This window comes from Musca vetustissima, unplaced genomic scaffold (assembly GCF_032173495.1).
Source record: "Musca vetustissima isolate MV318-11 ecotype Yass unplaced genomic scaffold, APGP_CSIRO_Mvet_v1 utg16415, whole genome shotgun sequence".
Lineage (NCBI taxonomy): Eukaryota > Metazoa > Arthropoda > Insecta > Diptera > Muscidae > Musca > Musca vetustissima.
The window spans coordinates 22,533-94,621 of NW_026881359.1; the positions used below are offsets into that span (position 1 = coordinate 22,533).

General features: G+C 32.1%; 1 protein-coding gene across 1 annotated transcript; it reads right to left on the reverse strand.

Annotated features, from left to right (window-relative positions):
* Positions 1 to 20,704: 20,704 nt before the first annotated feature.
* Positions 20,705 to 52,919, reverse strand: LOC133327328 (uncharacterized). Its single transcript, XM_061535891.1, has 6 exons — positions 52,848 to 52,919; positions 52,617 to 52,749; positions 29,884 to 30,003; positions 28,596 to 28,692; positions 28,377 to 28,474; positions 20,705 to 21,201 (listed from the first exon to the last, which is right to left on the reverse strand). Exons 2-6 carry the CDS (start codon positions 52,645 to 52,647, stop codon positions 20,705 to 20,707), a joined length of 843 nt encoding a protein of 280 aa, XP_061391875.1. The 5' UTR covers positions 52,648 to 52,749; positions 52,848 to 52,919.
* Positions 52,920 to 72,089: the final 19,170 nt, after the last annotated feature.

Sequence of the window (72,089 nt, forward strand, 5' to 3'; positions counted from 1 at the left end):
TCTAGTTTCCGCCTCCCTCTCTCTCTATGGGGTACATAGGTGGGCGGGACATGTTTGTACTCAATACTGTTCCTCGTTAGTTGAACAACATATGGAGTGGTGCTGTTGTTGCTGCCATTAAATGAAGTTGTCACAATGACGATGACATTAATACGAGGGGTATATTGATAAGATAGTAGAATTGCACAGTTGTTATAATGGTATTATCGTCGTGATTTATAATTATAAATTGGAAAAAAATAATTGAAAGATTTTACCAAACAAATGTTTTTTATTAAAATATTATTTTCCAAATTTTGGTTTATGACATCTTCATCCTCCTTCATTGGAGGATGGAAAAATATACAACTTTCTCTGTGACACATTTATTAAGTTGCCTATTCCATCACGTTTGGAAGCAGTGTGGTAGATGTTTAGATGATATACATGATCAAGCGGATGTAGAAATAATTGGGATTTTTATAAAAACATGTCGTACTTGAAGTCGAAGTCGGAAAATATTGTCTACTACAATTGGTGCAATTAACTGGGAATCTCTATCGGCGAGCTAAGGGAAAGTAAGGGAGTATCAATGGGCGAGTTGAAGGGAATTTCTAAAGACGAGCTGAGGTTGGTCTCTATAGACGAACTGAAGGCAGTTTCTATAGACAATATGAAAGCAGTTTTTATAGACGAGCTGAAAGGAGTCTTTATAGACGAACTGAAGGGGGTCTTATAGACGAAATGAAGGCAGTCTCTATAAAGAACCTGTAGGGACTTTCTATGGAGCTGAGGGGAGTATCTATAGACGATCTGAGCGGAGTCTTCATAGACGAGCTGAGAGGATTCTTTATAGACGAGGTAGAGGCAGTCTTTAACGGCGAGTAGAATGGAATCACCATAGATTGTATGAAGGGAGTCTCTATAGTCGAGCTAAGTAAAGAGTTTTCATAAAGGGAAGAAGGGGTTTTCACAAACGAACTATAAGCCTATGAGGAGTTTCAAAGACAAGTTTGAACTTCCCTAATCGGTATAAAAAAGCTTCAACTCTGAGAGTATTTATATGTTCAGATAGTCTTTGTAGTAGAGTTGGATTAGTAGGACAGATAAATGTCAGGAAGTATATATAGAAAATATGAGAAAAAGAGCCTTTAGATGGAAGCTCTCTGAGGACAATACTAGATCTGGTAAAAAACTGTTTTATCCCCGTCAAAGTTAAACCACCCAAATATATACAACAATTTTGCTACCATTTTTCCAATCCATGAAATAGTTCCGAAACACGCTTTTTGTACAGCCAACAGTTCCTGTTTGGATTTGTATTTTTTTATCCCCAATCAGAGAAAAATGTCATCCTTTAATATGGGCCTTTAGTTTTGGCAAGAGAAAAAAGCCAGCAGGGTGTCTGGGTGTCGATATGTCAGATATTCCTATTAAAAGCCTATTCTTTAAAAATCCACGCCTTCTGCTGGGCCTTAAAAAAATATTCTTTAAAAATCCACGCCTTCTGCTGGGCCTTAAAAAAATATTCTTTAAAAATCCACGCCTTCTATAGGCCTTGAAAAAAAATATTCTTTAAAAATCCACGCCTTCTATAGGCCTTGAAAAAAAATATTCTTTAAAAATCCACGCCTTCTGCTGGGCCTTAAAAAATATTCTTTAAAAATCCACGCCTTCTGCTGGGCCTTAAAAAATATTCTTTAAAAATCCACGCCTTCTGCTGGGCCTTAAAAAAATATTCTTTAAAAATCCACGCCTTCTGCTGGGCCTTAAAAAAATATTCTTTAAAAATCCACGCCTTCTGCTGGGCCTTAAAAAAATATTCTTTAAAAATCCACGCCTTCTGCTGGGCCTTAAAAAAATATTCTTTAAAAACCACGCCTGGAACCTGACCTGGATATTCGTTGAGCCAATAACTTGGCTTGAAACGAACCTCTGTGATGGCGAATCGACAATTATCCAAAATCAGTTTCCTCACTGCTTCAAGGTCGGGCAGGATGGTCGTCATTGACATCTTATTGTCCTTCTTGAAACCACTTATACGACATATTGAATTGAGTTCTGCTCATGTAAAACATGGCTCTTTACAGGTCATTTATTGTCTCAGAATCATTTTTGTGGAAAATAAGAAATTCTTTATCGACTAGTTACAAAGTGTATAGACACCTTTGACATTATCGAAAAACTCCAATATTTTTATCCCTCCATTAGAAATTTCCAACGACCCTGCCTTCCTTCTTGGAATGCACCGTAATGACATCAATCTGTTGTGAGTTTCTGATCATCGTTACACTAACAAGGAAAATCTTGTCAAAATTTTGACACAATTTCAATATTAGAGTCGAGTGAGTTGCTGCAAACACCCACCTAATGCGCAAAGCGCATATTGTTCGCGTCACCATCATTGATGCTGTTGTTGTTATTTCTGATGATGTTGCAATGTAGTTATTGCTTTGACAACTTCCACCAATGCTTCGAGAACAAACATTCTTGCTTTCGTTGTTGTCGATGTTGTTGTTGTTGCTTTGTGGCGCTCCCTCTCAAGCCAATCTGATTGATTTGTATTCAATTACGTGCACTGTGACAATGAAGTGTGTCATTGCAATTCGCAAATGTTATTTTGTTGCAACCAAAAAGCAAAAAAAGAACACAGAAGCATTCACGCTTGCAGTGGCGGTTTCCATGGCAGTCAGCAACAACAATGTTGCTGATACTGAGGAACATGACATGATTTACTATGGCTTGTTGTTTAGTTGACAACATCGATGCGAAGTGCGTTACGTTGTTAGTGGAATGTGGAATGCGATAGGATCTCTGAGGTGGTGTAGCATCTACTCAATACATAGATGCGAAAACATATTTATTATTTATAGACTCGTGATGTAATTGAAGAGATGAAGATGAAGCGCAAACAAATAGTTTAAGATGGCACTTAAAGTGTTGGAAAAGTTCGAAACACATATTATGAAAATATTTCATTTAATTTTAAACATGTATCTTTAATTGGAATTTAAATAGAACAACATGTGACTTTCTATATAAAAAGCATTCTATGAGGAAAGCTATTGGGGTTTCTATTATGAGTCACCAATTTATAGCAGAAGACTTTTATAAAAATACCTTTAATACCTTCGATATTATCATTTCTATTCCAATAAGTATGAATCCTTATGAGTTATGAGAATAAAGTGCATTAATACTTTTTGATAAATTATAGCAAGCTTAAAATAAAGCTGTTGTCTTCTTCATTGCTGTTGTTTGATCCATCATTTAAATGATTGATATTTGCAATGGCAAAGGAAAACACAAGATAAGTAAATGACTCTCGGCTAAAGAATTGATTTTTTTTTTCCAATTTAATAAAAACCAAAATGGTGACATTTAATTTTATTCCTTTTTTTGTGTTAAATATGTCTGCCTGATTTTTTAATATTTGATTTCAACAAAACAAATACATGTCAGTGGTTACAGTGAATTACTTACCAGACACTGACAACTTTTTTGTGGATTGTAAGACATTTTTGGGTTTTCGGCATAAACGACATAATTTTTTACACTTTTTGCCCAAAAACTTGGAATTAGTTGAAGAACACATTTCAGTGTCTGCTTTCAAAGTAACTGAGACAGAAATTTTCTTTTAATTTTATTAAAATTCCATATAAATGCCTTTTGGCGTGAAGTATATATTTCATGGAATGATTTGTTTTTCTCTCACAAATATATTCACTAAATCAACGACTTGTTTATGTTGTTGGTCTTTTGTTTATACTCTGTCAAATAATGGCAATGACATTTTAGGTTTTTTTTTCGGTTGCCACATTTGATTTAGGGAAAAATGGTGTCAAGTGTTATTTTTTATTTTTTTGTAAAATGACCCTACTATAGAATTACATCATTAGAAGATGTTGAAAAATTGAAAAGGTATGTATTTCTTTGGAAATCTGAAATGTGTTTCAAATATATTTTGCACCGACATTTCGGTTTACATTTTTCCATTAGAGATTAGTATAATCGGACGTAAGTGCAAAATCCACTGGACTTTAACTTTCTTTGTAGCTAATTTCTGAGTCCGACCAAAATGTCCACACATTTGCGTTCTTTTATAATCTCTATATTGCTAAACAATATCAGATAATGTAGACTCCTGCAAAAATGTCTATAGAAATACCATATCTGAATGGATACATCAGTATAATTGAAATCAGATTAAAGGCCGGTCCATGACTTTCCGGAGCAAGCATACACTCGGCAGAATGTATGTTTTGTAATTTTGGCTACATTCATTTGACTCGCTAAATGTGAACCGATCATTATCACGAGAATGAGCGGTGAAACGCCTTTAACTGTGTACGATTTCTTGACGTTTGCGTCATAATTTTTTGTGCCAAATTGATCCCCTAAATATTAGTTAATCATTATGAAAAAGGTGTCATCATTGTCCAGAGCCGGATATAATTAAAAATTACTGATGATTCCTGAAATTAAAGCTCCGAATGTATTTGAGAAAATTTTATAAAAAATCCACATTTTATTTTGTTGTGGTGCTTGATAATTTTTACCTACGCTTAGAGCCCCGAATGTCCTTAATTTTTTTTTATTTAAAACCACGCTTAAGACTTTCAATGTATTTGAGTTTTTTTTGTCTACTTTCTTATGTTCATTGTGAAAAATATTCTTTAAAAAATCCACGCTTAAGACTCTCAATGTATTTGAGTTTTTTTTCAGTGTGAAAAATATTCTTTAAAAAATCCACGCTTAGAGCTCTGAATACCCTTGAGAAAATATTCTTTAAAAAATCCACGCTTAGAGCTCTGAATACCCTTGAGAAAATATTCTTTAAAAAATCCACGCTTAGAGCTCTGAATACCCTTGAGAAAATATTCTTTAAAAAATCTACGCTTGGAGCTCTGAATATCCTTGAGAAAATATTCTTTAAAAAATTCACGCTTTGAGCTCTGAATATCCTTGAGAAAATATTCTTTAAAAAACCCACGCTTGGAGCTCTGAATATCCTCGAGAAAAAAATCCACGCTTGGAGCTCTGAATATCCTTGAGAAAATATTCTTTAAAAAATCCACGCTTGGAGCTCTGAATATCCTCGAGAAAAAAATCCACGCTTGGAGCTCTGAATATCCTTGAGAAAATATTCTTTAAAAAATCCACGCTTGGAGCTCTGAATATCCTCGAGAAAAAAATCCACGCTTGGAGCTCTGAATATCCTTGAGAAATATTCTTTAAAAAATCCACGCTTGAAGCTCTGAATATCCTTAAGAAAACATTCCTTAAAAATCCATGCTTAGAGCTCTGAATATCCTTTATAAAATATTCTTTAAAAAAAATTCACGCTTCGAGCTCTGAATATCTTTGATAAAATATTCTTTAAAAAAATCCACGTTTTGATCTCTGAATATCCTTGAGAAAATATTCTTTAAAAATCAACGTTTATTTGGCAGCAGATCCTTGATGAAATATTCCTTAAGAATCCACGTTTATTTGGCAGTAGATCCTTGAGAAAATATTATTTAAAAATCCACATTTAGAGCGCTGAATATCCTCGAGAAAAAATCCACGCTTAGAGCTCTGAATATCCTTGAGAAAATATTCTTTAAAAACCCACATTTAGAGCGCTGAATATCCTTGAGAAAATATTCTTTAAAAATCCACATTTAGAGCGCTGAATATCCATGAGAAAATATTCTTTAAAAATCCACGCTTATAGCTCTTAATATTCTTTAAAAAATCCATGCTTGGACCTCTGAATATCCTTAAGAAAACATTCTTTAAAAATCCATGCTTATATCTCTGAATAATTGATAAAATATTTAAAAAAATCACGCTTGGATTATGGAAAATGTTCTTTAACAAAAAAAAATATAAAAATCAACGTTTTCACATCTATAGGCACATAATGACAAATATTTAAAAATCCAAGCCTATACCTCTAAGAGTCTTTAAAAATATTATAATACTTGAATTTTTTAAATAGTATGTGGAGAAAATGTTGGCTTTAATATTTACATGTTTATGAATCCCCAGAAATAGATGATCCCGTACATTATTGTTGTTACTTCTTTTTGGCCAAATGTGTTATGAATTTTCCAAAAATCTCCAATTTGTTCTAAATGCATTTAAACATATGTTCAATGAAAATATATATTGTAAATGTATCTACGAATGTGGTGTTATGAAATATCATTTCAGCATGTGGTTGGTGCTGCTGCTGATGATGATGGTGGTGGTATTCAATCAAAATGCAAATATTGATGCAGATGACATCTGATGTCTGACAAATGTACATATGTTATGGTAAATAACCATAGTACTGCTCTGCATCACACTTCAAATACAAAGATTCAATTTGAAATTTGCATACAAGTTGGTAGAAAGATATGTCTTCGTCTTGCACAAAATATTAGTGTTTATGCCAGAAGATAGCTGGCTGGCAGGCAGCAGCAGGGGGAGGAGGGATGGGATGATGGATATACATACATTGGGAAGTTGCAATTATTGCTTACAAATGGAAGATCTATGCATAGAGTTTATGCTTAGATTAAATTCATGCATAGCTTTTTGTGTATAACAATTTATGTACATATGTTTTTAGTTATGACCCACAATTTGAAAGACAACAATACATTCAAACACACACACACACATATATACGAGTATGCATGTAATAAAACAATAACACTCATTTCTTGCTTCTATTGTTTCTTTTCCCCATAAATTGCTGTTGCATCTGTGTGAAATTTGTAAAACAATTGCCAACACCTCCCTCACATGTCTTCACAGCACTACGTCACACATGACATCACAAAATCCCAAGCTGATGTGACTTGCTGCAATCAAAAGCTTAGCCAGGACATCAGTTGCTTTGCAATTTTGATGTCTTATCTTTTCACTGCACACCATCAAGCAAACGAAACGAAAGCAACTCAAGGCAAGGTTTTTGAAGTTCAACTGTTCACACTCGTGAAAGTGTGTCAAACTAAATGAGTTGATTTGCCGCAAGTTATAAAAGTAATTATTCTTGTCATTTCATCTGTAGTCATCTGATTACACACATCCTTGTACAAGTAAATAAAAAGGAGGTTTTTCGAAAGTACCGAAAGTAAGACTGGTTGGAAATTTGTTAGGGGGAAATGTGTTTCGAAAATTCATTTATATTTTATTTAAAAAATTCCAAGTCTGATTCGCCACTTTCGAAACCTTGGTTTTGATGGTTTTTATCCTTTGAGAATCCAGGAAAAGATCTTTCCGAGAATTTTGGCAAAATTTTCTAAGGGCTTCTTTCCAAGAAATTATTTTTTTAGCAAAAACTCTAAACGTTCCAACTGGGCAATTTTGCCCTGTCAACAATGCTGTTCATTTTACACCTTGTTGCATTTCTCAACATTCCCTTGCCGCCGACTTCTACTTTAAGACAATGGAAGATTTGCTGTTGTATTTTGAAACACCAACATGCAGTAGCAACAGCAACAACAACACTTTCACTTATTGCCACAGGATATTTTGAGACAACAGTTGTATTGTCCAATATTTGTTTTTGGAACAAAACATTAAATAAAAACAACATCAACTTAGAAAACAAAACTTAACACTCGTGCCGACGTTATGTTATACAAACATACGAACATATATACACCTAAAGAGGACAATCGCTTTTTAAAAGGAGATTTAGGAAAAAGCAGGTGCTTAACAAAAGGCCCCTTGTAAGTCAAATACATTTGAAATTAATTTTTTTTGAACATTTTTTTTCGAATAATTCGTTGAAAAATTCATTTTAATAAATCTATGATCTAGCTAAAAATACAAAATTATATCTCTTAAAAGTAAACCTCTGATGGTCTTTGAGTAATTTTCTTTATAATCATCCACTGACGGGGCATTAGCAAATATAATTATTTTGGATTATCTTAAAACCAGTTTTTGTACAATTGACCCTCTGCAGATTCTTTGATTACAATAATGTACCAGAAACATTTATCAAAATAAAACACATATAACCTTTTGATAGGGGCCCTTGTCAACACACATCACTTACCTTCGCATCCAGCCTGCTGACCCACATATGTGTTTATACAACATGTAAATGGAAAGGACCTTGTAATACTTTTTTTGCCCATTTGAATGAAAGCACAGAAATGAAACAAAACGTTTTAAACGTATCTTGACTAACTCTCTTTTTTCTTCTTCTTGTTCATGTTTGTTTTTTATTCAAATTCTTTAAGTGGATGTGGGTTTTGTGAATGCGTTCGTGCGTCAGTCCATGGATGATTTCATTTGCTGATAGATGACTATTATCGCTTGCCATGTCGGTCGGTTAAAATCAAAAACTTTTGTGATATGGTCTGACTTGTTGTTTTTGCCTTTGAACATTACGGCGTCGTGATGACGGCTTCGCAGTTTTCGACATGGGACGTGGTGGTCTGCGTGATGAGCTGGAAATTGGTTTCAGGTGTAAATATTTTAGATGCTGTCCTTCTTGTTGTTGTTGTTGCTGCTGTGCCGCCTTTTCCCTTTCTTCCATTTCGCGTGCATATTCGATTTCCGTTGGTGGGGGTCTGGGAACCAAGACATATGTATAATGTGGTGATGATGTTGGCGGAGGAGGAGATGGTAGCGGATAATAGGCTGGATATTCGGGATAATTAGTTGGACTTCTCACAGGGTAATTAGGATATGGAGAATTGTAATATCCAGCGTATTCAGAGGGATAACTGGCATAACCTGGATAACTACCATCAAATGTTGTTATAACTCCATCATTAACTGTTTCTGGTGTTGGAGTTGTTGTCGTTGTTGTTGTTGTGGTCTTTGATGATTTCTTGTCGTCCACTACTAAAACACAATTGATAATTGGTGTACCTTTGTTTGACTCATTCTGTTCCGTTAAGGAATTCAAAAACTCTTCTATACTACGAAAGCGATTGACATTAATCTGGCGACCTTCTTCAGCGCTTGGGGCACTTATCGAACAGAGAGGATAGCCACTTATGGCCTTTGTTTGGCGAGTACTGCTCCATAGTTGTTCAATATATCTTCCGATATTTTCCCACAAGGCACCACTAAAAATGCCATTTTCCGAACGTTGCGATTGATTGCCATCTTTGTTCAGTTCCAATAAAGTTTGATATTCCTCGGGAGTAACGGGAGTGACACGCACCAAGACCTTATTATCTGCCAATAATAAAGAACACATATAAAAATGTGAAATAACTCTATAGATTTATTTCTACTTACCATCGGCTATTGAAGAACCTACAAGGCCCAATAGAACCACAAATAAAATAAAATTCATAACTTTCGAATATGACTTGCCTTGTTCCGTTCTTTAGAGATTGATGTGTTATTCTTTGCGATTTTGTAGAAACTAACCTTTTTGCATATTACAATCACACTTATTTAAAGATTTTCATTCAAAAGTGTACACTGAATGAATTTCTGGACAAAATTTACATAATCTCTCCGAAAAGCTTTATGTGTTTTGTGTGTTTTACCCAAATAATAGTAGTTTCACTTTTTCCACATTTGTTTAAAAATAATGGTACCACTTTTTATATGCAAATATTTTATTAAAGAAAAGAAAAAAGACGGACAGAAATTATGAATATATTTTCAAAATGTATTCTGTTTTCTAAATCTGTTGTCAATGCTACTTAATCTACATATTTACACAAGTTTACAACGGCAGTTTACAACAGTTAATCTATTATAATCAAAAGCCATGTGACAAACAGCACTGTATAAACGACTTTCAAAAGTTTCTTATGGACCTCAAAACTCGATGTAAAATTGTAGTGTTGGATAAAATAATACTGGAACAAGTCCCACCAATTTTTGTAAGTAATTTGTTTTAGTTTGCAAATTATGAGAAATAATCTAATAGAACTTCTCGAGTTATTACGAGACTAGCAAAAATACCAAACTAACTTAAACACGTCCATAATAAGAAATTATTTTCCAAATACTGGAAAGAAATTCGAAAGGGCTTTATAATATAAATTCGATATTCAAAACATTTATTTATTTAGATGCAAATTAGTTAATAAAATTGTATTTTCTAAGAGGCAATAAATTATTTTTGACAGCTAATTAAGTGTATATAATTATAAATTTGTATCTACTAAAAGCTTTGTCTGTGAATGATAAAATTTATTTTTTTGCAGGGACATTTTTTAATTCAGTTTGCCGTAATGTAAACCTTACGGAAATAAATTAATTAGGTATTGCCTCCAGATACAAGGTGGAGTGTATATTAAATTTGTCATTCGTTTTGCAACACCTCAAGCCCCCACTGGACGTGTTATTTTTGTATTAAAAACAAAATGTTGTATATTTTTAAAAATAAATAATCGTTAATGGCGAAAAACAATATCACCAAAAAGTTTAATACCATGATCTCGGTGATTAACTGTGATCACCTCTTCGAGATAACACGGAACTTCTCCCTGTTTTTCCCTTTACGTAGTCCTTCTTGTTGAATGTATGTATACTTTGTCTACATCAATACAATTCAATTTGACATCATGATTTTTTCATTGTTACTGATTGAATCAACCTTTCAATGTATACCAACTTTTGTGTGATTAAAATTTGTAAAATCATACAGGCCACAGTCATGGATCACGAAATTTTACATGTTCAGGCCAAAGAATATCCATAATGTTTTTGTAAAATACCCGTTGATATTTAGTGGATTTTTGTCGCTGGTCGCTCTAGGGGCAACAATTATAATCCAAAGACCACGAAATTGCACATGAATAAGGGAATTTGCCAACATGAATGTTTTGATGAAGACCAATCAATATTTAGCGGTTCAAATGGATCCCGACTTTTGTGTGAAAAATTACCTGAAGGTTGTTGCGTCGATGTTAAGGGAATTTTGAATTAAGTTCCGGTTAAAAACGTCCCTATGATTTTCAATGTGCACACGATAAGCTCTAGAAAGGGAGTAGCCGATCTCATCGAAATTAACATCAAACATCTTCCAGACAAGGTTCAAGTTTTGGTAACAGCTAATTCGACAAACCATGTCTTGATAATGAAGGTCAATATTTAGCGAGGGAAAATTAACCAAAATTTTCTGAATAAAGTTTTACTGATTTTCTCAGTGGCTATAGCGGCGTCCAAGTGCATATAAAGTGCCCGTCCCGTTTTTGATATGTTCATGGGATAGGTAAGAAAAATTTTCGTTCACAACGTTCAATATCCCTTTTAGATATTGAACTATTAAATAAGGTTTTCGGTTTTCAGAGGATTAAGAATCTCATATATTGCGCCAAATATTCGGTATCTTAAACTGTTTAATTTAAGAGAGGAATATCGGTACACTTCTCTGGTTTCACCAAATGTCAAAATTTCCTAAAAATTAATTTGTAACCTACACTAATTGAAGAATGTCCCTATTAAATTTCAAGTGAAAATCTCAATAACTCTTGAAGATATAGCGGATTTATTGTGTGAACTTGCAACTTAGTTTGGGGTCAAAAATAAAAAAATCAAATGTCCGCTATTTGATTAATTTTTGAGTGAAGTTAATAATCCTAGTTCATACGAGCTCAAGACATGTACTTTTTCTAACACCGTTGGAATTTGCGGATGCGCGCCATCTTTAATCGCCAAAAAAACAACAACATTTTGCAAATTATTTATCTTCTCTTTTAAATCTTCAAATATATGTGTAGAGTTACAAACTTTAACATGGTTTGGTATTCATTTACAAGTCCATTGAAAATCTTGAAAATATAAAATCGAGAACGGGGGTTTCCCTTAATTAATTTGTTGTTTCGACATCTGTGTTATTCTTAACAATTTATATTTATTTTGTTAAATGAAAGCGAATTAAATATATTGGTTTCGCATTGAAAACTTCTAACAAAACCGAAAAGAAATGTTGGTATTACATAAGGATCACTTTTACCTTTACTTTTCCGAAATGTCACATATTAATTCAAATAAATTTTTAACAAATTAAATAGTTGTCAGATGTGTTAAAATAAATATATTGGATGACCATTTTGAATTGGGATCTTATAAGTAGAGATTATATTATTTTGTACAATAACGTACCAATGGCATCACAATTGAATTCACAATTAAACCGGGAAACATGAAATGCTAGGTACATGTAAAAAAAGTATTTAAAAACCTGCATATATTTAACTGTAATTTTAAATTTATAAAATCACAGTTTATACCTTGCAATATAATATTGGTTATGTTGTCAAATAGATACAATTCTAGGAATATATATATATTGATATTTTGATTTAAAAAAACTAATTCTTCTTCTAAGACTCCACGACAAATAATCCATTTTTGCTTTCAACACTTTTTTCATTTATTTTTATAAAACACATCCATTTTATATTTTATTACAAATAGTACCATTCCAAAGAGTTCAGAAAACATATGCCATCACTAATAAAACTTCCAACTTAATTTACATTTTGCCTAATTTCTAATTGGCTACCTATAAAGCATATTTCATGTTTACCCTAATCACCAACCAGCCGGTCTGCATAGTGAGAAAGACAGTATCTATGTTACACACTTTGACCATTTGTAGACAAACAAACAAATAAAGTGTGACCACAAACAAAAGCGTTGATACTAATTTATGGCAAAAGTTGTCGATGAAAGGTGACTAGCATCGAGATAGGGCATTAAAATAGCATGCTTATCATCTTTCCAACAACGAATTCGAGCATTGTTGGTTGCTACTAACGGTAAAGGTGTTGATATTCATTTTAAACTGGGCTACTACAGTCCAGACAAAATTAGGAGACCAACGGGTGAGAAGTTATGCCATCCATATTTTTTAAAGAATATAAATTGACAGAGAATTAGAATAGAATTAATTTACAAAAAAAAAAAAATCTTTGGATATTATTCAGAGTCTATAAATAATAGAAAAGTCACGGAGATAAAGTTTAGTTGATCGAAGTCGATACAAAATGACACTGTTAACTTCTAAGCAGTTGTTATGGGCCACAGCCCTTTTTCTTTTGTTTGCACAACACACAAAGGCAGCTGGTAAATATCGCATAATGTATGTAAATACAACAACATCTGTTTATCCTGTTTTTTTTTTTTATTAATTTACAGCCCTTTCTAATGGTGAACTATTGAAATTCTATCCAATTTCATCACAACAATACCACAATCTTGTCAATATAATTCAACAACAACAGCCAGTTGTATCGGAAGATCATATTCTTCGAGAAGGTCATCGTTCAATTGCGGATTGGAGTATTACACTACCAAGTGGCTGGTTGGATATATTCAATACAAGTTTATTCAATGACAATGAGCATACTGAAAAAAATAAAATGTATCCACTTTGTGTTTTGAATACAACCAAAACTACCGGACGTTCTGGACGTCAATATGACTACACGTATGCTGGAGTGGCGCCCGATGTATCCTACAATTCAATTCCACAATACCACGGTTATGAACCGTATGTAATTATAAAAAATTCCTCAATGATTGATACGGATAAAGGCAACACAATTATAAACTGTGTTGTAGTTTTGAGGCGTAACAAAGAAAAAAATTCGGAAAAGGTCGAAACAACAACAACAGTGGCACCTGTCAATGTTGTGTATCAACAATCGTATCATCGCTATCCCCAAACATATTCAAATCCAAATTACTACTATGACTATTCGCAATACCAACAACCAGTTGCTGAACTTACACCGGCATCCCCCATAGCTTCAAGACACATTGACACCCATTTGGCTCGAGTATCAAATTTAAGGAATAATCGCATGTATCAAGACATGCTGGATGAATATTATCGACAATTGGCTAAGGTATATGCGTCCCACGCCACACGATCATTGGCTTTGAAGGTTGAAGAAAATCTAAACATCCAAGAAGATGAAAAACCTGAAATTGGAGATGGTGATGATGATGATACGGAATATGAGGATGATGGCGATGACAAAATAGACGAAGAGGAACAAGTCGATGACATTCCTCCTGAAGACGAATTGCCAATTAATGATGAAGGCAATGTTGATAGATTGGATAATGAAGTATACGATGATGACATAAATGATTATGCGGATGATAATAGCACAGACGAAGAAGATGATGAATATTATGATGAAATTGATGGACACGATAGTGTCAGCGGTTTTGGCAACATGAATGATAAGGATGCTATTGATATTTCAAGCGGTATTAATCAATATGTCTATTATAAATATTAGGTTTAAGGTTTAGAACAGATTGTGATGTAGGAAAATGTAAATATTTAAGATCTCTATTAAAAAATGTGAATAAAAATAATAACGTATTGTTCATTTGTTTTAATTTGACATTGACATCTTCACAAATCGTGTAATTTTTAAAACTATTTTTTTTTGTTTTCAAAAGCGTGAAGATTTTAAAGATTTTTTTATAAATCGTGGAGTTTTAATGAAGCATTGGGTTTTTAATATTTAATATCAATCAGCTCTATGAAGTGTGGATTTTTTAAGAATATTTGTTCATCGACTCTATGAAGCGTATATTTTTTAAATAATATTTCTTCGTCGACTCTCTGAAGCGTGGATTTTTTAAAGAATATTTCTTCATCGACTCTATGAAGCGTGGATTTTTTAAAGAATATTTCTTCATCGACTCTATGAAGCGTGGATTTTTTAAAGAATATTTCTTCATCGGCACTATGAAAGCGTTTTCGACTGAATAGCTGAAGTCTGGATTTTTTTTGGTATCTTGAAAGTCAGTATCAAAGGAAGGTGTAACAAGTTTGACCTGACATAACATAACGAATTCTTCCCTTGCTTAAAGAATAAAAGTTATATTAAGAGTTATTTTTTTTAATACATATTTTTTTTCAACAGTAATGTGATAGTATAATTCGGGGATATTTTACACATTTTTTTGAACGACAAACATGGATGACCGAAAAGTAAATTTGTTGCCATAATCTTTAGTTTTTCAAATGGGACTACCTTTATCATTGTATCTCGATACTTACCATTTTTGTATTTCCAACATTCGAATAGAAACACTTTAAAATATTTAAAATTTTTCTAAACCATAAATGTTTATTTTTGTCTTTTCTCTGTTGGGGTTTTTTTGTTACTTTCAATTACCGTTGTTTTCTTATTGTGAATACGTTTGCCAATTGTTCTTTCTTAAAGTTCATGATACACAGTATTTTTTTTAATTTTATTTTATTTATTATTAATGTTGTGGTTTATGTTTCTTTTTCTTCTCAGTTTGTTCATTAATAATGTTGAATGTTTTTTTTCTTGTTGTATTAAATTAACTTACATCGTAGTTATTAAATATAGTTATATTTGATGTAAAGTCATTATTATTATGTGTCATTAGAATATGTATTTTATTGAGTGTTTTTTTTTTGTATTTTTTTCTCTCTTTTTATTTGAATTTATGCCACTGCTTTGCACTATCATAAATTTTATGCATATTAATGTTATTATTTTTTATTGTTTTTTTTTTTTCATTGTAGCTTATATTATTATTTAATATGTATATTTTTTATTTATATATAAATTTTAATTATATTATTTTGCTACATTTTTCAAACTAAGTTTAGTTATTATGTGGGGTTGAGTGAGTGTGTAGGTTTTTTAAATTGTTTTCAATTTATTTTGAAATTATTAATGGTTTTTATTTTGTTCTTCGTTTTTTATTCAATATGTATGTGTGTGTAAGAGGATGTGGATCATGTGTGATTGTGATTATTATCTCTCTCTATAGATATAATAATTATCATTATACGATTATAAATATTTTAATACTATATTTATCTTACATTGAGTAGCTTATTTCCTACTATGTATATTGTATGCAAATGATTACGGTATAACGGAAAAGTGAAAACTCACAAAAATCATATTGATCTCATTATACAAAGTTATCAATTAAAATCGCTATATACAATAATAATCCCGTATTTCATTAACAAACAACAACCATCTACCGTTTAATGTGAATATGCAATTTTGTTGTTGTTGTGTTTTTGTTATTTTTTATTGGCTTATTTTTTACATTGATATTTATAAAGATCAAATATCATCATTTGTTGGAAAAAAGTACTTATTTCATTAATATGAAGTATTGTTGTTTTTGTTTGGGCATAAAATATGTTAATGGGTGCAATTGTAATTGAAATATATAAAATGTAGGAGATGTGTGGTGGTCTAAATTAATTGTTTTTAAATAAATCATTAAATGTTATAATTTTATATGGATTTTTTTTTTTCATTTTTATTACAAGATTTATTTGTATGTTCTTTATAGCTGTGATTTTATTGGTTGTATATATGAATTGCATATTTTATATGCATTTTCTATGACATTTTACTTTTTTTTTTGTTTCATTTTACATTTTATTATTTACACATCGGTTCTCCTTTTTTATTGTTTGATGATTATTAAATGGTATTTTCAAGCCAACCAGGAAAAATAATATAAAAGGACCTAAATTTATATTTTTTAAATGTAGCCTTAATGATGTCAAGGCTTTTCCGGGAGGATATCATGTGACAATGTACATCTTCTTCGGCTAAAAATGTGAATATAAAAACCTCAAATATTCAAAAAAAGAGAGGGACGCTTGCATGGGAACTCTATCAGAAAAGGTGTCTACAATAAAGAAGACTCTACGAGGAGGTATTTTTTCCTCTTCAAAATGACATAATGTAAATTCTATTCAAAACTACCGTAAAACTTGTAAGGACCTACATTGAAATTATTTGATTATTTAAATCTACATTTTCCAAACGACTTCTATGCTGATATCTGAAATGACAAATTGAATAATGTACATATGACTTTAACTACACCTAAAATGGAACGACCTCTTTATCAATTTTTTTTTATATCAAGACCAAACTATTACACTTTTGCGATTGAAGGACTTCAGGGACCAAATCAAATAGTCTGGGAAATTTTACTTAAAAAAGAAGCCGGTTCCCATATAAAGATACATGTGTCATAGCAAGGACTTCTATTGGAAAATTTCAGCGATGTAGTCTTCTAACCACTTCAGAAACCGAAGTGCCGAACAACAGTTTCATCAGAATTCTATTCTGATCCTTAATATACACAAATTTCCATTTCACGGTGGAGGGAACACAAATACGAATGACAACTATACATAAATATAATCTGTTGGTAGAAATCTATAGATTTGTTATGAATACAATGGACCCACCGAAATAATAAGGGGAAAAGCTAACTTCCAAATTACCTATTTTGACCAGATTTGTTTTTAATATTCTATTTTGAAAATATCTTCCATAGGTTCTCCACGGATGGAAATCATTCTAACACCCTTTTCGATATAACATTTGTCATTTGAAACCTATCAACTTCCCAACATACAAATTTCCCATTTTGTTTCATTACGCTCCATTTATGTTTACATATTACTATAAAATAATTTTCAAATACCATCCGACATAATCGGCATAATTATAAATTTCGCCCATTAAAAATAGTTTAATAGGTAATTTGAGCACTTCATTTATTTACTTTTTTTCGGTTTTTACTAAAACACGAATTACTAAACATAATTTGTAAATCGAAAAAAAAATAAATAAAGCAAATTCCCAGAATTTCTAAAAATTTAAATACTACCGATATTAAAAAACAGACACAACATATTTTTAATAGTTTTACGAGGCATTTTCAGTTGAGTGAGTTATTTACATATTTTTTGGTATAGAGAAACAACAATATGCATTTTATACGAAAAATGTATACGATATTGTTTTTATTCCATGCTCAAATAACGAGTTTATCAAAATGAATGTGTTAATTATAACACAATTGCAACAAATGTTTGGCGCGCAAAATTTCTTGTTTTTGCTGGCGGATATTTTTAAATTGCTATTGAAATGGTTTATGAAATGTTTACAGTTGTAAAATTTTATTATTACCTATTATTTTTGAATTTAGCTGAATTTTTATTAGAATTTAATATGGTAGCGAATACCAACAAAAATTAGAGTTTTATGATGTACTTTTGTGTATGTGTGGCCTACGAACTGAATATAATACCTTGTTTACAATAATATCTTTTTACGAAACCTTTCAAATTGCTCTTTTGAAATATAACTCTCTAATTAAAGAGTGAAACAGGAAATATCACAAATTTTACAATAGTGTTAATGCGGTCCATTAACATTATTTTCTAACAACTTAACTATAAACACACCAGATTTAAGACTGCCGCACTAAAGTACTAAACTTCACCTAACTTTTTCTTTATCCTTGTGTATTTACATTTTAATTATGATACGCCAGGGTAATTCATTTTCTACATAATTTACTGTGATACAGTTTTTAATGCTGCAATTACATCAGCCACAAAAAAAAAACGAAAGTATACAGTGGTTTTGGTACACATCTTAATAGGACTTAAAACGTGCGCCATGTACCACAAATATTAGATAGCTTTTTGTGAAGGAAGAAATCTCAAAACACATATTTTTAGTGTGTTACCTACTTTCCCCCTTCATAAAACCTTCACATTAGAATATTTAAAACATAACTTCTCAAAATCTATCAGAAGTTTGCTTTTCATGAAAATACTAACAAAGATTTATTGGAAAATTTATCAAATATAAAGGATTTTATGTATATACAAGACCTTCGAACATTTTTAGAATATATTCTATATCGTCAGCAAATATTTTAATATGTTTGGGTGTCATTTATCCATATAATAATAAATTATTCTGGTATCATTATTGCGCCAAAATTTCTCAATTTTGAACAGAAATAGAGATATTGGACATAGTTTACGGCTAACCACATCTGCTCATATGACGACGAATCATGGATTAGCAGGATAACTATACCGCAGGTACCCAAACCGAAAAACGGGGATTTAAGTAATGGGAATGTTTTGATAATTATGATTTTTCGTAGTAGGGTTGTTGGGTCAGTAACTATATCATCTGAAGTCTTTCTCCACTGCATTTCCCAGACCAGCTTTAAATGGGTCAGTGAAGTCTATATGTCGGATTCGATCAATTTTGGTCCTCATCATTCTACATAATTACTCTATTCGACAATTGCGGATCGCAAATTGCCGAATTTAATCCAAATTCACTTTATGAGAAACATTTTTAACCGTCTTTATTAATCTCATCATAATTAAGGCTTGGGATGTTAATTCTGCATTAAAGGTAGGATTGGAACACGACTTGTTTCTTGACAGCAGGTGTAGGGTATTCAATCTGTATAAGATTCGCTATATATGATCAAACTATGTTGAAGATATTATATTTATATATAAAAAAAAATACTTTTAATAAAAAAGATAGTTGTAGTCTGTGTCTGTATAAAAATCTCAATTAATAAAAAAGTGGACTTATTGCCTTTTCACGTTAAGCCAGCGATATGACGATTAGCCATGCTCGTGTATTGAAATCGCGCAGGAGCTCGCAATATTAAAGATAGACATTTTATACATTCAATTCTACAGCTCATAGGATTTTTGGAAATATATAGATATTTATGGTTATATTTGTGGTTATATAACCATAAATCAATGATAACCATAAATATATATTATGGTTATATATTTATGGTTATCATTGACCCTTAAAAGGTATATTAAATGCGCACAACATAGAGGAATTTTTCTACATAGGCCTTGTAGGAATATTGCAATACAACATAGGCACAAATTTTGTAGATCCTCATTATGTTATTTGACATTTAACTCCTCAAACTCAAACATACGAATATTTTCTGTTAACCTTAACAAAATTTCGTACAATTTCTCCATTTTGGAACCACAGTTACTGTCTAACCAAAAGAAAAAAGTTCTCCCGCCATTTAATCTGGCTGTGATACTTTACACAAATTAATTACCCTAACTTTTAGCTAAACTTAGTTTTGCTTTACTTGGCATACTTTATATGAATTATTTCAACTTTACAAAATCTCCGGATTCCCCCATTCAACTCTAAATGAGAACCGGGTAATTTGTTCTATGTTCATGATGGCGAAGGTTGGAAAGAAACCCCACCCTGCACACAAAATCACAAAGAAATTAACAGGAAAAAGTTCCCAGTTTGGGTTACACGTTTCCCATTATTTCGTTGTTGTAGCTGTTGTTCGAGGAGGAGTTGTTGCTTGTATTTTACATGCGAACGCATGGTGTTTTCGAAAATCCTTTTTGTTAGTTTATTACCTGCAATTTTGTCTTAACTGCCGCTGTTTTTTCTGTTTTTTGCCGTTGTTCATCTACAGCTTTATGTGCCGTTTTTTTATGTAGATGTCTTCCTTGTTTTTTGTGTTATACTATTGCATTTTTTCCTGGTTGGCTCAAAAAGCACGAAAAGAAGTAGAAGAACATGAAAACAGAGAATCCTTTGTTGTTTTGTTTCCTTTTTTGGTTGTATTTCTTTGCTATGTATTTTTTCGTTAAGTTGCTATGTTGTAAGATCACCCGCCCTCTTTTTGGTACCCAGTCCAAATACAAAATAAAAAGGAGAACGAAAAAAACATATTTATAAAAATGAACCCAACCAGCCAGCCAAACACTGACTGGCAGGCAATAAAGTTAGAAAAGTAGAGAACCGTTAAGATATACTGATGCCACGGCTCCTGCTGTTGCTGCCACTGCTGCTGTTACATATAACACCATCACCACGTACAACATTGGGGTTTATAGCTGCAACAGCAGTCTGTTGTAGTTGTCGTAATTTTTAGCCTTTCATCTAAGGATACTTGAACGACAGGACATCAGGCGGGAAATGTTTGTTGTTGCTGTAGCTTTATTACTGATAGCTGCTATGTTACAGGCCGTTGATGTGACTGTTGCAACCACAACATTAGAAACAGCTGTAGACTTATTCTGCTTCTTGCTATCGGTTAGTGTTGAGGTCCTTGAAATTGGTCCTGGTGGTGGCCGTGGTGATGATGCTGATGCCACTGCTGCGGATGATAAGACCTGTTTAGTTGATATTACTTTTGTAACAGCAGGTTGCCTCGTTTTATGTTGCTTGGCGGCCGACAATGCCGAGGCCGAGGTTGATGGTGGCAACACTAAAGTTCGGGTTATTGTTGTGGTTGCCGTGGCAGCGATTGTTGTAGACATCAAATGTTGTAAACAACATGTTAAAATGGTAAATAACATGCAACATATACTAAAATAGAAATTGCTGCTATGCATTTTACTTGAATTGTGTTGCATGGCGGCCGGATGTTCACCTGAAAATAGAACAAGAAGAAGAAGAGAAAAAGTGGCGATTTGAAAAAAGTTGTTGCTACAAGTTTGTTTTTGTTGTTTTTTATTAGGCCAGTCAGGTTGTAGCAATTTGTTTTGTTAACTGCTTGGTGTGTGTATGTTTATGTAAGTGTGTTTAACGACTAAAGTTCTAGTTGGAGAGATTATTGTTATTGCTCTTTTTGTGACCATTGGTGTTTTGTTGTTATCACTTCCAAACAAACCATGGTTAAAAACAGTTTGAAATAAGTGCTTATATATTCTGGAGGGTTTAAATGGGAGAGGAAGTAATCTGGCAGATATTAAAGGGTTGGGAACTGCCACATTTCAGCAGATAGCCACACATATTATGACGATTTTCAAAATATTTTGTTTTCAATATTTTGATTGATATGATGCGATTGTTCTTGAATAAAATATTCTTAACAAGTTCATGCTTACAGCTTAAAAAATATCTAATAAAAAGTCAGCCTTAAAATTCATATTAGATGTTTATTAGATTTAGGAAAATCATAAGTCCCTTGAGGTATACAAAAAAAAAACATTATGTATGGCCATCAAAGGCCTTGTGATGACATTTTTACGAAATTCGCCACTTATAGAACGACCACATATCTTGAGAAATATTATTTAAATATCCACACCTGTAATCATATTGGACCTCAAGAAATATTCTTTAAAAAAATCCTCTCCTGTGTCTATGATGTATTGGACGTCAAGAAATATTCTTTAAAAAATTAATAGTAATTTAGAAATGTTCTTAAAAAAATCCACCTCTGTGCCTATGATGGGCCTTGGGAAAATCAACGACTCTTGTTTTAATGGTCCTTTAGAAATGTTCTTAAAAAATCCACTTCTGTGGCTATGGTGGTCTTCGAGAAATATTCTTTAACAATCCACTTCTCTGCCTCTAGTTTTAATGGCCCTTGAGAAATATTTTTTTTAAATCCCCTCCTGTGGCTATTATTGATCTTGAGAAATATTTTTAAAAAATCGACGCCTTTTCTAATTGTCCTTGATAAATATTTTTGAAAAATGTACGTCTCGTTTTCTGATGGCCCTTGAGAAATATTTTTTTAAATATATGTTTCCTTTTCTGATGGCCCTTAAGAAATATATTTTAAAAATTTACGCCTCTTTTTCTGATGGCCCTTGATAAATATTTTTTTAAAAATCTATGTCCCCTTTTCTGATGGCCCTTGAGAAATATTTTTTTAAAATTCTACGCCTCCTTTTATGATGGCCTTTGAAAAATATTTTTTATAAATCTACTCCTATTGTTCTCATGGCTCTTGAGAAAAAATTTTCAAGAAACCCACGCCTGTAGCTATGATGACCCTTGAGACCCAACCCCCCATAAAAATCCATTTTAGTTCTTATGAGGGTTCTTGCGAATTATTCTTTAAAAAATCACACATGTGTACTTTGATGGGCCTTGTGAAATGTCCTGTCGTCAAACTTCCTAGTTTCTTCCACATTCCCACATAACAAATAGTTTATACTCAAAAATACATAAATCGCAAAAGTAAAATACTGAAAACAATACAAATACACATACACAATAAGCCGAATTAATAAGAAATTGATACTTAACTTTAACAATGACAACAGCAGCAGCAACAACAACAAACAAGAAAATAAACTTTTTCTATTATCTTTCTAGGGAAAAATAACCAAAGTTTGGCATTGGAAGTTTTCTTTCATTTTGAGTATTGACAGAAATTGTATGTAAATCAAAATAATCAAAGTTTTAAATTAATATCCAAAAACGAAAAGTTTTCAATGGAAATTGAAAAGCAATAACAAGAAATGATAAAAGGATTCTACTACATGCCCAGATGCAACTGTCACCCTTAGCAAAATAAACAAAAACTAATATCCTGACAAGAGAGTCAGCACTGCAGGTGGTTATGGTGGCTCAATACGTAATAGTGTTTTTTTATTATTTTTTGTTTTCAAATTATAATCAGCAATGTGGTTGAATCTTTTCAATGTTGTTGTCGTTGTTTGTTAACAAACTATCATCATCAGTGCCAGTGTCATGAAACATAAAAATGATATTTGTTGGCCCTAAGCAAATTATGTGTTAATTTTTTTTCTGGGTAACAACTAAAAAGGACACCCAACCAAACAAACAAACAATGACCTCTTTCAAAATCATCAACAGCATCATCATCGTCGTCATCATCTTCTTCAACAGCTATGACATTGGTTAAGAGAAAATGACAACAACTTCAGACAGCATCATTGCTTTCATCGGTGTTTTATTTAAGGCTTGAAGGCTTCAAAACAGGATTTAATATTTATGTTGCCGAAACATAGGGTAAGAGAGAGATAGAGTAGGCAAGGAAAATTAAGTAACATAGTACACGAATGCTTTACAAGCACAGATACTCACTCGCACAACCTTTTTTCTACTAAACGTTTGACCCTTCTGGAAAATGTTTCACTTACATAGAAACCAAAACTTAACAACAACAAGAAAAAATGCAAACGAACAAAAAACAAAAAAAAACTTAGCAAATTGTTTCAAAGATGAAAACATGAAATAATACCGGATTCCATAAATGACAGTGGAGGATTAGTGCCAGATGTTTTTTAATCAGTACTGAGAATTTTGTTGCTATTGTTTAAAAATCCGATGTTTAAAAATCCATTCTCTTCATATTAAATTTACCTTCTGTTACCTCCCAGAAGGAGTGCAACGATGGGTCCCATTTTATAGGTTTATAAATTAATTAATGGATTAAATCGGTTAATTCATTCGCCTAACAAATTTTGGCATTTGTGACCAAAGAAATTTACAGAATATGATCACGATGATTGAAACGAAACATGGAACCATTCGTTTCCATGGAACGAAACATGGAACCATTCGTATTGTACACGATCCAAATTTGATCATGTGGGGACTTTTCCTTTTGAGCAACGTAGCATGTCAATTATGAGCTTTTCGTAAAATCGAACAAATAAGAACACGAATCATATATATCAGAAATATGTATAATAGCCCCTAATTATTGAAACTTCAAAAAGTAAACTTCAAAATATAAACCCCTGTAAGTCCGACGCCCTAAAAAATTTTATTCAATAAACATTATTGTGATCGAACTGTTACTCTCCCACTGTGCCCAGCAACCGATTCGACCAAAGACCTTGTTAGCAAAATTGTTTGCTTGCTCTGCACATTGCTGTTACCACTTATGTTTGTAGTTGTCGTTGTTATTGTTGTTGTGCTGGTTGGCATAGCCTCAGTCATTGCTGATGATTTTGTTGGCCAAAGTGAAACACATGTTATTGCATGGCTTTAATGTTGATGCTACACTGAGAACACAACAAAAACAACAATAGCCTGAAGGCATTTTTCTTTAACAAATGTGTTCAACAAAAAGGTGCTGGAGTGTATGTGTGTATATATCTGTGTGCGTGTGTGTGTGTATACGTTTAGTTTTTAGTTGCATTTATGATAAAGTCAAAAAGAATGGTTATGTGCAAAAAATAAGGCTTAAAGGAAAAACTTACGCAAAGCCTGATAGTAAGAAAGCAAAATATGAAATTTTTTTCATTTAAAAGAATTAAACAAAGTCATATGGGGTGTTCAGGGAAGAAAATCACTGTGCGACCTGATATTGAGGGTATACGATTTCCTCCACTTATATATAGAATACAATTATATATTGTATTGGCATACATATTTAAATATAAGTTGTTTGTGTATTAGTGCCAATCTAATTATTTTTTTTTTTTGCTCATTAATATTTCACATTTACAAAGAGAATGAGGTACAAGTGTCACTTCTGTGTTCAAACCATCTATAATATATTTCTACTAAAATTTATGCATTTAAATCAGTTTCCATTGTTGGGAATATATGCATTGAATTTCTCATATATTTTGCCCCCAAACAAATTCATTGTCCTTCTCTTGTTATTCATTTATGTGAAAACACTTAGATATGTGTATGTATGAACATACACAGACACACTCTTCTCTAAACAAAAGAATAAAGTTATCATCTATGGCACAAGGTGATCGACCATTTAAGCACCCCATGTCATTATGATTGTCGTTGTTGTTGTTCTTGTAGTGTTTTTACTACTTCTATGAATATCAAAACTAAATACCCCCCTCAACCACACACTCGCACATACAAACAAACACTCATTTATGCATCCTTGAATTTATAATGAAAAATACAGTTGTTAGATGGAAGCCAACATCTATCTACCACCTTACAAATAAATGCATTGTTATCTCTCTTCTAAATGACAGATTTTCGTATTTTATGAATAATGCTGGAAGCAGAATGTGTTATTGTTGTTTTTTTTCTGTTTCTATCCTGATCTTCTTCATACAAATATTATGGAAATTATGTAGACATCCGGGCAACAGACATTGAAATTATTAAAAATTGTATATGCTTTTTTTTGAAGTGCAATATTTGTTTGCAATTGCATAAATACAGCGGTCGGCATATATATTCTGACTAATATTATTACGAGTAAATATTTTGTATTTTTTAACATAGCTCAGCCTTTGTAAAAATACACGTAATGAAGGGGATAAAGTGATTAAAAAAATAGTATAGGTCCTTACCCTTAGGATTTTTATTCTTTGAGTCTTTAATCTAACACGTTGAAAATACAAAGGCCTCTGAAGCATAAATTCAAAACAAAATTTCGAATTATTTCCGAATAATTTCCGAATAATTTGTATGCATTTAAAGAACCTAATCAGCAATGTCCCGACGTTAGCCGTTAGACTCAAGAGTTTTTCCTTTCTTCAAGAGAAGATCTTCAGTATGTTTGCTAACTACGATGTATATCAAAATTTTGAGGGGTGGAAAATTCTTGTGGGAAAGAAAGCGAGTATATATGGGAAGTATATGAGGAACTCTAAAGGATTAGTTCGCAATAGGACAAGTTTTTGATGTAGCTGGTAACTCTAAAGTTCATGAAGAAAAAAATTTATATATTTTGACATCGCATGTCTTCGGTCATGTCGAATGGGGAATATTTTTGTAAAACTAATTCCACTTCGAGTTAATGCGCGTCTTTTTCGCTCTTATTAAAGCGTAATCTGAATACCATACCATTTTAGATAGAGCCTCCAAAAATTTAAATACCGCCAGACTAGATTTTGCACAAATATTCTACCAAAATTTCGTTCATTTATTTTATAAAAACAATGGATCGATAGTCATCGACATCGATTTTTAGCATAATTTTCCACTTTTCCTCGACTTTTGCGTAAAGGTCCCAATCCATTTAAGGTATTTTTGATGTAGATCACATGGTGGAGTGTATACAAATTTCGACCCGGCAGAACCTAGTTTACATTTTACATTTTAAATACTGTATCATTGTTTTTGTTCCTCATTACTTTTTTGATCAATTCGAAATAAAATAAATTGCAATACAAAGTATATTTACCTTACAATTGCATTCTCTATATATGAAGTGATTCAGCCGAACAGTTTTGAAAATGTAAAAAAAAAAATTGACTCTGACGTTAACCAACTCTTTGATAAGTAAACAAGTAATAACATTTTTTATTTCTACCTGTTCTTCAGATGCAAACAAAATAACAGCATATATCATTTATCAATGCCCAGAAAATTTTCAGCGAATTCAAGGTATATTTATTATATAATAAAATATTGTTATATATCCATCAATCAAAACAACAACATGATGAATAGTATTTCCCTAGAAATTGTTTTGCATATTGCGACCTTGTGTTTGAAATCGATGATAGAGCACAAAGTTTTTTTTGGCAAGAAAAAAATTGTTTTAACTTTTTTTCTCTCACCAAAGAATGAACATTCTGCTGAAAATCCCATACCAAATTCCTAAATCCCCTCTTGACAACATAAAAACAAATATTAAAGCGAAAATAAACAAATTTACAAGTTTTATGATCCAGCAAGAAAATTCAATATATACCTATATTTTTTTTACGAAAATAAATTGAATAAGCTGGAAGAAAAAGAAAAAATATTATACCTTGATGATTTTAATTAAATAACTTTCGTCAGGACTGTTTTTTACTTTTATTTAAAAAATAAGACAATCATCTTATTTTTTTCATTCTCATCATTAAATTGGACTCAGACATTTCACAATTATTAATGAAGATAGTAACAAATGTAAATGATGCTTTACGCTTTTACTTTGGAAATTTCCATTAAAAGAAAATCAGATTTTCATGAAAAAGGTGGACAGTATTTTTTTGGGCATCCATGGAAGACTTTATTTCTGTTGGGGTCTCATAATATATACCGTATCTATTATGAGATCTCTCTACTCATGTGTTCAATTCTCTATGCAACTTGTATTAAGTAAAGTTTTTCAAAATCCTCCTTTTTTCCTCAAATGTTTTTTTTTCTGGCCATACCAATTTCTTTATTACAACCACTTAATAATATTAGTTCCGTTCCAGAACCTAAAAGAATCTACTCATTTTACAAGTTTTGCAGCTTGTTACCCAAAACCCGTTCCTGAACCCCCAAAACAAGTGAAACATTGAACTAAATTTAAGAGAACACAAAACAAAATGGCGTTCTCTTTGTGAAGTTTTTACTCGAAAAATTTGTCCGAGTAAAAATGGTAAACAGGAATGCCAACTTCTGATTGGCTGTTATGTTATTGTTGAAGTATTGCCATCTAGTTTTGGCATATTTACTAGATTTGCGTTCTCGAACTATTCAAATTACTTTGTACTCTGAAAGCGATTTTGAAATGTTTCTCTTTTACTAGCATTATTATCAATGGTGGGCAAAATTTATTAAATTTATTATTTTTAAAGCATAAAAAATATCCCAGGAAGTTAAAAAAATAAATTCATTAAAACAATTTCGGAAAAAAATTTATTAATATTTATTTTTGTTTTAACATCAAAAAATGTAAAGAGAACCCATCAACGCTGGTGTGCAAGTCTGCCCAACTATGATTACTATTAAAAAAGTACTGGAACAGACCAATTATTAACCATACAAAAGTTTTTTGTTTAAAAATAGCATTTTAATTAAAAAAATGTCATTACTGAAAATTTGTTTAATTATAATTCAGTCTTTTGTTTTTGTTGTTTTACACTTACCACTGCCCTTATAATTCGATCAAATTTATAAAGAAAAGCAATATCTCGCATTTACACTTACCTATGATTACATGAACATAGACACTTGATGACTTGGCTATCGTGGGTACACAAGTATAATTTCCCGTATCACTGGGCATGGCACGACGTATTTTCAATCTATTAAATTAAGATGAACAGAAAAATAAAAAAATATATAAAAAACAATATTAAAATTAATTAAATGTCAATTCGAACGCAGGTCATTTGCAGCGAACGATAATGAAGGAAATTTACGCACCTTGATGTCAGGCCATCGGACCAGTCGTTTTCCATGGTAATGCGATTCCCACTATCAATTTCATTTTGATTTGTGGACATGTCAATTATTTCCAGACCTGGGGCAAAAGAGAGAGAAAAAAGAACAAACCAAAATAAATTAAAATTTATTTAATGATATCAGCGAGGAGTGTGGGATTTGAAGCGTTGAGAGCCATGGTGGCTTAAGTGGGTAAAATGTGAGTTGGTTTCCCGTTCTTTAGTTAAGAATTCTCGGTTCATTTTGCAAAACTCTGATCAAAAGAAATCTATGTCAATTTAGGTATGTCAGACAGAATTTCCTTTGAATTTGGATCACAATACAGATCTCAATATTTGAAATATTTAAGATATTGGGTTTTTGCAAATAAGTTTATAGGGCACGTTTTGGACTAGATCCCAAATAAATATACTGTTACATTTTCGGTTTTTCATAAAAACGATTTTAAAACGTAGGAACTGTAATTTGGCATTTCTGATTCTGGAATATAGAGAATAGGAAAAAAATTCAGTATTAGTCAGTACTCGATAAAGCCCGCCACATAAAGTTCACGGCCCTATATATATTTCGGGTGTGAAAAACTCCTCCCAGCATATAATGACCTGGTATATATTCCAGGTGAAGTGCATGTGATTTGGCATTCCGCGTTCTCTGTCGGATAAAAACTGCGAAGAAAATTATGTATAAACTATATAAACTTCCCAATGACAAAAGGACATTTTTACATATTTTGTTTTTTATTCTGTGTTATGACTTACTATAACTCTTATGGTCCAGATTAAATAAATGTAACAAATTATTTTTAAAAAAGTAGATTTTTCTCTTAACCAAATGTGATTACATTGGTCACAATAAACCACAATTAAATTAACGCATTCATTATCTCTAGCCAAAATGAGTGGCAGTTAGTGGGACTCGCTGTTCAACCCCAAACACAATTCCAGTGAAAGTGTGTCTCTGTTCATTTTTTTCGTTTTGTGATTTTGTAACCAGCCATCTGTAGTATGTCGTAAAAATTGTGTGTGCATTTAAAAAAGTGTATGCGGGTGACTTTGTTTAATTGCATATTTTCACTGACTGTGCGTCCCTCTGTCACTGGGTCTGTATATCACTTTCTGTCTGTGGGTTTATTTAATTTTTTATTCAACTTTTTTTTATTTGTAACATTAAGTGGATCAAAGGACAAACGAGCCGTCCACTTAAGCAATGAGTAAATGGTACTTTATGATACAGTGCTTCTTCTTTTTTTTGTTTTTTTTGAAAAAATTACCTTTATACCAAAATATATTGCCCAATTCATGGGGTCCTTGCATAATTTTACAGGTTAAATTTATGTCACTGCCACTTTTCACATACAAATCAGTGGGTCCAATAATGTTGGCCTTGAGTTCTGTAAAGAGAGAGAAATGAAAAAAAACGAATATAAAATACATAAAAATGGCCATGAATATAAGAGAGGATCACATACAATTGCTTTATGTTAAATTAACAACATAAATAAAACATTTAAACCAAACGAAATTACAAAAAATGAAATAAATAAAATCTGTTTTTATGTGAAATGAAATATATTCATAGAAAGCATGTGAAATGTAATTACAACCCCCATTTTTGAGAATATCTCTTACAAAGCCTGTGTATATTTTTTCAATATTAATTTTATTTGAAATTAATCAGACACCCAATTCTTAATGACTTTACAGGACATTGGCTGCAATGCTGCTTTTTATAGAATTGGTTGCAACTTAAGTGTTTCCGTTTCGGTACGTCCCAATTATCGACTTTCGACAAATTGGCCGAGTCTAGCTCCGAAGTCTTCCTTTCAACAGATTTTTAGTAGAATTGTGAAAATCCCCCTTCCGATAATTTGATTAAGCTTGAGAGAGTAGTTGTTCTGGGTTCAAATCCCAGCGAGGGTGGAAAATTTTGTCAACAAGTTTTTTTCGAAAATTTCTAAAAAGAAACATATAACCCTGTCTAGAAATAACCAAAATCTGCATTTACGTCTACACATGAGAATAACACAAAATAGAACAGGAAGGTAAGAGCGATATCTAAGGAAAATTGCTACCCAACCAGTGTAAAGAATTCAAGAAGTCGTTATATCCAGACAACGATAGTTGGCAGTCCAATCACCTAGGGCAGCAGACCTATCATCTAGTTAGCCGGAGTAAAACAATGATTAACGAAACAAACACAAGTAATGTTATAAACTAGGCAATGTTATAAACTAGAATCCTTTAATATAAAATAATGGACATTCTATAAATTTATAGCATCAGACTTCACACATTATGAGATTCTTTGTTATTCAATAAGGAGCCATCCTTCTTCCCAATTCAAATTGAATAACCTTAACTTAATTTTATAGAAAATATCGATTACAAGAAAACATATGACAATATCAATTTACATCGCTTGAAACCTAGCATAAGAAATTTATAAAATATGAAAAAAAACATATTTTCTATGATCTGATAAAAAATATTGATGTTTAAACACATTGGAATATAGATTTTGAAATTCCCATGGCACACACACACACACGTCTGAAATATACCCAATCACCAATCAACGTAAAAAATACACAATAAGGAAAGAAAATAAATTCCATTCTCTATTTTAAGCCTTTTTCCCTAAGAATGGAAATAAGAAAAATTTGTAAAGAAATGAAAAATACTAAGCTTTTTTTCTTCAAATAAAGAATTTACATATAATCTGTAAATGAAAAGGAAAAAATCTAAGAAAAATTTAGTATTAGAAATTCAATACATTTTTATGTTTGAATGTTTACTTTCAAGAAAACATGAGCTTTCGAAAATAATTCATATGAATATACACTTAAATTATAGCAAATCCAATACAAATAATATATTTTTAATAACATCGTTAAAATATATACTCGTTATCTATAGTTTCCATGGAAAGTTTTTTTAAGTATTGTGGTATTAAATATACAAAAGAGGAACTGAAGAATTATGGTTTCTTTTATCATCTGAAATTTGAATTTTCCTTAAAATGTGTTTTCTCTTTTCCTTGGTTTGTCTGTGTGCGTGTCTGTGCAATTTGAGTTTCAGTTTATTTGTGCATGCTTTTCCTCTTTTTTTTTTTTTTGCTGTTGCGAGAGCATTGAATGCAGTCATTTCTCTTCACTTCCGTTTTTGGCTGTGTTTCGGCTTGTTATGTTGTTCCAACTTCTTCTTTTTTTACCTGTGTTAGTGACATTAACTGAAATTTATGTGTTGCCGCATACGAGAAAAGGAAGCAATAACTTTAGACACACACAAAAATAGCAACAACAAAAGCCGAAAAACGCACACAGATGAAAATGGAGAGAAATTTAATCTCACATCAAAGGGAATAGTCGGAATAAAATACTGACCACTACAAACAAAAAACAAGTTTAAAAGAGGGATTCCATTTGTCTAGGAGCATGTTCTAGATATTTAATATTTTTTATAATTTTGACATATTTCCGTGTTTTAATATATTTTTATTTAAAATTCAGATAGTTTTATAAAAAAAACTTCACCTACAATTGTCAAATTGATACACCATCAGCCATTGGTCTTTATTGGAATTTATCTAAACAAAAATATATCACCTTATAAGTTCTCATAATCTGTGTAATTGTTGATAAATTTTCTATTTGAAAACTACGAAATAATATTCTTAAAAAACTCATATAGATTAAACAAACAAAATATTTCCATAACTGACGAACTACTAAAAAACTGGACTATTTGAATGAATAGAAGCGCAGTAAGAAGAAAACATAATAATTGAAATATATAAAGAATTTTCCATTGTGTTTGAAATATGCCAAAGAGTAATTTTCAGATTTATTTCACAAGAAAAAAAAAACGTACAACGATGTTGAACAATCAACAAAAAAGTGTTCCATTTTGATTTATTTTACAGAACTGTTTCTTTATTCTTCTTTCGAAACTATGGTAACACATTTCTTTAGGCTTCTTTCTTTAGGACAAAAATCGGAGCATTCATATTTGACTTGGAAAACAACATGTACTGCACATTCACACTGAGGGATTTCCCTTGTTTTCGTTCAACAGAAATTGTTTCATTTTAACAATTGTTATGGAAAGCAAACAAAACGTATCGCATCCATCATACGCATTGTATTTCATATACATATGAAAAAACATGTGCCTAAAAGCGTTACGATATTTTTTTTCATCAGCTTACATTTGTCTTGAAGGTAAACACTTGAGTAATTCTGTGAAATATTTCTTGGCAATTGTTTTTTGTTTTTCCTAAGGATTGAATTTATGATTTTATTGCGATTGCTTTTATCCTAGAGATTACAGTCCGATGAAGCAATGATCTACTAAAAATAAATCTACCAATGAAAATATTTGATCGTATTTTATATACAAGCGGCTGCAGATATGATTATTAGCATTCTTCAGAAAATGCATTGAAGACTTCAATAGAAGAAAAACTGGCAGAAAAATACTTTCTAATGTTATTTTTTCTATGTTTGTTGCCTTCTTTAGAGATATACTTCTGACTTCCCATAGAAGAATACTTTGTGATGTATAAAATAATACTTTGTGATGTATAAAATAATACTTTGTGATCTATAATATAATAATTTCCTATCCCTTTGAAGACTCCCTGTTTTTTTTTTCATAAAAAAAAAGATTTCTTTATGATATTCTGATTTTTCAAAGAAGGCGGGTCTTCAACAAACGAATATATTCTGGTCTATGAACAAAATATACATTGCAAATAAGAACGAGATTCTTCAAGGGAAGGACAGATGTTGTCTATAATAACAGGAAGGATTTTAAATACCTTCTGATCTTCTATAGAAAAATATCATATGAGTTTATATAGGATAATACCTTCTGCTGCTGTATATTGATTTATAGCTTCTAATTTCACACGTTACGAGACATTGTATTAATCAATAGATGATGACTTCCGATCTTATATAGAATATCTGGCATGGTCTTATGGTATTCTGCGGGCCTTCTGTAGAAAAAATAGCTTTTTGTCATTTCTGAATCATCCTTTTTGGCCTTCTATAGAGTAACATATTTTGGGATTTAAATAAAGAATTTAAACAAAATCTAGTCTTCTGCACAACCTTGTAGTTTTTTTTGTAGAAGAATACCTTCTGCTCTTCAAAATAACACAAAATAAGTAAGGCAGGGTAGAGCGCTACCTAGAAAAAATTGCAATTTTAAATAAGCAAGGACTTCAACCACTGTACAGAATTCAAGAAGGCGTTCTATCTAGGCAACGATAGATGGCTTCCCAATTACCTAGGACAAGCTGCAGCAGACCAAGTTAGCTGGAGCAAAACAACAAAGATGAACGAAACAAAAAGAAAAAACTAATTGAGTAAGGTGACGATGATCTGTGGAAGACCTATGCTCCCAAGGAGAGTAACATGAGAAAAATGAAGGCCGTGCATCTGTGCAGCATTCGTAAAAATGGGTTTCAAGTTTTGAGGAGCCCATCGTCTCCGTTTGGTTTACAGAAATCTTTTAATTTTCGACAAAAGATTGTCATTTGAAGTTTATACCTTCTGGTTTTATATGGAACTATAGAATAAGAATTTTTCGTCTTTCAGCTTATTTATAAAAGCGCCTAGACCGACAGACCGCCTGTAAAACACATGGATTCCAGGTTCCACCTATGAACGCTTACCACCCCTATTGTCTAACGTGGGAGAAAACAAGCGCGTATTAATACCTGTTTCACTTTTTCACCACCCACCTCTTCTCGCCTATAAAGATTTAGATTAATCTTGAAAAGTAAAATCCTTAACATCAGCTTATATATAAATACTGTCTGAGGTCCAGTATGTCTTTTACGGTTGTTTCAAATTAATTAAAAAGCAGAATTCAGTTTTTGGTAACCGGAATGTTGGGGTCCCCTTAAGATTCCCTGAGTCCTCTAATTTCACTTCCATTCGTCCATTAAAATTTAATTCCGACTATCGTATATAAACTTTTTTTCACCTCTTGAATAAAGACTCCTGTTATACCTAATATATGGATTGCCCAGATTTCAGTTCATTTTTAAATAATGTCTTCTGTTTGTAAATAATATATATAAATAAACTACTAGCTTCAGCTCGTCTTTAATGACTCCCACCTTAGCTCTATTAGGAATCTAGCTATCTATAAACACTCTATTTAGTTCGTCAATTAAAGACTTCGTTCAGTTCGTCTATGAATCCTCCCTACAGATCGTCTATAGAAGATACCCTTCGTTCTATAGAAAACTTCCTTCGGGTCGTCTACTATTTGTATTTCCCAGACTAGAGTTCATTTTTAAATAATGTCTTCAGTTGATAAAAAAAGACGCTCTGAGTTCTTGGCTGTATAGTAAGATTCCAAGCTTCAGATTGTCTACTTCTTTTTGGTCAACTTCTTCTGCATAACTAGAAAGGTTCTTCTATTAGCTTTACTAACTGATAAATATTTTATTCTTCTATTTTCAGATGAATCGGTTGAAACCCTGTAAATCGAAACTTTTACAACAAATTTAAATTTGCAGGTGAGATTCACTCTTTTTGTAGTTAAAACCACATCTTTATAATTTCTTAATTTAAAAATAATTAAACGATTTTCAATATAACATAAATATTTGCCAATTATTTCGGCTCCAGGGAGTCTAATATTTCAAACATATTCCTCATATTATTATTAGTTAAATTAAACTACACGTGTGAATGGAAGTGAAATCATGCACATCAATTATTCCTACATACATATATATGTCGTGGACTCAGAGAAATATTTACCATTAATCTTGAGCAAAAAAAATCTGCCTTTAACAAATTTTATTCATTAATTTTCGATAAGTAATTTGCAAACGTGTTTTTCGTTTTCACGTGTCACAAACTAAAAACCTCCCCCCACCTCACTCACTCCCCACAAATCTTTTCATGTGGCGCGGGGAAATTACATTGGATGTTGTTGTGGTTGTTGTTTACATGAAATATATTTAATTAATTGACAAATCAAATAAATAAAATTCAATTTGTAAAAGTCATTTACAACAACCAATTCGCAAACAAATTCCCATGAATTTATGGCAAGCAAGAGCAGAGCAGCCGAGCAAACGTTGCTGGTTTCCGTATTCTTTAAAAAATGATCTTTGTGTCGACTCCATGAAAGAAATATTGTGTGATTCGTAACAAATGAAATGAACGGAGAATGTACGATGAATGACTGATTTTGCTGTCGTTCTGACTGCAAAAAACGTCGAAAATAAATGAAAACTGTCACTTACATTAACCTTAAGAACAAGTCCCAAAAGATCTGCTTTGCAACCAGCCAAAAACCACCACAGACACCATTACCATGGCTGCCAACAACAACAGCAATTGGAACAGCCAATAACAAGAAAAGCATTCATTTCTAATGTGAATCATTAAGAATTCTTCCCTTGACATGATTGAAAAAAAAAACTGAAAACAAATCACAAGAAGTGAAAAGTTGAAACTACTCTTCCACCTACCCACAGAGACAATAATTAGAACAGACAATGGTTGAGGGTGTCTCTCTGAAATCATAGAATAGTTTGTTCATTTAATAATAGAGGACAATTTTTGTGTGGGAGTAGTTTGGAAATTATAATAAAAACATGCCAAAAAACTAATTTTGTAAAAAAAAAATATTATCTGGGTACGGTTTCTTGAGTGAAATATTGGACGTAATTGGTATATTAGATTGAAAATTATGAATTAATATTTCATTGAAAATTCTCTACACGGTAATTAAAGGATTTTTTTATTTAACAATTTCGTTATTTTTATTTAAAAAAACACACACACATCAATGTCATCATTGATGTGTATTGATGTCCATAAATAAGCTGACCTCCATCAAAACCAACACATTGACACAAGCTTTCATAGATTACTATCAAAGACATATAGGATTTATTATTACAGAATGACAGTGTCCTTAGAATGATGCCTGCCAGTGACGCTAATAATCCATATAAATGCAATCAAGACCAACGTTATTGTCTAATTTTTGTCCCGCATTAATTCGAAACAGTTTTTTTCCTTTTAGAGATGTTGTCTTTGTCTACGTCATTCACAGAGTAAATGAACGTCTAACTGTCACAATCATAATTTGCATATAAATTGGACTTTAGTAAAAATATTCATAATCGCATAACGCACAGGGCACACACACACACATCGACATAATCAAGGGTAGCAGGACTATTTTCTATTTTTATTTCCTTTAATATTGCAATATGTTGATATTGTGTAGGCGTCTAAAACAACAGAAGACTAAATAAATAAATAAAAATGTAGTAAAATCCTATGGGACACTGCGTTCGTGGAATTGTTTATAATATTATTTTTGTAGAATTGCGAAGTAACTTAAATGAAAGGAAACAATGTAGCAGTTCTTTGAAATGTCCTCTGCTTCAGTTCGTCTAAACAGTTTTTCTTTCCTAAGCTGGTCTGTAATGTGTCCTTTCAGATATTTTCCATTCTTTCTCTTCTAGAAGTAATAGTTTCAGCTCCACTCTAAATATCTCTTTTAGGTCAGAGTTCTCACCTAAAAAAAATCCTTTCAGCTCGTCTATAAAAGACTGTCCTTAGATTGGATATAAAATATCATATTCTAGAGGACGACTTCCGATCTTCTATTGAATACTTGTTATGATCTTCTGGTATTCTATGAAAGAAAATAATCTGGTCATCTATGGAGGAATACAGATGAACATCAAGAGGATAACATCAGACCTTTTGTAGAATACAATAGTTGTTTGTCTTCTTTGAATAGAATAATATATTTTGGGATTTCATAACAGAAGATAATCTAATCTACGACAGAAAAAAAACATGAAAAAATAGAATAAGACGTTCTGCTCTTTTATATAAAAAAATCTTTTGGTTTTCTATAGCTCTCTTCTTCTATAAAAACAAGAACCATTCAATTTTCATGCATCCATAAAGCTTATTTATATCTTGTATCAGCCATCCTTGGAAGCTTCCCTTGGCTGATCTATAATGAAACCTGCTAGAGTATAATTTCCAATCATATTTTTTCAATCTTTTCCTTCTATCAGTCCTTAGATTGGCTATAAAATACCCTATTCTGCTCTCGTATAAAGCTAGGAGTCTTTACAGACTGGACTGAGTCCTTTTAAAGACTTCCACCTTCAGCTCGTCTATAACTATGAAGAATCCTAGTTTTTCATTTAGCTCAATTGAAGACTCTCTTCAGATCGTCTATAGAAGACTCCCTTCAGCCTTTCTATATGAATCCCTTCAGCAAGTATATAAAAGACTGCCTTTATCTCGTCTATCAAAGACTACCTTCCGCTCGTCTATCACGGACTGCCTTCAGATCGTCTATCAAAGAGTCCCTTCAGCTCGCCTATCAAAGAGTCCCTTCTGCTCATCTATCAAAGACTCCCTTCAGCTTTTTTTATGTTTTGAGTGTATAAATATTCCTCGATCTGTAGCTTGTCTTTTTATTACAAGTTTTGTTAGTACAATTTTTTTACCAAAAATTCAGAACATTACTATAATTACTAATGTCCTTATTTGTTGACAAACCTTCACATATATATGTAACAGGAAAAAAACTTCCGCCCATTTTGAAATAATAATATACATATGAATTTCCTTTTCAACGAAATCATTTCATTTGCTAAAATATGAGACATTTTGGGGTCTGTACAATGACACATATATGTACACTCATTGAACATAGTAATCCAAACGGAGTCCCACTACCAACACCCCTCCACCATTCCATGATGCTCCGTTAACAAATCAACATTTCCTTTACACTTCATTCGAATGGAGCGCTGTTTAATTCCGCACCATGTTTTCATACCACAAAACATGATTGGCATTTTGCTGCAAGCTATGAGGGGACGAAAGTGAAAATAAAATGGGAGTTCCGTTTTAATTTGCCATTCGTAAACATTTCATTGCCCTGTTTTTTTTTAAATAATTTAATAAAATTTAATGTGTCATCCAGATATAATTTAACAGAAATTCGGATCTGAAAAAAAAATCGGTTATTTTTAACGTGAAAAAACAACACTTCCCTCCTACGCACAAAATTGTGACATCAATTCAAAAAGGAAAGAAGTCATCAGTGGGGTATATTTTACTTTTTAATGACACTCAGACTTGCTAAAATTATTTAATATTATCACAGCAGCAGCAAAAAGCTACCTCCGATCATTCTCCCTCATCCCAAGTCCTTTGGGGCTTTTTAAATGGGGAAATGAATGAGTACAGTGTTTGTGTTTATGGAGTAAACACTTGCAGGTTTCATTATGACGGTTTGTTCTTCTTCTTATTTTCCCATTTTTTTAATATACACTACTAAAAGAGAGAGTGTGTGTGTATTGGTGATTGTCAGTATTTTAACGCCATCTGAATTGTTTTTTGTTTATACTGTCACTTCTTTTTCATTACCAGGGGCCAGTTATGTCCCCCCCTCAACAACAGCAACAACAAATACGATGATGATAACTGTTCCATATAATGAAATTATGTTTTAACACAAAGGCAGGAGGAAAAAAGACCATCAACTTCTGTGAAATACTTTCACCATTGGTGGCGAAAAGATATAAAAAACAAACTTGAACTAGTAAATGTATACTTTTTTGGGAGAATATTAAAAATGGAAAATATTTTTTGACCATATATTTTTTTTTTATAAAAGTGTACAGGTTTTAACTGCTGATATTATGAACTGTATTTAATACGCCAAACAGCATTTGCAATGTAGTCATTTCGAGTTCGACTTTGGCAAAGGTAATTTCCAATAATAATAAAAATATATGGACTGCACTTACTTTCGAACAAAATGAAGAAAACTAATTTAAAAAATGAAAACCTGGGGTTTGTTTCAGTTTTCTTTTCATTTACTTGAAGAGGAAACTGATAGTTAATGTAGCAAGAGAATATGGACATTCAAGGATTAATTAGCTAGCTAAGCTATATGGCGTAGAATGGTAGGAGTATAGGGCTAGATATTTAGTTATATTTTTTAAGGAGAGATTTGTATGTCTTCTAGTGGATTGTGGATTTTAAGGCGTGCGTTTTTTGGAAAAACGATTACTATTTTTTAAGATTTGGATTTTACGAATTGTTTTAAACATGTATATTTAAGAATATTATTTTGAAGGCGTGTATTTTTAGGAAAATTTCTTAATGCGATAATTTTTAGAATATTTTGGGAAGCATGGAATTTCCGAATATTTTTTAAGGCGTGGATTTTTTCACGTTTGGTTTTCAAAATAATTTTAAGGCGTGGAATTTTAATATAAGATTTTTTGTTATGTTTTTTTAAGATTTTCAAGGGATGGATTTTTAAGACTTGGATTATTAACAATATTTTTTAAGACGTAATTTTTTTAGATTTTTTTTAAGGTGTGGATTATAAATATTATAAATATTTTTAAGGCGTGTATATTTAGGAATACATTTGATGTCGTAGGTTTTTAAAAACATTTTTAAGGAGTAGTTTTTCAATAAAATTGTTTTAATCGTGGATTTTTAGAAAATATTTTTTAGGGGATACTTTTTTTGTGGATACTTAAGGAAATTTTTTTAAGGCGTAAATGTTTAAGAAGATTTTTAAGGTGTAGATTTTCCAAATATTTGGTGAAGTTTTTTAAGAATACTTATAAGGTGTGGATATAAATATTTTAAGAATATATTTGAAGTCGTTATTCTTTATGAATATATCTATAAGGCGCGGATCTTTTGGTATGATTTTGTTGCGAGGTATGTCTTTAAAAGCGAATATTTTTACGAATATAACTTTAAAATTTGGATATATTGTATATATGCTTTTTGATAACATTGTCGGAAATATCATACAGTCTCTCTGAAATGAAATTCTCTTTAGGTCTAGTTCCCTTAAAATCCGAAGACTTTTATTTAATATTACAAGTCTTTGGCTATGTGTCAAGATTTAAATTACCAAATATGGATAAAATTCAAGTCATTTAAATATTATTTGTAAATTGGATATTACCAACATTTGATTGCATTAATTTATCCATATATGTGTTTGTGTGTTTGCTATGAATAGGTCATGCATAACTAATCTCTCAATTATTATCATAAATTTCTTTGTCTTTCATCTTTAGACAAATAAAATATATAAACATTTAATGAAGCATACGTGTCTGTGAAGATAAATATATGTGTGTTAAAGAAATATATGGAAAGGAAAAAACGAATATATATGAGCTATTTGTCTATGATTTAATTAAAATCTTCTATATATACATATCTGCACACAAGTAATGTGCAGAAAGTGCATATGGATGAACAGTTATCAAATCAAATAATAAATTGCAAATGTATTAGAGTGTGTCGCATGTATGATTTTAATATATGCCTATCTTTAAAAAAATCTTGGGTCACGTCTAGCATTTAAATTTTTTCAATATTCATTCTTTACAACCTATTATATCTCTCCCTTGCTATATCCAAAATATTGAAGTGTTAATATATGACCAGAAAATATGGTTTCATACATATTTCAGTTTCGTGTTACAAATATTTTAACCCTACATTCAATGTTGTTTTTGGGGGAAAGTATTTACACACAACTAAATCTTGCATTCATTGTCCCGAATGTGTTCATTTGATTTGTTATGTTTTTTGCATTGCTTCTTTTTCATATTTCATTATTGTTAAAGCAAACAAATGTATATTATTGTTCAAATAAACATATCAAACTATTTATTATGCACTTTGCATGCTAAGCTCCCATTGCTTGCCTGCCCGACTGCCTGACTGCCATCCTGCTCAACAACAGTTGAGAACAGATGTAGCAACTGAACACCACCGGGGGCAAAGTGCTCAACAACAATGGTATGGCAAAAAAGCATGAGCATAACGAATAACAACAAAGCAAAAAAATCATAAAAGTAAACAAATAAACAAAATATTCCCTTGATGCTGATGCAAATGATGATGATGGCGATGATGAACACACACAAATAAACTAAAAAAATATGACTATGTGACTGGTGGTGTGAAATGGGATGGGGAGCTAAAATATTCGTAAGAATTTGTTTTCACATGTCAACCATTAAATTCACGCAAATACCCACTCGTCTCACACACATACATATCAACTCAGGCATTCACTCGCACTAATTTCAAATGTAACAAGTTTATTTTTATTTTCATAGTAGATGTCACATATACACACATATATAGTATGTGTAGAGGAAGGAGATGAAAAATAAAACAAACTACCAGAAATCATAATTTCTCTTCCACTTTTCATATAACTCACGAATCCCCCTCCCTCCACATTTATGGTAATTTTTTCCTCATGTTTGTTGTTGCTGCTGGTGGTGGTGTTGGTCTAGGACACCAACACGAAATAAATAAACAATAACAAATGCCACACATTTACATACCAAAGATTGATATATTACAGAGTGTTGGGCTGGATGTGTTCTTATGAATATTTGCGTAAATGTAGTGGAAGTAGTTAACAAACACATACCACAACAATGTCCCTAAGTATTTGTATAAATTCATCAGCAGTGTTAAAAATACTGTGGTTAGTATTACACATTCCTAGAATAACATCACATAATTCATTCATTAGGCTTAAATGATGAATATTTTTGCTGGAGAGCAAGTTTACCTAAATTCATGTAGAATTCACTTAATTTGAAATGTGATATAATGTTTTTGTATAATTGTTTTTTGTATTAAACTTAATTAACTTGTGGTAAATTAAAATGTGTGTGGGTAACTCAAGAGAGAAAAATATGTATTGATCGGATGCTAAAGCCTTCACAATTTCGGATTTTGATAATGAAGTACATTTTTTAGGTATTGCAGTTAGGTTCAAAATGAAGACTAAATTTTTCATAAACACTTTTTTGGTATAGACAAATTTATACCAACAAATTTATACGTACCTAAGTAATGTATACGTATACGTGTGCTAATGCGATTTAAAATCAGATGGAAGATTCACTACAGTGTTGTATAATGATTAGGGATGTAAAATTAGTTTCTTGAGGGAAAAATAGTTTCTTGAATGGTTCGAATTAAATCAAAAACAAATTTAAATTTTTGATACCGTGAATGGGGGTCCCCTTAATGTAATTTTAGCAAGGGCCAATGTTAATAAACCGTTTTCGTAGCGTATACGTACCAACAGAAAGTATATGTATTGAAGTACTTATGTCAATCAAAGAACCAATTATATGGTTGATAGTTGAAACTAATAAACTATGACATAAATATTTTCTTCATAATAAAAATGGCAAAGTGAGAGCAACCAAAATTATGGGTTATTCAAATTGCATCTCTTGTTAGATACCCCTTCGTAAAAGTTCAAGTTTTATTGATTTTCATAAACACTCGTTAAACGCCACTAAGTTTGAACTAATTTTCGTTCCTTAACACAATAACTTTTTTTTCCAAAATTAAATTATATATTTTACATTCCTATTGTTTCAACATTAAAATTTAAATTTTCACAATATTTTTTATTATTTACCGTTAAAGTTGTTCCACTGAAATAGTATTTCCAATGAAACGAAGTAGAAGAAAATAATAAAAAATACAAACCTTAACATTATATGAAATATGCGAATATGCAAAAATCCCATCACCAGCTATGTTCGTGGTGTGCCAGTAGTAAGATAGCTTGAATGAATCCCCTGGCGTATAATGATAAGTATTTCGAGAGGAAAATACTAAGAAAAAACAACAACAATATGAACAGACTATAAACAACGTCACGGAGAAATAATATATACTCGTATACTAGAAAAAAAAAAACGATACGAAATAACTTCCTCGAAAAATATGCAGCATTTAAATGCAGTACATAAATATTTTGATGATGATGAAACACAGAAGTGAGAACATAAATTTTATGTTGAAGCTGTAAAGGGAAATCAAATGCTCCCAGGTACAGGTAGTAGTGGAAAAGTTTTGCATTCAAATCGACACAGGAACAACGAAACATTCATGTAAACAACAGCGAATGTCGAAGGTTGGAAAAGTTCTACTCTCATGTCAGATTGTCATATATTCAGTACATTTAATACTTGAAATAATATATTAAATAAAAATTGCAGTACCACACTTAAAGTATTCTGGTAATTTTTAATCATAATAAATTTAGCTTGAATTTCCAAAACATGACCTCGAACATATGTTTATTGAGTATTAATGACAACAGATTAGATTTTGATTATTTCTCTGGTAAATTGTTATACATGTTTTTTTCTCTAATCTTCAATACATTTCCTGCCCACACGACATAAGATGATTGCTTTGAGGCTTTAAATTACACATAGTAGGTGTGTGCTACCAAACACATTATCTTCCATAAGTACTTGAAAAAAGCAAAAACATTTGCCCAAAATTGCCTTGGCTATATGGGCGTGTGTCTCTGTGTGCGGGGTTATGTGATTTCCTAATTTATTGCTTAACATGCATTTCCCAAACACTTGTATCCGTTTATTTTGTTGCTTTGCCCTTTGGTTATTTTCAAGATGTCTGGTGTTTGATCCTTAACAACTGTCTAGGTCTTCTTCTTCGTCGACGTCGTCGTCGTCGTCATTGCTTGCCACATTCTCCTATGAATGACTTGGCTTCAAAATCTCTATGCAAATGTATTTTAAATTACTCTTAAGATTTACTGGAGCATTAGTGGGAGAGAGAGAGTGTAAGGCAAAAAATCATATTGAATTGTTTTTCTTTTCCTTATTTCCCTCCTAGCAGCTGGAGTTTGAATTAAAAGGAGTAAAAACAGAATATCTATATATACATATTTTTTGCAGAGGCACTAGGGCGTATGATTAACGACATCTTATATTTCTGTGTATGCAGTCAGTCGCTTATCCAGCGTGTATGTTTGTGTATTATGTTTTATTTATGGTTTTCTTATGGGTTTTAGATTGTCCGAACTACTAAACTGATTTCAAATCAAAAAATATTGCCCAGCCATAAATAATGTATGTAGTAGTTGTTGTTGTTCTTCTTCTACTACCATACTGCATCATCATGTTGACGTATGACCAACATTTATTTGTAATGATGTTGCCCATACGTTCCCATGGCTCTTTAAAATATTATTTCCTTCTAGTAGTTTGATTTGTAGCAATTTAAATTGTTTTTTTTTTCTGTTGCAATCTATATAAGTGTCAGTAAAGTGTATTGGAATTTAAAATTTCAATGTGTAAACGATAAGCAAAAAATTTAAAAAACAAATGACACTATGCAACAAAATGAAACTCATTGCCTGGGGAATGGAAACTTCTTTTTTTAGGATGGAAGCCGAGTATATTCATTAGCGAGTATATTAAGAACCCAGAAGGACAAACCGCAATAGTGCAAGTTTTAGAGTTATGACGTGATGATTTTTGTCTGGTGAATCTATGCAATAGCGCTATATATTATTTTGCATATATTGTAGAATATGTTTAAGGATGACAAGTCTTCAGTCAAACCAATGGAGATATATTTTATACATTATACATGTATGGTTGAAATATGAGGTTGTGCAAAGTTTGATTTATATCGCATGCACAGCAAAATTTTTACTATTTTGTTGGGAAGGTACCAGATGGACTGGAATGTTGTTCACCATAATCGAACTTGACTTATGTTTGAATGCATCTTCCGACGACGGATCCCATCTTCCGACTTTAGTTATTTAAGGTAAAATTTTACAAGAAATATATTATTCTGATCTTTTGTGCAGGAGGTACTAGAAGAAGTCAACTGATAAGTCCAACCTTCCAACAGTATACAAACATGATTTCAAATGTGAAAAGTTTAGTTTAGCACGATATTATTATAAAAAAGTGTTCAACGAAAAGTTAACCCATCTTGATTTCAGTTTGACATATATATTACGATGTGCAAAGTGTGAATAAAATCGGTCACTCCCTTCATGATGAACGGACATATGTAAATCCATATCGTGCGTATCAGCCAGACAAATGAACGGACATATTTAAATTGACTTCAAATAATCGGAAATGGATTTAGTCCCAAGAAACATGGGGCCTAAAACCAATCATTAGTCATATGGATGAGAGTATAATTTGTCGAATGTTCTTAAATCACAAGATTTTGCTTGCGGAATATGATTTTCGGAAGTTAACGCGTTAAGAAAATACCTGTAAACTGCTCTATTATAAATATGTTTCCGGTAACGTCCAATGACGTTAAAGTAAGGCCTAGTGACTCCAATTAACCCTAAATCGCACCAGCCTATATTCTGAGCCCAGATGCGACAATTTTCCTTGTATACGTAACAACCGAATTTGCATAATTTTCATGCATTTCAAGGACCAAATCAGGATAGACACGACATGCGTGATGATCAGTCGGCTTGAGTTTTGTGTTAGCTGAACTTTATAAGCTAAGCTAATTTCCGGTTTGTGTTCCGACAGGTTGGTTAAAGGCAAAATAAATCTCCTCTTGAAAAAACATTGATTACGTATGCGCATCATCCAGTGCCTAAACATTGTCTTATATCCATAGAACACAACATTTGGAATATTTCCAGCCTATATTCAGACTTTCTAGTTGAATAATGGAAATATTTATTTATTATAGCAATGTAGGATATAGTAAAGGCCATGTTGACTTCAATTTGTTTGATTGTTTTTGATTTGATTAAAAGTGCCTATCTTTAAAATCTTTTTAAATGAAATATAATTATATATAAGTAGGCAAAGAATGCTTACGAAGTTTCAAAACAAACATTTCTTTCAGCAGAAAAAAGTCTATGATCCTAATTTTCTGAAAGTTAGTAAAATTCGACGAAGGTAAAAAAGTTATTCTATATCATCATTAAAACATAACTTTTCCCTCTTTATTTAATTATTTTTTATTTTTACCTTGAAAATCCCTAAATATTCCATATAAAGTTAACGAACCTCTCTAAACAAAATATTTGTTCATTGACCGATTTTAATTGCAAATGTCATTATTTTAGATCATTTCATTTAATTAGTCTTAATAAATATTAATTAATGCGATATGTTTACAATTTTCTCCGAATGCTATCTATACTCATACGATTCAATGACAGAACATATATAAAGGCATTTTATATGTATGTCTTTACTTTATCTATCTCTATATCACGGCAAATAATTTTAATGATGTTTATTTAGGTTCGGAACAAAGAAAGGATTGTCTTTCATTATCTATGTATGAAGGTCATTTGCTTTGGTTATACAAACATTTGTTTATAATAATGTCATATATGATTGGTTGATATATGAGATGTATGTTTAAGTAGCCAAATAATCCTTCAAAAAATGAGTTTTGTAGAAAAACAAATTATGATAATAAGCCTTAATCAGACAGGGTCCCTTTCAGTTAATTCTGACAGTAATTTGTATTTAAAAAAATTAAAAAACAAAATATATTGAAAAATTTCCATGTTGATGTTATATACGAATTTAATGAAGATCAAATTTAAACTAAATATTTTAAAATAATTTAATAAATTTACATTACTCCATAGAGTCCCAATAAGATAAAAAAGATGAACACTAGCCATTTTTTACAAAATGTTTTAATTCATTATTTTTTTTTATAAACCAATTATTTGAAGACTAACTTATATGTCTTTAAACAAGTTATATATATATTTTTTTTTTTTTTGAAATAAATTATATATCTTAAAAATAAATTTTGATGGTTCAAGTTTATTTACACTCAAAATCCTTAAAAATACTTTTATTAGCTCTTCAAAGTTTGTTATTTTGCTGCTAAGTCCTTTTCAATGTTTTCGTTTTGTATTTACATTGTACTTTTGTTTTGGTTTTCGATATATTTTCGATTATCCAACCTACTCAAAAATCACTCAATCTAATCAAAAGTTTAATCAAATTTAATATTTGTTTTTTTTTCTTTTTTGATTTTTGAAGGATGCCTCTTTGTAGATTGTTTATTTGCCATTTCAATTGATGTTGTTTTTGTTGTTACCTTCAATTCCATTACAGAATATTTTATCAACTAACCCTTTTGTGTTGTTGTTGGCGTTGGTTTTTGGGTATCTTTCAACCGTACTTGTAATGTAAAAAAAATTTAACTTTTGTTATTTAAGCTATGGCCTCCGTCAAAAAGTCATAAGTTATGACTTTGTTTATTTGGTTTTAGATATGAATTTATATAAAGATAATACTTTTAATAGAATCAACAACACTTGAAACTCATGAGCAAATCTGTTATCAAAGGTTTTTTTCAAAAACATTTAGAAAAGGGTAACATATAATAAAAAAGAAGAAGAAACAACACTTCTTTGAGTCTGAGGAACAACATGTGATGGAACATAGGTATATATGGTAATCATGATTTATGGACGAGGGCTACTATATATTTTTCTGTCCTAAATATTGAAAAAGGTTATATTTATAATCAAAGATGGTTTTATTGTTGTCCAGTGTATTCTCATTTTCATGGGATCAAACCCATAGTCTAATCACAATTATCACTCCGATTGAAACACCTCCAACGTTTCAACAGCTTATTCTACGAAAATCGTTGACATGCATTTTATTCTTGAGGCAAAAGAATATAAAGGAGACATTGGTTGCCTTGTCTGGCCTGTAGGGCGGATGATCCGATTCCCCGCTTTGACCGGATATTTAAAAGATGGTTGTTATACAATTATTTGTCTTGCTCTTCTTTGGAATTCATTCGTAGATTTAGTTAAAATAAAAAATTGCCTTCCTACCTTTCTCATAAGTCGCCACATTCCCAGTTTTGTCGAAGAAACCATTTGCTTCGAAATGCCCTGCCATGAATATTTTCAATGGTTTTGGTTTCGATTGGTTTCGGTCTCATACTCATATATCCATGAATTGTCAATTATGACGATCTTATAATCGTCTTATAAAGGATTTCTTGACATCGATCGAAACGAGGCTGGTTTTGACCTATTTGCAGTATGCAATGCAATTAAACTTCTTTACGGACAGGGGTTTATGTAATATGGATTGCATGCCGGTGGAAGAAAATACGTGACGATCTGGTATTACCATTTCTTGCACGAAATCAATGTTCTCTGGGACAACGAATATTTTTGGAAGACCATCGGCTTGGAGAGATCGGTGTTTCATCGCAATGCAAAGATTTAAATTCAACGCTACACTCTTGCCGTGAGTTTTTAAGAATTATTGCACGAATATATTCACGACTTAATAATTCTACACTCAGTCCGATGGCTACACTTTGCTACGACAAAAATTTAGACTTTTGAAACAAACTGATGTTATAGGGAAACATAATGGGAGACCCAAAAAATCGAGATAGACCTATGGCTCCTTCACCAAAGTTGCTTAGAATTGTCCATAGAATCATCCTAGGGTTAGATTAATTCGACAAAAAAATTGGCCAGCTCTAATGTATATATATATAGTGGTCCTCGTATATGTTCTTTTTTGTGACGTCATTATAAATTGAAATTATTTTTTATCTGGTATTTCAATCAGTATATTAATTAAATTAATTGATACTAATGTTAAGTTAATTAACACACTCATTCCTTTAATAGTACGATACAATGTATTTTTTATAATTTTCCATTATCCTTATCCCTAAATTTTCTCCAACCAATTATTTTTATTAAAAATTTGCCATTATCATACGCAATACACTAACATATGTAAATTACTCTCAGTGTATAGCCTATTTCTCAGCCTTTCATTTATTACATCTCCTTTATTCAGGTCATCACTTTACACTTGTAAGTTTTTCAATTTACAAAAAACAGCAACAACAACGACGTAATATTTATAAAGTTCTTCAAAAAGTGAAAAAAGGGTTATTTCTTATCTTAATGTTGTTGATGTTCTTTGGCGCTTGTGGGCGGGCGGATGGATGTTAATGGGAATGATTTTTGGGGCTGTTGCTTTTCATAGACGTTGTTTTTTATTTTTTCATTCCCTTACTAAACCGTACCATATGTTTGGTAGCCATTTGTGTGCGTGTGTCTGACATAAAGATATTTTCAAGTGTTCTTTTTTCTTATGTACATAAATAATGGATTTTTATGCATATTTAAGAGCAAAGCTGAGAAATTCAAAACAATTTAGATAAAATATTTGTTGTTGTTTGTACAGAAACAAAAAAACAAAACAAAAAAGGAGTAAGGATCCAACGATGATTTTCTATGTTGTTAAGGGATTAGTTTTACAAAAAAATTTTGTATATATATGTGAATTACTGAACGAAATATCTACATTTCAATGCCTAGGCATAGCAAAGAAAAATATGAATTTTTAATAAAGCAGAATTAGATAAGCTACTGCTTTCTGATACCTTCTCCCAAAAATAACAAATGAACTTTAACATTTAAAAATTTTAGTTATAAACAATGTATCCTAGTCAAATATTTAATGATCCAAAAGAAGGATTTTTTTACAACGAAAAGAGGATAGTATGAAGAATCGTGTAGATGTTATAAATATTAAACGAATTTTCCTACAATCTGTTTGTAGATTATTTCAATATTATGAAATTAGGGTTTGAAATATGAAAGTTATATTATATGCTGAGCATACTGTCAGCCATCAACTTGGTCAGGTGAAAATATCCATTAAATATTGTTTTCGAATAAACGTAAAGAATTTCCAGTAATTAATATTAATTTTAATAACTTTTCAAAAATTAAAAAAAAATCAGCCAACGCGAAATTTTTGCTTAAATAATGCTCTTCAATACAACTTTGTTGTTGAAAAGTGTCTTTTGGATTTAAAATCCTTGGAGATTAAATATTAGATATAAAGGTCATAAAAAGGGCAAACACATGTTGATTTATGACGTATTATCGAAGTAGTTTTCTATAGCTGTTTTTGAACTTTCGTTGTTAATTTTTGACATTCATAATACATTATTGACCATTCAAATCAAAAGAGCATCTCCTTATAACATTTGACCAAGATTATTCCCTTGGGTTCGTATTTAAATGTTTAATTTGCTTAATACTTTTATGAAAATTCTAATTTTAAATTATAATTTTGGTTTAAAGATCCATTTGTTTGTTTTTCTAATGAATTATTTTTCTTTTTTCTTTTCTTTGCAGCTCGCAGTGGCTTTAATATCAGACGAAGGAGCCTTTCCTGCGTATTTCGATGCCATTAAATGTAAAGGAACCTTACTTTTTATATGTACATTTAATAAATAAAATAGAATAAAGAAGATTTCATTAATTATAAAAAAATAAAAAATGTGTTGTTTTTTATTTTGCTCTAGTTTAAAATGCAAATAATACTTAGTTTGCGCCTAAAAATATGCTCGATTTTGTTTTCAACGGTGAATTTGGTAGCACTGGGAAATGTGTCGGGATAGCGCCATCTATTGAATGGCATGATTCAAATTGGCCAAACAAGTTTTCAAACACATCAACATACATATATACACGAAAAATCTGGGCCACGTTAAATTCGTTTTTTTGCTTGAAAACTATAAGAAATTATACAATTTTTGTGAAACTAAATGCAAATAAGTACTAAACTCTTAGTACTGAATAAAATCCGCCCATAGGCGAGAATAATTTCATAATCTCTACGCCTATAGGTGTGGTTTATCGCATAAATAATTATAGTTCCGCCCAAAATTGCTCCCTACAAATGTGTGACTTATTTAGTAAAAAAATTTTAGCTCCGCCAATAGGCATGGTTGTATCCATATGTTGCACCCATAGGCGTTTCTATATGTTGCACACATAGGTTGCACCCATAGGCGTGGCTTATTTCATATTTATTCCAAAAGCTCCGCCCATAGGCGTGGCTTATTTCACATTTATTCCAAAAGCTCCGCCCATAGGCGTGGCTTATTTCACATTTATTCCAAAAGCTCCGCCCATAGGCGTGGCTTATTTCATATTTTATCCATAAGCTCCGTCCATAAGCGCAGCTTATTTCATATTTATTACGTAAGATCCGCCCATAGGCATGGCTTATTTCATATGCATTCCATAAGCTCTGCCCATAGCCGTGGCTTATTCCTTAAGCTCCGCCCAAAGGCTTGGCTTACTTCATAGTTTTCCTTATGCTCCGCCCATTAAGCGTGGATTATTCCTTAAGCTGAACCCATAAGCGTGACTTATTTCTTAAATTATTTTTAACTCCTACCATAGCCGTGGCTTATTAATAAATATGGTTTATCTTATTCCATAGGCGTGGTTTATTTGCTAGGAAACAATTCGAAAGCAATTCTAAAATCGTCATGGGTTTTATTATATAGTACAAAACGGCATTTACATTAGAACTTTTTATCGGACTAACCTACTTTATGAGGATTTATTTGTTCCATATATACTATGGAATTGACAATTTAAACCCACAGGGTTAATGAAATCCTGTACAATGTAAACGTACTATAAGATTTTTTCAAAATTATTGCAATTTTCTACAAAAAAAATTAATTTACTGCATTATTTCAATGAAAAATGAGATTTAACGTGCTTCAGAATTCGAGTGTATATATGTATGTTGATGTGTTTGAAAAATGAATTGCCGAATTTGAATCATGTATATCAATAGATGGCGCTATCCGTATACATTTGCCAGTGCTACCAAATTCGTAGTTTATTTCTTCCAATTATGTTTCAGAGCATATTTTTAGGCGCAAACTACATACAATTTGAATTTCCTAATTATTATTTTTATAAGAATATCTGGAAAGTTTATATTTCATAACCCTTTTTGAAAAAAATAAAACACAGAACTATTAACAAAATATATATAACTTTATTTATACCATATACCCCTACAGATAAAAAATATTTCAAAAATAAAACAACATATTAAAAAAAATGGAATATAATAAAATATTCGAAATTTACAAAATCGAATAATATATTAAAAAGTTCACAAAGAAAAATCAATATAAAATTTATTTAACACAATAAAGATTTTTAAGTTACACTTTCTCGAAGAGTATTTTACATATTTTTATATTTTTGTAATACATTTTTATCGTTTCACTTTCTCATAACTTACCAACAACATTGAAAGTATATGATAAGGACATCTTTGGCTCGGTGTTTATTTGACATTCATATATGCCAGAATCCCGCGGCTGTGGATATTTGATTTGTAATGTCCAATTGCCAGAGTTTTCAGGACGCAGGACCTACATATATTTACACAATGAAAACAAATAGAAAAAATGATTTTTTATTGTTTTCATAATTTCATAGAAAATTATAGACACACAAAATCCAAACTCACCTGAAATCTTTGATCAGATGTATAGGTGGTAGAACCTGCTGTTAGGATATGTAAATCACGTTTTCTTATCCAAGAAACCTAAAAAGTGAAAAAAGAAAATACATCGTTTTTTTTAGAAAAATAATTATTTCAATGGCTTTGCATAACAATATTCGAAATAAATTTTATAAAAAAATGTCCTTCTTAAAGGCATCCAACTGTTTTGTGTTTGTTTATGTGTGTGGGTAGAAGAGGTTTGCTGTGTGTTTTTTGCAGTCACCATAAAACAATCATCATAAACCGACAATATTTAGAGCAACAATGTCAGCAATGAAGAAAAGGAAAAAAGTAAATAAATAAAACCCCCTTAAAAAGGGCAAAAAATACAATCCAAATATGGAAAATAATAAAAGTCATGAACATTAAAAGAATGTCAACGAAAATGGCAAACAAGACGTCGTCATAATATAATCATGCAAACCAGAGATACAGTCACTGGTCTTCTGAATTGAGAGGTTAAAATCAAACGAAAGCTAAAAAACAAAGAATGGAAAAAGGAAAAAGGAACTCAAGGCGATCATTTGAGACCATAAATAATCCGAAGGCAGTCCAGAGATAACCTGCATGGTGTCTTTATGGAGTCTTTATGAGCTAAAGGTAGTATTTATGTATTAAGGCGAGCTGAAGGGAGTCTTTTAGAGACGAGTTGAAGAGATGGTTTTATAGACGAGTCGAAGAGAGGATTTTATAGATGAGCCGAAAAGAAGCCTTCATAGACGAGCTGGAGGGAATCTGTTATAGACGAACTGAAAGAAAGCCTTCATAGACGAGCTGAAGGGATTCTTTATAGACGAGCTAAAATATTGCTAGAAGCTAAATGAGAGTTATAGAAAACTACCTGAAGGGAATCGTTAGAGACAAACCGAGATAGTTTTTAGTTGAAACTTAGGGAGTTGATGCAGTTTTTACAGACGAACTGTCAATCGGGAGATATTTATAGATTGAGAGTTATTATAGACTCAAACTGGAGATTCATGAGCCCATAACGATATATTAGAGGTTAGGACAGTGTACACATAATAATTTAAGGCCAACGAAATTTTGCATTGGAGCTGCAACTCACGGAGTACACGCCCTGATGACATCTATGGACGTATTTACCTTGCCTGCATATACTTTTAACTCCATTAATTTTTTTTATATTCCGATAATCTAATTTATTTACCCAATGCTGTAAAATTGTTTAAAGCCATCTTCTGTCAGCTTTTGGATGTGCGTGAGTGTGTGTGTTTTTGCATGATATTAAGTCTTTGTTTCAATACTTTGGGTTTATGCTTAGGAATTTCCATAAATATGAAAATAAATTCATTTCATTTTTCTTCGTCACTTTTGTGAAATGTTTACTGAAATTTTTGCCTAAATCTTTTCAAGGTTTTTTTTCGTTGTGGTACTCGTTCTCCTGCCACTTCGACACCACTTTTACCCACATAGGTGGCATATAATCGCACATATTTTTGTTATATAATGTGGAAACAGTAAGCTGGCATAAATGCTATGATTCCCAAATCATCATGCGGTGTACATACAAATGTGTTGACACGAACGTCTCAAGGGAGGTTGTTAGCATTCCACTTCCATGAAGGTTGCTGAGTTTTGTGTGTGTGTATGTGTGGTGTCACAATCAAATTGTTATTTTTCTTAAATTGGTTTTTATTTTTATGTGTTTGAAAGTTTCCAAGTTTTACTCTGTCATGCAGTTTTCTTCGTTTTGGTTTGCTGTGGCATTGTTCCACCAAAAACACAGCCTTGATCCTGTGCTCCAAGTACCACCACACTGTGCTTTCCTTTTAGGAATGTATGTGTGCGTTTGGTTGTATTTTTGTTTGTCTCATTTTGCTGATTGCGTGAAAATATTTTTATATCCTTTATAGTTGTTTTGTTCTTGATTTGTAATTTTTATGGTTTCTCTTTCCACTCTTAGGTAATAAGAAATAGAAATTTTGTTTGCTACCCCGCCCCAAACCCTTAAAATAAAGTTCAAGGTATAAATTCACTGCTTATTTACACATTGTTTTTTATTTATTTAATGACTTTAGTTTCGTTTTGCATTGTTGTTCTGTGTCCGAACAAAAGATGTTACTCTCCATTGTTGTGCCATTGATACTTAATTTTAATTACACTTTTGTCCACTGGCAAAAGAGGGACAAAGATAGAGAAAGGAAAAAAAGAACTGGACCAGTTAAAAGGCAAAAAGTCTGCATGAACTCAACTGACAACTTTTAAGTGTTCAACAACATCATCATCAACCACCAATGCCAATGACTGCCGGTCCTTACTGCAAAAGGTAGTCAGAATGAAAAGCATTTGAAATTTCTTATTGGTTCAATGGGTTTTTAGGTATTTGAGGACGACGACAACAGCAACAACAAGGTCCTTTTAGTCCTTTCTCATTCATTTTTTTCTACTATGTAAATATTTCAAGACTACTTCTTGTTGTTCGGCATTTCTTATTTCTACTTTTCAAGAGAATTTACCGGCATGTCCAGTGAATTGTCTTATGGCCTTAATTTCCTTTTTCTCTTGTTCTTGTGTTTTTGGAGCGTAAAATATTCAACTGTCAGCTATTTTGAAAATTTATAATAATTAATATTTAAGTAAATTATGATATTAATATTTTAAAATTAAAAAGTTTTCTAGGTGAAATTGTTTTCGAACAAACGAAGAACTGTTAACGAAACTTCTCAGGTGTTTTTGTTTGACTACAGATTTCGAAAACTTTGTTGCAGACAGTTTTAATGTTGTCACACAAAAATATGGAGAATATTTATTATTGATTACATTGTTGTTCCATAGAAAGGGACAGATGTGAAAGTTTAAATTATTTTTTTTGTGGATTTAAATAATGACAAAACGAGGAGAATGTCTAAGGAAATTTAAGGGTCTGAAGAGAAAAGGGTGCCTACAAATCACGTTTGTAAATATAAAATTGAATTTCACAAGTTTTTGGTCAATTTATCCAAATGTAATCTTTTTTATATCATAACCATCAATGCGTAGTTTCAGTCCTCTTTTGATTTAAAACTTAATTTAAATAGGTAGATCAATATATATCTTGAAAAATGATGTATGGCTTTTTATGAGTTTTCACATATTTGTCAACATCGATAGGATCTGTCTGTTTAGCTGGCTGGGTGCGTACGATAATGCTCGAAGGGAGTAACCGATTTCATCTAAACTATGTGCATCATAATATTTCTTACAAACAATGATCACATTCCAATATTGAAAATTTCGGTCCACTCTTTTTTTTGTAGTGAACAGAATTGCAATTTTACTAATTCATACAAGACAAATTTGGATTTTACGTAGCTTTATGATTATTCTATTTTGATTCTATATTAAATTTAAAAAGACATTTTCTTGTGGCATTAGATCGTCTAAAATTAAATTCCACAGTTTGCCTCTCATCTGATGACATTCAAATAACATATAAACATAAATAAATACTCTGCTCACTGAAGCGTATGATTGATGTCAATAATTCATACGCCCCCAAATGCCATAGACCTAACCTTAGGCGTATACGTATTTACACAAAAGCTAAGCTAAGAAAACCACAAATCAAACACAAAAATAAACCAATAACTACCAAGCCAAAAACAAAATATGTTTCTCAAAATTGTCTGTGATTCTAATATAGAATTATTACAACATTATTGAATATCCCGGGGGTTTTTAAAGCGACACACAAACAAATATTTGTACTCGCCGTTTTCCAGACAGATTTTATTTACATTTTACCCCAAAACAGCTATGAATTAAGGGCTTTTGGGATTGTCTCAACAGCATTTAAATCACGTAATACGTTAAAATAAAAAGCTCTCAAGCATGATGAAATCGTTGATTTACGAAAGTTGATGTTGAAATGTAGGGGTTGAATGGATGGATGGAGTTTTATTTTTAATATTAAAAATGAGTATACTTTAATAATAAATTGTGGAAAAATCTGGGAGAAAATTTTTCATTTAGAAAAAAGCCCGCAAATAAAAATAGTAACAATAGCTAATTATATGCCTGTGGTTATTAATGAAGTGTTAATGTTTGTTAACACTTTGTTTCCTCAACATTTTACTTCATCTAAAAAAGGTCAACCCGTATAATACATGGTCATTGAGCATGTTTAGGCGTAATAAAAGAATGCCCCATTAAGTGGGACTAGTTGCGTCCCCTTTTTATTCTATTATGGGAGTCCTTAAGTTTTCTGACAATTTAATTACTTAATGACATTTAACGGAGGAAAATGGCTTCGGAGTTTTTCCAACATTTATAAATGTTGAAATTTATAAAAAAGAGTGCTGGGATGAAAAATTACAAACCTAAATATTTGTGTACTTTTTTTTCGTTTGAAAATTATAAACCTAGATATTTGTATATGTTTTTGTTTCCTTTTAAATTCTTCATTACGATTTTGGTTGATATTTTCCCCTTTTTTATTGAATTTCTTTGTTTTTTTTTTCATTGTAATGTGTATAAGGCCTATTTTCACCTCAACTGAATTTTTTATCGTAATATAAATATTTTATTTGATCTCCAACCGAGACCTAAGAATTATAGAATCGCTGTCACTCTTGTGACAAAAAAGCAAGAGAAAGAAAAGTGATATTTAAAAAAAGCAACAGTATCGGGCATGCGAAATTATTCCCTTCTGTCGCACGTGGGAAAAACACATAGGTGAAAATGGTGTACAAATTAAAATCTGTAGACATATCACCAAAATTTATATATTTTAAATAAAGCTCGTATTATACATATCTCGAGAGAATTCGAATTACAGACAGTGGGAAAATCGGCAGACCCATAAAAATATGTAAAAGCGAACGGTACAGTAATATTCGAAAAGATGGACCAATATAAATAAATATACAGTGACTGCGATTAGACTCTTAAATCTTTAAATTTTTTGAAATAGACTACAAGGCTTATATTATTATGTTTTAAAATGTATATAAGAAATAGTACAATAACTTGGTTAAAATTCTTTCATATATGATCCGTAAAAAGTTCGTTCCTAAAAACAGGCTCATTGCTTTGCCGGATCGCCTATATTTTGTCTTTAAAATCCACAATAGAATATTTCCTCAATTTTCTTCAATTTTTATGGACCATTCATTCCAACAAAAAATCGCAATTATAGCTGGCACATGGAACTAGTAAATGATTGAAAACTGGGGCTAAATATGTAAGACCCGGTATAGGAGTTTTTAAAATTTGCCTAGGAATTTAATCTTAAACATAGGATAATATTATTTTCCAGAATTTTTAAAATGTTGGGGTTAGAATTTCTTCAGATCTGAACGTTCTTGTTCTTGATATACCCTCAGCTTTTTACATCCTTGTATACACTTTTCCAGACTTTGGTATGCTGTTTTGGTCGGTCACTAGTATTAGTATCGAGGTGCAACAATTCGATTATTAGGTATTGTAAAAATAGTACGATATGCAATCAATGGATCGAATTTACAGAAGGAGTGGGCCGATAAAGCCCTATATCCAAACATTATACAGGCAAAGTTTGAATCAGATCACATACAACAACTGCATTAAAATATAAAATTAATCCTCATCAAATTATTGGCCTTTTTGTGGTGAGATACCAGAAAGAGTAAACCAATATTCACAATCTACGAATTTGATTTAAGTTTGAAAGAAATTTTACTATGCGTAAAGTTTGGATAGAATCGTGCGAACTAGCCAGACAGACGAACGGACATTTGTAAATCGACTACAAATTCTCTGAAAGGGATTAGGCCCGAAAACACTTGGAGTGTAATACCAATATTTCGAGCAAAGTGTATAGCCATAGGCTGAGTCAAATGGTTGTGAGAATAATAAATGCTGAAATTGTTTGTTCACACGATATTTTGTGTGTTTCGGCAAAGCTTTGACAATTTTTTTTCTATATTATCTCTTTAAAAAAATCATTTCATCTCCAAAAAGTAACCATAGACTGTAATTCCCATTCATATGTAGCACAAAAGTGAGACATTAAAAATTAATATATCTTTGAAATGTGGCAATGTGAAAAGGTATAGCCAAGGAAAAAAAATAACAAAAACACTTGTGAATGAAAAAACAAAATCCTTAAAACCAAATAAATAAACAAATCTCGTGTCAAAATATCTATCTGTGTCAACAAACAACACCAACAACATATAAGATGGGAAAAACAATAACAAACATAAATAAATAAAAACAGTAGCCAAGGGGTTTACTTTCCCAAACGGAAAACTGATGACTACAAAAAATGGACTGGGATTTAGAATGGATTTCCTATAAAAATACATACACACACAAACAAACATACCATTGACATGCGGATATCATCCATAACTACAAATCGTTGTGTTATTCACACAAATTTACCTAAAATGTAATAAATTCTGGATAGGGGGATTTTCTTTTCAAGTTTGTTTGTGTGTGTGGTGAGTGAGATATAAATTGGAAGGCATGGAAGTTTTTCATCACATCTTCGAGTTTTTAAGTGATTACAAGATACGATATGTTTCTCTTAATAGTTCTATTGTGGCTTATTTGTGGTAAAGGGAAGTTTTGTTTTTTATTCTTTCTATTTATAAATGTTATGGTCTTTTGTGAGATTTATGCAGCCGGAGATAAATATAAGACTTATGAGCTTAAAGTAAAAAAAAACAAACTTGGAATCAAACAACAAATGTTCTTAAAAAAAAGAATTTACAAGTTCTCAGAAATGTTAAGATAAATTGATGGTTGGGAAGACTTAAGAAACTTTAATTGGGGCGTATGTGAAATATGGAGCAGATTATATTAAACAAATGACTATTATATTACGAAGTTACATGTTTTCAATTGACAATAAAATAACATCAGATTTCTATATACAAAATCTCCAAAAACGACATATTGTATATAAGTTCGAAAACGCCATTTTATGTTTATCATTGCTTAACAACTTTTAAATTTCGTGTTCGAAACTTAAATTTTAATTATTTAATAGCTAATAACATTTAGATACGACCAAAACGGCTTCTATTATTCATAATAACGTTCGTTCGCTAAACATTCTTATTAGCCTTCATCACCGTACTAACTTGAAATCTCACCACAATCCGACTGGGAAAACGGAATTGTTTTAGATTTCAAATAGGGGATTCATTTGTATTTTTTGTTGTTGTTGGTCATATTGTTTTAAAACCCAATTCAGGTGCTGGTTTTATTTTCATTCTCCTAAAAACGAAACTTGTGCATTCTCTTGTCGAATATTTTGCATCCGTTGTTTAGTTTCTGTATATTGATGCTGGCTGTTGCTGCTACTGATATACCCTTTTCTATACTCCAGAGCCTGGGTAGCGAGTATAGTGGTACATTTTAAATGTTTTTGTTATTAAATAATTCATTAAATACCAGAAGTGAAACTTTTTTGCTTTGGTTTTTTCGGAAATCCTACAAAACACTAAACAAATACTTGGATATATATGAAAATATATATTTTTATATTAGGGTGTGTCAAAGAAGAATTGAATATACATTAATATTGGGACAAGACAAATTTTCCAACATCTTTCGAAAAGTAATCATAAAAAAATAAAGTAAAATCGTCGCTTTGTTCATAAGAATACATGGACAGACGGACATGCATAAAGCAACTCAGAAAGTGATTCTATGTAGATTCTCGAAAGGAAACATATGTCTATCTCGTTTCCTTTCCAAATAATATTATAGTCCTTCAATCTCTTCCAGGTCTGAACAGATCGTCTAAAAATGTTCGGGTATGAAATATAGTACTATATATGGTACTCCGATCGAATTTCTTGATTTTTTCTGTACATTTCGTCTTTTCTTATAACCTGTGAAATTCTCACCTCTTCGATTACGTTCTACCACAATATTTCAAAGAAATATTTGAGTATATATCCACATTTCCAACACCAATATTCACACCCTGTTGCTGGCCATGGAACTTCTGCAAAATACCATGCATTGTTGTAGGTTAAAATCTCGGGTGTTTCACACAACCCGTTTTTGGTCATTGTTCTGTTTCTCTCTCCCCCGGTTCCCAGCAAAACAAAAACCTACCTCTGAAAGTTAAACCCTGGAGTTTGTTTGGGTTGTTGTGTCCATTCATTTCTCGTTCTAAAAACTAAACTAAATGTTTTGATAATGCACTATGGGAGTAAACAAATTGCAATACATTTTTAACTGCTTTCGTAATTCTAAATTCAATATGGAAAAGTGGCAGGCAGGAAGGCGAACGAGTAGGAGCTACAAAACAAAAGCATCACCAGCCACCACAACCGCAATGAAAGTAGTGAAAAGTTTGTTTTAAAAGATTTCCTTCTTGGCCCATAGACAGACACAAACACACACACATTCAGCTACAAATAAACACACAGGGAAAACAATTACTAAGCTAAAGGATAAAAGGAAATTTCAACAATGACAGCAACAGCAACAACAACAATTGGTGAATACAAAACAATACTCTTTTGTTATTCTTCTTCTTTTGCTCATTGTGGTCCATCTATGTGATGGCACTGGAGGTGGTGGTGCTGCTGCTGTGGGATTTGATTCTCCAAGAAATGGGAGTTGATGATGTACACAAAAGTGAAAAGAGATTTTTATTTTTACACAAAACCATATCCTATTTACACTTTAGAATGGCCAATTTGTTAAGTATTTATTTGCTTGAAATAACAACAAATACCAAAATACATTGTCATGCATTAAATATAATGTTAAATACACAAGGATAACGGCTAAGAACAAAATGCAGGGCAGCAGGGGAGTAGTAAACTCGGCAAAAGTGAGTGGGTAAAACGATTTAACAGCTGTTCACAACTGAAAAATTTAAAATAAACGGTTATAAATGTTTAGAGAAATTTTAGGCAAGAATATAAATGTATGTTGGCGTAAATTGGTAAGGACGGAATAGAGCACAATTGCTGCTTGGTTGGTTCAAGGATAGATAAGGATAGGAGTTTGTGTACGAAATATTTGTGTTAACTGGATTTGTTTGACAGTTTTATTTTTTGCACACAATATTTGTTATTCCCAAATGTAATTGTCTATATTGGCTAAACATGGATTTCTTTTGATTGGACAATGGAGGAGAGATAAAGTGTCTGTTCTTGTATACCAAAACCCCAAATGCTGCTCAAATTTAAATTTATTTTACATAAAATTGTTAATATATTTAAAAAAAAAGTACTGGAATGAAGCATTAACATACTGGGTGCAGAAGTCGAATCCATGTACATAAAAAAATATTTTTGAACCACCTTTTATTCAAGAGACATTCGAAATTTGAATATTTTTTATGAAAACAAATTATATGAAATTTTCTGTTAAAAATGGAAGAAAGTGTCACAACAAATGGTAATTTATTATTATTTTTCAAATTAACAAATTATGACGTCAACTTAATAAACTTGTAGACACAAATATACCAAGTTCGGCGGAAATACGTGATAATATATCAAAATCTCAAAATTTTACACCATCGCCCTTTCGAGAAGCAACATACATAAATGCAATGGAAAATAGTGACCTCAATTTAAACCCTGGTAGTTCTAAACAAACCTGCCCAAATCAAAAGAACAATGAACACAACCTGCAATCAGTTTCACTTCAATCAATTCCGTCCTATGTATGCCGAATATGCCATAATTGTGAAGATCCAGATAAGTAAGTAATACAATTATCTGGATTTATAAATATTTTTTCCAAAGTCTATATGAAGCTTGGATTTTTTTTTAATAATTTTTCCAAGCTCCATATGAGACATGGATTTTTTTAAACGAGGCTTGGATTTTTTAAATTAATTTTTTCAAGGTCCATATGAGGCGTTGATTTTTTAAATTAATGTTTTCAAGGTCCATAAATGTTTTAAATAATTTTGCTCCGCCGTTTATATTATTCGTGGATTTCATTAATAGTATTTGCAATGTCAAAATTACCAGTGGATTTTTTAAATATTTTTTTCGAGGTCTATATGAGGTGTAGATTTTTAAATAATTTGTTCGAGGTCCCTATGAGGTGTAGGTTTTTCATATATTTTTTCCTAAGCCCATAATTATATTTTTTTCAAAAGTCCATATGAAGCGTTGATTTTTAAAAACATTTTTGCCAAGGTACATATCGACGCCTCCAAACCATAGTATGCTTAGTCGACTTAGCATGTTTTAAAGTTCTTCACGTTTTTAGATATTATGGTCCTTAATTTAAATTCACTGAAATTTTGGTAATCATCGGCCAATCCAAACCAAAGTTATAAGCAAAAATGTACTTAGCATGGCACGTACGATTAAAGAAACTTCCATACTTTGAAAGCTTCTACTGAAAAACTCACTTTTCAGACTTAGCATACTATGGTTCGGAGGCGTCGATATAAAGCGTGAAAATATATTACATTTTTAAGCCTATGTTAGGCGTGGAATTCGTATATAATTTTTTCGAGGTCTATATGAGCTTTGATTCTTTTTAAATCATTTTTTCGAGGTCTATATGAGATGTAGGTCTTTCATATGGACGGTATGAATTTTCCGAAGCCCAGCGTTTTAAACATTTTTAAGCCTATATTAGGCGTGAATTTTTAAATTATTTTTACCTAGGTGTGGAATTTTTAATTTTTTTTACCTAGACGTGGATTTTTTATTTTTTTAAGCATGGAATTTTTAAATATTTATTTCTAAGCCTAGGCATGGATTTTTTAAATGTTTTTTTCTAAGCCTATATTAGGCATGGAATTTCTAAATATTTGTTTTTTTATACAGGACCTATTTATTTGTATTTCCATGTATTCAATGCAGATGCTTACCCACAATAAAAATTATTTGTAAACTAAACTCATTACTGTGTTAAATTTATCTCATCATTCTTCATATTATCACTTTCATCAATTTCTCTTACTTACTAATGATTAAACTTAATTTTTTGTTTGTTTGTGAACTTTTTTCTTTCCTTTTTATATTTCTTCTAGATTAGTGTCACCATGTTTGTGCCGTGGCTCCCTGACATATGTTCACATTCATTGCCTTGAAAGATGGATTAGTATGTCACGCTGTACCAGCTGTGAATTGTGTCAATTTCAATATAATATACAACAAACTTTAAGGTAGGCATTATATGTCAAAGAGAAAACCCCAAGTCCCAAAGATTTATTACAACCGCGTAAATAAACACACACGCACGCACACACTCACATTATTACATGTGATACGCGAAATATAAACAGAAAAGCATATAATTCAAACCACACAAATAGAAGTTTTGTAAACAACATTTATTTTAAATACGTGTACAAATAGTATTTGTTGCAAAACAACATTTTGCATATATTATTGAGTTTGGTTGTTAGTATTTTTTTGGGTATTATATATACCAACAAAACATATTTGTTATATCGTGAGATTAAAAAGGGGGTTATGCGAAAAAAAAGAAGATAAATTTGGGGAAATTTGTGATATCTTCAAATACATATTTAAATTACAACTTTTGAATCATACCTGACTGATTTTATTTTTTGGTTTGTTTAATATTGCATTGAATGAGTTGTTAACGATATTATTCAGTACTGTACAAACAAAAAAACAAAAATGCATGCCTGTTTCGATAACACGTAATTGATTTCTTCATCTAATAATTGATTGTTCTCTTTGTGCTTATGGAAGGCCTAAGCTTTCTTGTCTGCGATTTAGTTTTGCAACTTTCTTTTCTTTTGTGAGCATCAGACAATTAACTTGTAATTCGCCAATAAAACAAAAAAAAAATCTTCTGAAAATTATAAAAGAAGGGAAAAAATCTTGGATTTAATCCAGTTATTACTGAATTTTCATTCTAACTATTTTCATAAAAAACCGAATAATTTTAGCCGAGGTAAGAAAATATAAAATGAAATTCCGTGCAACAAAAGAAAAAATTCTGAATACGTGATTCTCCTTCTTATGCAGACCGCTATAATCACATCATCAAGAAGACCTCGTGCGCTCAATTTTGTTTTTTTGCTAGAAGAAATTTCCAACATCAAAGTGTTTTCGTACACTAATTTGCAAAAAAAAAAAAAAAAATAATATTTTTTTTCGAGAAAAGCTGGCCAAGATTTAGAGCCCCAGAAAAATAGACTCTGCATTGAGAAATCCTCGGACCACGTGTCCGAGATTATGCAAGAATAAGTGAAAATAATCAACCTTCATAAGACCAACTGTGCAACAAGCATTGGAGCTTTCATTGACAGTACAGAATTGCACAACATCGAATTTAGCATCACAAAGGAAAGACTAACCAAAACAAAAACATCGATCGAAGCTATAAAGTTCCATTTACATAAGTGATTATCAAGAATCGAACTCAGAATTCTAGAATACATCTGTCCCAAATCCAGGTGGAACCATCCGAATAAGCATATTATGGCCTGGTATTTTTCATGTTCGGCTTATCGTGGATAGCCTTTGGAAATCGCAAAAGAAATCACTATATTCGGCCCTATAAATCAATTTTGTTACGGTCATTATCAACCATTTCCAATAAACGAAGTCAACCAAACAATATCATAATCCCCCCATGTCAGCCAAGTAATTTCATACACACATCTCATGTTCATAATGAAGTTCTAATGACGTCATCACAAAGAATCGATTCCAAATAGTATGCCGAGATCATCATTACCCATACATCTTAATTTCACCTGATCTACATAAAAAAAAAACAGAAAGAAATCATTCCATTTACATTTATTAAATACACATCATCGATAATTAAGTTTAGTTGTAAGATAATTATACACGCAGTAATCATCATAGCAAAGCAAAATTACATATCACGCACATAAATAACAGCGCCAGCAGAGGACGAGGCCTCATCCCGCCGCGGCGACATCCACATAAAAATGGTGAGTGTTAATGTTCATTAAAAAAAAATTGTCTTATTGATTTTGCTTTGCTTACTTTTTTGTATTTTACATTTCATTTCTTCTTGTTGAATTGCGTAACAACTAGCAAAAACCAATCAACGCTCTTGTAATTATTTTTAAACCATTGTTGTTGATTTTTTTATTTTCTATTTTGTTTTGATTCATTTTTGCTAGTATCAAAATTCCAATGTGCGCTACGCTATCAAACAAGTCTCTATCGCTTATTATATATTAGTTATTTCAAAACAAACATGAATTTTAAATATCTAGCTTACATCCTATCATACCCTATTAATACTTAATTACAACATTGATAGTAAAAATGGCTACGTTAACATTAAGTTTCTCAGGAATAAATAGTGAATTAAAATGAACTTCTAAATATTTTCTTTAAGTGTTCTTACCGGGTGTGATCAACATATAGACTTGGTGTAGCATGTATGGGACTTAGCAGTAACATAACATGGGTGAAGGCTAAGTCAGGAAGGGAGGGTAAAGAGCCCCAAACTCCGGTACACCTGGAGTTAGTGTTGTTGTTATTTTGCCTTGAATTTTAGTTGTTTTTTTTTCAGATCAATTGACCTATAGGGGAATTCCAACAGTCACCTGAAATTTTGTAGGTCAGTGTGCAATTTTGTATTTTTTTTATTATTATCCATAGTTTTAGGGAGTCTCTAAATTTATTTATTAATGACCATTGAATTTAGTGTATGGGAGAACAAGAATCCCCCCATAGCGACTGAGTGCTAGCCTGATTGATGACTCCCGTTCGTTTTCCCGACTCTAATGTTTGGAGTTCTATATTATTATAAAACTCTAAATTGGTTCATTACATAAATTGGCGCCCAACGTGGGGCCTTGGAAATATAATTTTCTTAAAGAATATATTGTTTTCAGGCCCCTGTATTCCATCCAAGTTATTTTATAGATTTCATCACCACTTTATTTTACATCTTATGGACTATATGATTCCAAGATCTAGGAAAAATACAAAGTGTTTTGGATTTTTGATAGTTTGATGATTTTCGGACATATCAACCAAAAATAACGTTTGCATTTCTTTCTGGTTGTATGATTGTGTATTTCCTAAAGATATTTTAACGATATAGTCCCCATTAGTATTCAGGAAAAGGTTGTGTTTAGATTTAGGTATCAGCACCTGATTTATATTAGGATATACAATAGATTTGCTGGTGGCAAATTATTGTCCAAATAAATTAGAGCAAGAGTCACGAAATTGCTGGTTTGTCAAAGGCAATTATTTCCTATGTACTTTGCAATATACCATTATTTTTTTTTTTCATGGCAAAATACTGTTTTATTCATCAAGTCATTTTTTGTTGTTTCACACCCTATGGTAGAGCACTATATTGTAATTGAATTAGATTTTGTTTCCATTTCTCTTATTTTTATTATATTTTTGATTCATGATGGAGCGAACTCCTACCCAGACTTTATCAACTTTGGTTGATGTTGACATTTCTGCGACAGAAAATACGAATATATGTGTTGTTTGTGGAGATAAAATTCTCGATGATCACGATATTGTGACTTTGACAGAATGCAGCCATACTTTTCACCGAAGCTGTATCGAAAATCATTTATCCACTTCTCCGGAATGTCCGTGCTGCAAGAGACATTGTTCCTTGGCCGAGATTAGGAAAGAGAAAGTTCGAAATGTAAGTAACAATCGGGGAAGACCCAGAGGTGCGATGGCAAAGACGTACAATACCCGAAGTCAGGTCCGGAATCTTTTCCAAGATCGTTTCCAAAATACCTCCGGGGATTGGGAAACTGGAAGGGAAGATGCGGCCGAGAGCGGTATACAATACACACCTATAAATTCCCCTTTACGAAATAAAAGCCGGGAGAATCAACGTCGAAATACACAGGCCCTTCAAGCTCCAATAGATTATGACCAAATAAGCCGAATAGTAGAAAACTCGGTAACAAAAATGATACAGAATTTAAATCTGGTACCTTCGTCAGAGAGAAGAGAAAACATTATTTCTCGAAACTCCGATGTAAATCGAAATGCAGGTCAGATAGCGACGGATCCAAATTCCAATTCAAATTCTCAACAAAATTGTAACGCCAATTTTAACCGTACTGCACCTAATAATTACTCTATGGTTAATAATTCAAACAGTAACCAGATACCATTGTCTTTCGCTATTGATAGCCACAACATAAGACCTGAAAAGGTAACCGCTATAATAAGAGATTGGAACATTCGCTTTGATGGGTCTCATAATGGGATCAATGTAGACGAATTTCTTTATAGAGTCAGAACTTTGACCAAAGAAAATTTAAATAACGATTTCTCTCAGTTGTGTAAAAACTTGCCTTTGTTATTATCGGGAAAAGCTCAAGACTGGTATTGGAGGTACCATAAGCAAGTGCCTCAGATTGAGTGGGACCCATTTTGCGCAGCCTTAAAATACCAATACAAAGAGTTTAGATCATCCTATGATATAAAAGAGGAAATAAGAAGCCGGAAAATGAAATCTAACGAGACCTTTGAGGCATTTTTCGATTCTATTTCTACATTGCTTGATAGGCTTGAACAACCCATGGAGGAGCAGGAGATAATAGAAATATTAACTCGGAATTTGCGACCTGAAATTAGGCACGAGTTGTTGTATGTTCCTATTTTTTCTATTTCGCATTTACGTAAACTGGTCCAAATGAGAGAGTCCTTGTTATCAGAAGAGCAGTTCCGAAGAGTTCTACCCACAAAGATTGTACCAAATCAAAGCATTAGGAAAATTGCTGACATCGATTTTCCAGATAGTCGTCATTGTTCAACTGATGATAATAATCAATTAGTTGATGCAGTTCAACAGGCATCACGTACAGTCAAATGTTGGAACTGTGATGAACTTGGGCACTATTGGGAAGACTGTGAGGGCAAACGTAATATATTTTGCTATGGTTGCGGGGAGAAAAACACTTATAAGCCACAGTGTTCAAAATGTGACAAAAGGAAACTGTGGAAACCAAAAAACTTGAATCTGCCATAAATCCAGAGCCTTCGTCGTGTTCACAAACACCACCTAATGTGAAACAAAAACCCAATACTTCAATTAGCATGGATTTAGAGGCAAACATTTCCATACTTCCACGACCATACTCATATAGTCATAGTGAAAATTTAAATAATTCTGGTGATTTGATTTTTCCTAAATTGCCGTACCACAAAAGATGGGAATATTACTTGGCAAAGAGAGAGGAAATATTTGAGACGTCAGCTATAGATACAAGTCACAAAAAACCTATCAAACGGTCCACATTGCGGTTAAGACAATATTATAAACAAAGAAAATTCACTTCAAAGTTTTATTTATCTACGATAATCAACAATGCGAAAGATCGTAGATATTACGCTTCCGTTAAGTTTTTGACATATTGTGAGTTAGGACTGTTAGACACAGGAGCCAATGTGTCCTGTATTGGGTCGGAGTTAGCTAACATTGATTTTAGTATCTACAAAGAATTCTGCCCCTTAAAGTCATCCGTCAGAACGGCCGACGGTGTAGCACAAAAAGTCACAGGGTATTTGAATATCGATATGCATTTTAAAAACAAAATTAAAAAAATGAAAATCCTCATAATTCCTACCATAAGCCAAAGGCTTATTCTTGGACTTGATTTTTGGACAAAATTCGACTTAGCACCCAATCTATTTGCCAATGTAATCGTCTCAGGTCCCACCGATTTAGAACCAAATATATCTGGAATGACTGAATTGTCTATTGATCCGAATAAAAGGGAATACCCCCTTACTCCATTTCAACGTCAGCAATTAGAGGCTGTCGTTGATTTGTTCCCGAACTCAGATAAAGTGGGACTTGGTAGGACTGAACTTATAAAACACAAGATTGAAGTTGAGAACGTTACTCCAATCAAACAGAGGTATTATCCGGTGTCGCCCGCCGTAGAAAAACTTATGTATCAGGAGGTGGACCGAATGCTATCCCTGGGGGTTATCGAGTCATCTTCATCGCCTTGGAGCTCGCCCATGCGGTTGGTTTTGAAGCCCAACAAAGTTCGACTTTGTCTAGACGCAAGAAGATTAAACCAGGTTACCAAAAAAGATGCCTATCCTTTACCTAGTATAGAAGGAATTTTTTCAAGGCTTCCGAAAGCTCGAATAATATCAAAACTAGACTTAAAGGACGCGTACTGGCAGATTGGTCTAACCGAGGAATCAAAGGCTCTAACGGCTTTTACCATACCCGGAAGACCTCTCTACCAGTTTGTGGTAATGCCTTTTGGGCTTTGCAATGCGCCTGCCACCATGTGCCGATTAGTTGATGAGCTTATACCGCCGGATTTAAGAAATTGCATATTTGGGTACCTCGATGACCTAATCGTGGTTTCGGAAGACTTCACTACACATCTCACCGTGCTAGTAAGATTGGCTGAACAACTAAGGAAAGCGAATCTCACCCTTAACATTGCCAAATCGAATTTTTGTGTAACTGAGGCTAAATATCTAGGTTACGTTATTGGAGATGGTGGTATCAAAACGGACCCGCAAAAAGTTGAGTCTATTTTGAATTGGCCTGTGCCTAAAAATATAAAACAGGTACGAGGTTTCTTAGGCCTAGCCGGTTGGTACCGCAGGTTCGTTGCAAATTTCTCCAGTATTGTGTTTCCAATAACCGAAATTTTGTCAACAAAAATCAAATTTAAGTGGACCGAGGCAGCGCAAAAAGCATTCGACCATTTGAAGACACTGCTCACCACAGCCCCCGTTCTATCCAACCCTGATTTTTCCAAGAAGTTTTTCTTGCATTGTGACGCGAGCGATTATGGTATCGGGGCGGTGCTAGTGCAACTGGACGAACAGGGCAACGAGAAGCCTATTGCGTTTATGTCACGCAAATTAACTTCGGCACAAAGAAATTACAGTGTGACCGAACGTGAGTGTTTGGCCGCCGTGGAAGCCATCAACAAATTCCGGTGCTATATAGAACTACAAGAGTTCGAAGTAGTCACGGACCACTCGTCTTTAACGTGGTTAATGAGACAACCAGACTTGACGGGACGTCTTGCACGGTGGGTCTTCAAACTACAAGGCTTCCATTTTACCATTAAACACAGAAAAGGAAAAGACCACGTAGTGCCAGATGCGCTCTCTCGTATTCCTGAAGTTTCTGCTATGAATTTAACTGAGCCCGAAATAGATTTGGAGTCACAATATTTTCAAAGCGAAGAATATCAGAACTTACGTTCTAAAATCCAGAAAGATGCTTCTAAATACCCAGACATCAAGGTCGTAGATCAATATGTTTATATACGTACCGATCATTATAATGGCAATGAAGACCAGGAAGACACGTGTTGGAAGCTATGGGTTCCTGTGGAGTTAAGGCAAAATGTAATTTTTAGGGCTCATAATTCTCCTATATCAGCCCACTGTGGAATTGTCAAATCAGTGGATTTAATCCGACGTAGCTTCTTTTGGCCCGGTCTTGTACAAGACGTTCGGAAGTACATCCAACAATGTGACGTATGCAAATCGTCAAAAGCTCCAAATGTTATCCTAAAGCCAAGTATGGGGAAAGCAACCGAAATTTCGAGACCTTTCGAGCGTATGTATGTAGATATATTAGGTCCCTATCCCCGTAGTAAGCAAGGATATATTGGCATATTAATTGTGTTAGACCATCTAACCAAGTTTCACTGGTTGTTTCCTTTAAAAAAATTCAATTCTTCCTCTATTTCGGATATTTTGCTGAAAAATGTGTTTCATATATATGGCGTTCCCGAAACGTTATTGAGTGACAATGGGTCGCAGTTTAAAGCCAACGATTTTAATGCTTTTTTAACATCGTTAGGTATTACCCATGTATACACCGCTCTATACTCCCCGCAGTCAAATGCTTCGGAGAGAGTAAACCGGTCCATTATTGCCGGTATTAGAAGTTATTTGTGCAAGGATCACACTCTATGGGACCAGCATTTAAGCTTTATTAGCTGCTCCTTACGAAACACATTTCACCAAACGCTCAAATGTTCTCCATTTAAAGCCCTTTTTGGTTTAGAAATGATTACCCATGGTAGTTCTTATAAACTTCTTAGGAACTTAGAAATTCTGAACGAGGGTAGTGTAAAATTAAACCGAGAAGACGAATTACATTTAATTAGATCAAAGCTGAAAGACCATATAGCCCAAGCCTATGAAACTAACGCCAAGCAATACAATTTGAGGTCTCGCCCTATATCATACAAAGTTGGAGACCAAGTTTTCAGAAGGAATTTCGCCCAAAGCAACCAAATAAAAAAATTTAATGCTAAATTAGCTCCCTTAT

Bases quoted from the DNA above. Each gene is read 5' to 3' on its own strand.
- LOC133327328 (XM_061535891.1), bottom strand. From the start codon at position 52,647: ATGTCCTTATCATATACTTTCAATGTTGTTG. The intron at 30,004-52,616 runs GTAAGTTATGAG...CTCTCTTTACAG, and splicing joins ATATACTTTCAATGTTGTTG to AACTCAAGGCCAACATTATT. The intron at 28,693-29,883 runs GTAATTTTTTCA...CTTTTGCCCCAG, and splicing joins CAATATATTTTGGTATAAAG to GTCTGGAAATAATTGACATG.